Source organism: Pleurodeles waltl, chromosome 1_1 (assembly GCF_031143425.1).
Source record: "Pleurodeles waltl isolate 20211129_DDA chromosome 1_1, aPleWal1.hap1.20221129, whole genome shotgun sequence".
NCBI classification, from domain to species: domain Eukaryota; kingdom Metazoa; phylum Chordata; class Amphibia; order Caudata; family Salamandridae; genus Pleurodeles; species Pleurodeles waltl.
Genome location: NC_090436.1, coordinates 758891322 through 758963410, shown reverse-complemented (window position 1 = coordinate 758963410; position 72089 = coordinate 758891322).

Below are 72089 nucleotides of genomic sequence, written 5' to 3'. Positions count from 1 at the left end.
CAGGATGTGGGGGTGTTGCTGGGTTGCTTTGAAGACCAGTTTGGCAGCCCTCCCCCTTCCTGCCTCACCATCTGCTGAGGGGAGATCTCCTCCCACAGGCACATCTCTTTGTGTGAAGCCAGGCCACTTCACACCTCATCAAGGCAGCCTGGTCAGGCTTCCAGAGGCTGGCCAATCAGAGCACAGCAGCAAAAACACTGCAGGGCTGAAGTTGCCAACTTTTCAGGTAAAGCTTTAAAACTCTTTACCTGAACAAGTTATATTAAATCTAACAACTGGATGTTGTGGGATTTATTATAGCAATTAATTTGATACCAAACTCTTGGTATGTGTTACTTAAGGGGACTTTAACAATTAATATAAAGTCTCCCCCTTCTAGCCTATGGAAGCCATTCACTACAATGAGGGAAACACGAATTTGGCTGTTTTACCCCACCAGGTCTTATAAAACTATTTTTATAAGGTCCCTGCTTATAGTTACATGGCACCCAGCCCTAGGGGCACATAGGGCACACCTTAGGGGTGACCTACATGTAAAAATAAGGTAGTTTAAGACTTTGGAACTACTTTTAATTCCAAAGTCAAAGTTGCATGTCACTTTAATTTAAAAGCAGCCAGCAAGGCAGGCCTGCCTTTAAAATTACACTGGGTACCTCATCAGTGCACTTATGGGGGCACTACCTATGCTGGGGTCCCTAAACCTCCATGCCCTACCATATACTAGGGACTTATAGGTAGGTTAACTTTGCCAATTATAATTAGCCTAATTTGCATATCCACTTCACACAGAGCACTGGCCCTGGGACTGGTAGCAGTACCCAGGGCCCAGCCAAGAGTCAGTAACCACCAGTACCTGTCCAAAAAGTGTTGGGGGTACCAGGGCAATAAGGAGGACTTTCCTACAGCTGCATACCCCTGTAGTTAGTCTGGTGCCGGGACAGGGAAGTCAGGATGCCTGGGGACTTCAAAGACGATTTCTAGAAGCTTTCCCCCTCCAAAGGAAGAACACCAGGTATTAATATTGGACTTTAGACCCAACCGCTTCAGTTCAGTTCTGGACCTGTGGATACTCTGCCAGTAAAAAGGACTGCTGAGCTGCTACAAGGACTGCCACTCTGCTGGACCACTACTCTGAAGGACTGCTGCCCTGCTGTGCTGACCTCCTGCCTGTTGCCCTCCTGCCTGGGTGCGAAGGACTGGACTTGTATCTGCTGAACCCAGGTCCCCAAAGTTACTCCAAAGGATAGTTGGTCGGCCTTCTTAGTAGTGCCGCAGGGATAGAATGTTGCATTTAACTTTTAACCCTACACAGGGACTCTGCCATCTGTGAGTTTACCCTGCCAAGTGGTGCCATCCCAGTCCTGGATGCTTGAAAGTGACCTCAGGCTCTCTGCCAGTCTCTGTAGACCAGGTGGAACAGATGAATCTCCTCTGTTGTACAGCGCAACTCGGCAGAACTGAAGCATTGCTGCCACCACATGGACATCTACTGTCTCAAAGACCTGCATCTCATCACAGCCCATCAATACTTCAGACCTGCCGTTGCTTGGCACTTCCCCGACACAGTCTCTCGCATCCCTCATCAACAACAGCTTCAACAATGATGCTGGACTCCACACTGTAGCCTCGCAGCTCCTAGGATCTGATGAATCACCCTACCTGCACAATGCATCCTGAAGCCTGACTTTGCATCACAAGCCATCATTAATGGGATCCTTGATGATGATGCAGGCCCTCACATCACAGGCTCGCCACATCTTGGAACCAATGCCTCGCTCTGCTGCACAGCACATCTTTCACATGGAGCCTCACGATGCACCTCACACAAGATTTAAGGTACTTTGGGCCTCATCTATAAGGCCCGTGGTACAGGACGGCAAAGCTTGCGCCTTGCTGTGCTGCCCAACACCACTGGGGAAGTTTCCACATTCACAGGTGTATAAAATGTCCTGCCTCCCTAACCTGGCCTCATATTTTGTCACAATAGATTGGAGTTATACAGTTTGAGAGTGTGCTCAGACAGAGTATTTGTGAAGTACAAGTGTGGTAAGTGGCAGATCCTCTCCCTCAACAAGTCAGAGATGGCCCTTCCTCTCAGCACCTATTCCCCTTTGCTTCACTATCTGGGAGCAATACACAAAGACCAACTGCCAGCTACACCTAGTCATGTGACTGAGGACAGGCTGTAGGCACCAAATGGTTTGGACAAGAAAATGCAAACAGTCTAAAAGTGGCATTTTCAGAATTGAGAATTAAGATCCCACTTTACCATTAAAGGGGGCTCTTACATGTTTTTAGGCACCAGACGCAACCTGTTTAGTTGCTTCTAATTGAAAGTTACTCTAATGTTATCATCTTTGAGAGGTAGGCCTTGTAGTAGAATAAAACGTAAAAGTACATGTCCTACTTTTTAAATGAATTGCACCCTGTCTACTGGGCTGTATAGGGCCTACCCACGGGGTGACATATGTATTCAAAAAGGAGGTTTAGGCCTGGCAAAAGACAACTATGATCATCCATAAACATATACCTACAGACATTTAAAAAACCTGTTCCTCCACTATGCAGCACATATACAAAGACACAACATCTGCCCACTCCTTTTCCCTCTGAGATGGATCACCCCTCAGCCCCTGAGACTCACTTCTTTCACACTCTAATATGATGGGCCGACCATGCTCCATCCACCTCCCTCTTGCCGGCCTCTTTTCTATCCGCACCACTGCTCTTATCCCCTTTTTTTCTTATTTCTAGTTCTTTTGCCCTCTTCTTTCTCGGTCACAGCTTACCTCATATTTGTTCCTGGGAACCTAACCAGGGTGATTTGCTTTCATAACAGCTCTTGTGGAAACAAAGCTCAAACATCTTGTGTAGCTTGATAGAGTTGTGTATTAATTGATGCCTTCTAACCAACACAATGCATAATGTCACTCTGAGTATGTATTAGATCATGCTGTACTGTAAAGCTGAACTTTATTGTTGAAAATCCGTATTGAAACATTTGGAAATAGAAAAAAGATGAAGGGTCTTAATTACAATTGTTTGTACACCAAGGTTGATCTGTCCACCTGTTCCCAATTGACAGTCGGCACTTATTAAATATAATTAGGAAATCCAGTGTTATTGTATGGGAGAGGTAGGCCTCACAGAAGTGAAAAAAGTAAACATTTATCACTACCAAGATATGTATAATTTTAAAGTACAATCACAGTGCACCGTGCCCTATAGGCTGTTTAGGGCATAACCCAGGGTTGACATAAAAGGAGGGTTTAGGACTGGTTTATTTTGCCAATTTGAAACAGCAGCTTAAACCTGCACACACAGGCTGCAATGGCAGGCCTGAGACGTTTTACAAGGCTACTTACATGTGTGGCACAATTAATGCTGCAGGCTTATTACTGAATTTAATTTAAACACCCTTGTTACAGAGGTTACCCTCTATTCTAGTGCCTTGCAAGCAAATAAAATGTGCCAATTGGGTAAAAGCCAATTCTACTATGTTTAGAAGAATGACCACAAGCATTTTAGCATGGGTTATAAGTAGTAGAGTTCACACAGTCCTAAGGCCAGGAAAAACAAGATCAGAAAAAAAGGAGGGGTGAAGGCAAAAAAAATGGTCTAAGACTATCCTAGAGCTGACATATCTAACAGACAGACTTTCAAGGAGGATAAAATATCACAAATAAATTATCAACAGGTAAGCAAGTCTAGATTGTCCATATATAGCTCCAAATATATGTACCTGTGTGATACATATATCTTTAAGGTACATAGGTGGAGAGATAGGCACAATAAATCTATACAGTTTTGTATGCACTTATCTTATGATATTTGGGGCCAGATGTAGGTAGGTTAAAAATTGCGAGTCGGAAATAGCGATTCAATGCAAATCGCTATTTCCAACTCGCAAAATGAAATCCAATAAAAATTTGCGATACCAATTTGCGACCTCGCTTTTAGCCAGGTTGCAAATTGCGAGAAGGGTGTTGCAAATTGCGACTGAATAGCAAATTGCCTGCAGGTGCTGCACAACAGTTTGGAAACCCACTTCCTGGCTCTTGGTGATGACATCAGAACCAGGAAGTCATCAAATACACCTGGGAGGAGGGAGGACCACACCCTTTCCAAACTGCTGTGCCACACCCAGGAGAGAGGACCTGTTGCTACAATGGAGGAGACAGGCAGTGCTGGAAGGAGAAGGAAGGTCACATTTTCTGATAAAGAACTGGAGGTGCTGTCAGAGGAATGCTGCCTGCACCACGACAAACTATTTGGGAAGGCAGCCATGAGTGGACCAGACACTAAAAAAAAATGATATGGCAGCAAATCCAGGACAGGATAAATGCCATAGTGGTGGCCCACCGCACCCTTGAGGAAATCAGGAAACAGTGGTATGACCTGCGCTGTAGGACAAAAGAGAGGGTTGCAGAGCAGCTGAGAGAGATGAGGGGCACCGGAGGAGGCCCATCCACTGTCCCACCACCCACAGCCATGGAAGCAATAGTCCAGCAGACCCTGGACCCATAGGCTGTCATTGGAATGGGAGAAGTGCACAGTTCTGCACCAGGGACATCCAAAAGTAAGTACCACGAGCTATGCATTTACACCCACAAATGCAGTACACACACTCTCCCAGTACACAGCAGCAGGCACCACCAGACTAGCTCCATTCCAGTCTAGCAACCTCTAGAATAGTGCATTATGGGAAATGCAGTACAGTAGTCAGTATATAGGCAAATGTTTATTATGAGGCACAAAACAGATGTCAGAGACTGACAGTGTATTCCCTATGTCCCACAGGTCTCCCACAAGACACCCCCAGCAGCGACACCAGGCAGGGAGGAGAGCATGGGCCAGAGACACTGCAGGAGGCTGCTGCTGAATTCCTGGGCCCAGCAGGACACCACAGAGTCCTATGAGGAACATGCACAGCAAATGGGGGCAGCTGACACAACCCCAGGGCCCAGCCCCACAGCAAGTCATTCAGAGCCAGCAGCAGGACAAAGGCGCAGACGCAGGCGCAGAGTTCTGGCGGTGCCCCAGGAGGCGGTAGGGGAAGCAGGCTTTGCAGGAATGGAGGCATCCCTCCTCAATGGTCAGCGCCTGCAAAATAGACAACTGAGGTCAATATCAAGAACCCTAACCAGGATGCAGAGCAACATGACCACTGGGCTGGCTGAAGTGAACAGTCAGTTCACAAGGATGAACGATCATTTGGGGGATCTCACCCAGGCCATCTGCCAACTGGTGACAGAACTGGTGGCAGACCGACAGTATGCAAGCACAGGGAGCACCACACAGAGGCATGATTTGACCGCATGGCTGCATCCATTGGGCGTCTTGCAACCAACACAACTGGCCGGTCTATACGGACAGTAAGCCTACAAGTTGAACTTGGGCTCTTTGCTGGCGATGTGGCGTGTGGACTTGGCCACATCAGGCACGCTGTGGACCTGATGGAAACTAGGCAGGTGTCAAGGGACACAGGGGAGACTCCTCAGGACAGTGAGGAGGGGGTCTACAATAAGTAGCGTGTCTGCCAGTGAGTCCCATGTGCTACGGAGTGGAAGTGCGTGGCAGGGGTCAGGGGACCCACCAGGGATGAGCTATGCTGGGCGCTCAAGGAGGAGGGGGTGAACCACCATACAGCACGGTTCATGAGGCACATGATGTATAATGTGTCCTCATCACATTTGGACAAGTCCAGACTGCAACAGACAGCACTTTTCTTTCACCACATACTTAAGAAATAAAAAGGTTTTGTTTGTTTCACAACACAACTGGCCTATGTGTGTCTGACATTAGTGAGTGTGGTGATGGTTGCCACGTACCTGCTAAAGTATTGGGTTGCAATGTGGTTCTGTCTCTGTCTGCCTTGATTTGCAAAGCTTCTATCCCCAGGCTGTCAGTGTGGTGGCTCTTGCTCCTCATCCTCCGAATCTGTGTCTTCAGGGGTGAGATGTAGCCCACGGCTGGTGGCAATGTTGTGTAGGATTGCACAGGCAGCGACAATCTTGAATGCTGTTTCTGGGGCATACTAGAGTGCACCTCCACTTTTGTGGAGGCACCTGACTCTTGCCTTTAACAATCCAAAGGTCCTCTCGATGACAGTTCTGGTCCGCCGGTGGGCACTGTTATAACGCCTCTCGTTCTCATTGCAAGGTGTTAGGTACGGGGTAAGTATCCATGGTCTTAGTGCATATGCACTGTCACCTGTTTGACAAAAATAAGCAATGTTAGCAGGGCATGAATGGTTTCCACAGTGACTTGTATGTAAGGCTTCAGAGTGTATTCAGCAATACCTAATAGATATCCGTCTCCAAACTCCCCACGTTCTAGGCGTTGGTGTATCCTACTGTGCCTAAATATGTATGAGTCATGTGTACTCCCTGGAAATTTAGGTACAATGTCAGTAATGACATTATGTACATTACATACCACCTGGATGTTTAGTGAGTGGGTATGTTTCCTATTGCGGAACACATATTCCAGATTTGCAGGAGGGCAGATTTGTATGTGTGTCCCATCCACACACCCTATTACATTTGGGAAGTTGGCAATTCTATAGAAGTCCAACTTGGTGCTGTTAATTTCTGCCTCATTTCTGGGTAGGTATTTATATCTGGACATGTGTGTGAGTATGGCATCTAGGAATGATCTGAAGAATCATGAGAGTGAACTCTGGGATACCCCACTTGCCACAGCAATCACCCCCTGATAGCTATCTGAGGCCAAGAGGTGTATTGAGCATAGCACTTGCACATGTGTAGGGATGGCGCGGCCGCGCATTGTCTGTTGTTCAAGCTGCGGATAAAGTAGTTCAATTAATTTTAAAATTGCTGCACTGCTCAGTCTATATTTGTCATAAATCTCCTCCTCAGTTTGTTGGAATAGTGTCTGCCTGGTTCGGTATATCCTCTCCTGTCTCTGCCTCCTCCTCCTCTTCTGCTGGGCGTCGTGGACTCTCCTCCTCCATGCTATCACATACAGTTCACCCATCTTGAGTAGCCCAGATGCCTTCTGAGTCTCCTTTTATACTTTGGTTCTGGTTACCACCTGCTCTGAATCAGTGGTAATCTGGATGTGCAAAATGGGCTTTTTGCGACCAGCAAATTGCGACTGGCTTTTTCATATGGTTTGCGACTCGCAAATTGCGACTTCCTATTTGCGGGTCGCAAAATCAGGTCGCAAATTTTGCGAGTCGGTAATGGCTCGCATCGCTATTTGCACTTTGGAAATGGGATTTTTGCATCCCATTTCGGATTTTGCGAGGTTGCAAATAGTGATTCGGGCCATTTGTGACTCACAAATGTTTGCTACATCTGGCCCTTGATATCTTGATATTCTATGCTCGATATTAGTATTATTGGAGTTGGTATTCCATAGTATGGCCCCATGGCAATTGTTACAGCCCCATCTGGATGAATACAGATGAACAACACAAATTCCATACAATATCAATGTTTCAGCTAAATATTGCCAACTCTAAGGCTCTGGGAATTAAGATTCTCAGAAAAAATTAGGCTTGGCTCACTCATCCTTTGCTCCCGTGAAGCCAACAATTAAATACCTGGCAATACATACAGGAACGGCAAAGAAAGAGTTTCATGTTGCAAATTTCCTTCCCATGTTAAAAGAGATACAAACAAAACTATTGGCTTGGCACAATCATTCACTTTCCTGGCAATGTCAAGTTGCATTAATGAAGAAGATTTTCTTCTGTAACAACCCTTCTTTTCCAAACAATCCAAATTCAGTTTGAATCACGTATTGGCAAAAGTTTGTAAGGAAGGGAAAAAAGACACAAATCATATAAAAAACACCTCTTCAGATCCTCAACAAAGTGGTGACTAGCATGCACAACATACTTTATGGAACCTCTCATTTGAAATACTTTCAGGAATGGCCAAAAGCCAAAACTGAACACCACTCCTGCTCTATTGAATATATTTTAGTGAGGGGTGTCCTGTTGGAGGTCCCCTCGGTAAACCACAAAAATAGAGTAAGGAATCTGATGAGTTCCTTATTGACAAGTGTTACACTAACAATATATGACTCATAGGAGAAGCAAAAGGGACTCACACTATACACCTTACCTCACGCACATGTTTTTACTCTGGATCCAATTTCGACCAAGGGATGGATAAAACCTCTTTCAAGAAGTGGAGAAAAGCAAGGTTCATCAAAATATGCGATAATGTAGACAGATTAATCTGTGTGAAAAGGGCAACTCATTATTGACAGACTTACAGAAACTCCTCAGGAGAGAATTATATGGCATTTATTTAATTTAAAGAATTTACAAATGGATAATCGATAAGAAGGCAGATGCAAAAAAAGCAGACCAAATCAGTTGTGAAAAAATCAAGGATTGACCTGTCATGACATCAATGAGGATCAACATACCAATATGCTTACAGAGGCATTACACATGTACAGGAAAGAGAAACACTTAGGGAATTCCTGGCCAGAGGGCATCTGCCACCATAATGCTTAGACTTGATCTACAGAGACAAATCAAGCCCTTCCTGGAGGACTCGCAGCCAAGGAGGCAAAGTATTACAGATTCCATGGTTCTTCCCCCAACGAGGCAGTAATTGGAAACAACTCAAAACCCATAGAGGAATTCTTAGGCACACAAATATCCCAAACACTGACAAGCATTCTATGTTGGGAGATTCAAGGGGACCCCAGGTGCCTTCAGGGACGTTGGTTACAAATGTTTAATGTGTTGATGTAAGCAGCCAAGCAGGCAATGCCCAGAAAAGACTACATGTATGGTTGGATCCAAGAACACTGGGACTTTTCAGGCTCACATAATGTGCTGCATGCAAGAGAAAGGTGGGGGGCTCCGAGGGGGAGAGGCTCGTCATTCTTATAATTAATAAAAGTCTATTGAAACATTTAAAAAAATCATTTGACATTTCAAGATTTCAGTGCTAAACCATATAATCATTATTAGTTCGGAAATAGGAAGCGTGATACCGGTCTCCTTGAAGTTTTCTGATTGGTTTGTTGTGGGTTCAAAGGTAGAAGCTGTTCTATTAATCAATATCATCTACAATAAGCACTGTAGCAAGTTTCTGTGAGAAACAAAGTAGTCGAAGAAGACCAGACACAAGTGGTGGAAAGCTAATTTGGAGACAGACATTATTTGAGAAGTAAAAGAAAGCTGGATATCAAACAATGCACCTCGATTTCGAAATTTTGTCACTAATTGTAGGGGTGATCCCAGGGATGGAGTCCACAGGACAGATGGGATGGATTGAACATCATGAGGATCACATTTCAACATGAGCACTGTTTCTGCATCCAATAGTGGACAGTGGGTCACCTTCACAAACTTTCCATAATCTCCCTGCATTCTCTTTAAGTGTAAGACATACTTGTGTAATCATATTCATATATGTGATATCCTACCTTCTAGGGATCCAGAATCTTAGAGAAAGGGGTCATGTAACCCTTGGGGATAATGCAGATGCTTCAAGAATTTGACATACCATGTCAGTAAATATTGCAAAATGACCAAGGCTGTTTTAATCAGTGTGTTTAGTAGGAGGCAGGCAGCGAGAATAGCACTGCTCTGCTGATGCCTGCTGAATGTTTCATGTTATCAAGTGGTAGTCGATTACCTCACTGCAAATGCCATGAGAGCTTCAGTCGCACGAGCACAAAAGGTAAACCTTGGGAACTGGTATTAAAAAATTGCTTACTAATACTTAGCAGCACTACAGCGATCTAGCCTGATTAAAATAAGTTTCCAATACATTAACAACACAAGGAGATATGTCTATTTCTACATACATTATCTGTGTCTACTGAGTGCCATCCGCCTGCAGATATATATTTGTTCTTCAGTCTTCTTGTCAGACTCAATAATGTAAGGTTGAAAACATTATCACTCCATTTTGACACTGTAAGAGGTGGAGATTATACCTGAAACACTTGCGGGTTCTCATTTAATTATTCCTCCATCTTGAGAGTGAAACAAAGAAGCCCATTGCAGTTCCTGCTTGCTTGTCCAAAAAGTTATCAGTTCATTAGTTAACTTCAAAAGTGGGATCGATGCATCAAATGGTGTTGTCAGAAATCTTTAGGGTGAAGATAATTCAAATTTAACCATTCTGGGACCAAGGAGCACTTTGGTTTTTGCTGTGTTTTTTTCAAAGAAGAAATTAATTAGGTTGTGGTCAAACCGCAATAGCTGAAAGAATCAATAAAGTGGAGATCTTGTTTAGTAGAGAGTGTTGGGACAAAACAGTGACGTTGTGAATGTGCTGGGATATTGATCAGTTGAGCTGAAGCTTCAATTGTATAATTGTTCTATGATATTTTGGCTATATAAATTCAATGCCTCGTGTGATAACATATTCATGCTGCCAACTATACGAGCATGATTCAAGAGCAAAGGTACATGGTGTGTGAGACGGAAGACATCTGATGAAAATGTTTTTCTTAGGAGGGTGGTTGATGACTGCACATAAAAAAGATGTAGTTAGATTACCAACCTTTTTGGACAGCAAGTACTTGATGGATACAAAGGAAGGACCAACTATCCTCCTATTGGGGATGTTACAATCAGGAGATAGAAGAATGATTTTATACAGCTTGGAGGAATCATTGATCCATATTTCAGTAACATCCAACACATTGGACAGTGGTTTTGTTAGAAATGGGGTCATTGGTTGGCAGTCAGGTTACCCCCTGCCCAAGCAAGGATCCTCACTCTAGTCAGGGTAAAAGGAGACATACACCTGGTTAACCCCTATGCGCCTCCTTGGTAGCTTGCATGAGCAGGAAGGCATAACTCAGAAGCAATGTAAAAAGTATTTGCCCCAACACAAATAGTAATACAGTGAAGACACTACAAAATGGACACCACACTTGTTAAATCAATAGGAAATATGTATCTAAATCAAACAAGACCAAAATTACAAAAATCCAACATTCAGACGCAGCCCATTCAGGTGTAAGTGACCACTCCTCCCTCCACTGGCTCAAGGGGAGAATGTCACTCCTTCTACCCAGGGCTATGGAACGCCAAGTCAGGTAAGATTCTAGGATTTTCCCTTAGATGCAGGCGAACAAAAGAGAACTTCACATAGGCCAAAAGGCACACAAACTCCTTCCCAGTGTCAGTTCTGAGCCTGTAGAGCCTGTGACCTATTTCTAGCCTCCAGGCGCCTGTTTTAGTGATATTTTCAGCACTTTGAGTTTTTCTGGTTCAAGGGGACATCACTCTTTCTACCCAGGGCTATGGAACTCCAAGTAACTTCAGCTCCTGTGAAGGACTGCTGTAGTATCAGGGATGTTCTTAGGTTTGGAGCTTCCATGTTAAGAGTATTTTGCTCCAAATACTCCTCTGACCGCCAGAGATGGAGGGAAGTATTGACACAAAAGCACTCATTTACAAGCCCTTTGCGCTGCTGTAGCATAATGATTTTTATGTTATGGCAGCGTAGAACAGTCCCACATCCCGTGCAATATTTACAAACTGGTAGGACAGCAAACAAACTTTAAATGGTATTTTTGGGCTGGACTGTAACCAGCAAAGTTTCCACAGCTAAATATTTACTTGGTGGATATAAAACGAGCAGTGACATGCAAGATAGCCTTAATCAATCAAAACATTGTTTAAGGAACAAAAGATAAGATTGCGCTGACATAGTCCAGCTGTTATTTTTTGCTGATTCAAAGCCAGAGATATTGAATTTTTGATGAAATAGTGTAAGAAGTAGATTGCAGATTGGTCCTTTTTATTTAGGTGCAGAGCTGGAGAGATTGTTTTCAATTGTGATTTCCAAGAATGCCACAGATGATGAGAAGTCTAGGTGCCAAAGTTTATTCAAAATAGTGCTCCCACATCTTGATGCCTCCAAATTATTTGCATAAATTGAGATTTTCTTTGGAGTTGAACATCAAGATGTTGTTTTCCTCCCCTTCAGGGGCAAAATGTACCAATTCTCAGAATTGCTCTGTTTGCAACAGTTAAAAAAAATGCCTTCTGATCTGTATGAAACTTAGATTGTGAATCAGTAACGTTACCAAATCATAATTTGGGTTTGTGGCCAAATGCAAAGCTGATATTTGGAAGGGGTGTGTTTAGAGGGTCCTTTCCCAATTCAGATTCAGAATGGGATGTATTAATGTTTTAGGACTAGAATCCAGTTGAAAAACATTTATAGTTTACTGAGTACACAAATGTAGTTGTACCACATCCATAAACAGGAAGGGGTCTCCAAGGAGTCCCCAAAGGGGTCCTTCCCCATAACGAATGTCGACAAAAACGTCACAAGGACCACTGCCTACTCCTACAAAATATTACTTACTTTTCTTTTTTAATGCATCCTGTTTTCGTTTAAGAATAATGGGTTGCATGAAAAAAAAGCTTTATCTAAAAGCAATCACAGGCATGGTTGTCTGCTGACCTAATCAGACACCATCTCTGTGATGACTGAGGTTTATTGTGGGTCACAATTTGGGGCCTACCTAATTAAAATTCATGAGGTAGGTCAAATTGCGACTCACTGTGAATCAGTATTTTGCAAACCAACTTATTAGCACATAAGTCAGTTTGAAAAGTAGCACAATGGTAGTAGAAGTTTTGCACCAGTGCTTCATATCCTTGGATTTTCTCTGAGACTTACCTTGAGGATTATGATGTTAATGATGCACATGGTCTATCGGACCAGATGGGTGTCGCTTCTATCGATGTACACTGACAACAGAGTTCCATTATTATTCAAAGGGGTGTTCTTGCTAAAGAATGAATATATTCTGTTGATAATACGGAGCGTTGGTGTGTTAGAATGATTATCTGTTGCAAGCTTTTTATCATATCCTGTCTCAATTTGCCTTTATGTTTGTAACAATCAAATATTACAGCTATATGTATGTATCATGAAAAGGAGTGCACGTAAGCCAGGCCTGTCTTTTCTCATTAATCAACAGCCAGAGAAAACTGTATTATGTGGTTACTAAAAGGGTGTCTTGTAGTCACCCATATATCATTCTGCTGTTGTCGAAGACATTTCGGGTGCACAAACTGACTAAAAGGTTTCCTATTTACCATTTACTTTATATGTTCTCCTCTCACAATATGCAATTCACATATTTCTATACGACACTGATCACTTGTGGATGTGGTATTAAAATACCAGAGTCTCAAAATATATAAATTTGTGATAGCGAATGAGGCTGCCAACAGTCCATGTTTGTGTATAGCATAACTTGCTGAGCAGTCCTGGGGAGAGTACCTAGCTCTACCTCTTCTAGCGTAGACCAAATTGAGTTCCAGTAATTGTGTGATGAGAGTCATTCTCAGAAGGCATGAAATTTAACACAGGAGTTGAATCAAAATACTCAAATGCTAACCTGAAGGAGAAGATTCCCCAAAACATCCAGGAAACAGAGGATGACACATCCAAACCATGGAGGATGACAAGCATGGAAGATGAGCAGGAAATCATGCTAGTATTACACCCTTCAAACTCCCAATACTTTAATTGCAGTCAATGGCAGACTCCTCAGTATGATTTTTATAAGCTTGCACTTGGGAGCCCGTACAGCGTCCAGCATGATTTCCCTGCAGGTGGGGTCAACACGGAGGACAGGAAAACAACTATACTCTGTCCTCCGCGCCATCCAGCCTCACCCTGGGGGCCATGTTGACTGAGTCGCTGGCCTGAAATCAGGGCTTAGGGCAGCAGTTATGACAGTATACCCCTCCCAAAAATCTCCCTACCGGCTTGGATTTATCTATGTAGCCGAAATTAAACCTCCTTGCCAACTGAGGATCATACATGTGACCGACAAGATCTGATCTCGGCCCATGCCCCTTTCATTTCAACAGATAATGAACTAATTCTTGCACCCTTTGTGAGTTAAAAACTGCCCCTACCTCATATTCTGAATGGTCCCCAGTATCAATAGGTAGTGGAGCAATTTGTAATCTAGTAATCTATTTCATTCTACAACTGGCTTCAACAAGGAGACATGAAAAAAGGAAATATCTTCAAAGAGGCTGGTAATTCCAACCTCAGAGCTACTGGATTACCCAACTTAAGTACTTCAATCGGTCCCAGAGGTTTTGGCTGAAATGTGTTCCTTCTATTTAGACACAAATATTTAGTGGATAGCCACACTGAACCCCTTTCTGGCATTCTATGTTTATCAACACATGTTTTATATCTATCCTTAGCATGCTGCAAACTTTCTTGTAGATTCTGATGTATTCTACTTAAGAGCTAGTGAAATTCATGAGCTGCAGGGACAAGTGGAGATATATGTATTTCAATGTTCATCATTTTAGGGTGAAAACCATAAATACAAAACCAGAGAAAAACCCAAATATCCGTTTAGGGTGTGGTTATATGTAAACTCAGTGATTCGTAATATTTAATTTCAGTGTGTACTGTAATAAAATGTTTTACACTAAATGTATTTGTTTTAAATATTGATTTACCCTCTCCTCCTGTTCATCAGTTTGAGGATGGTGACTAGAACAAAAACATATTTTAATATGTATAAGTTCACAAACTGTCTTCTAGAAATGGGAACTAAATTGAGAACCTTGGTAAAAAATGAGTACAAATGGGGCTCTGCCTCAACAATAAAAGGCTGAGAGATATCAGGGTGTCTAAGGATAGAGGGCCTAATGAAGCATTCCTTCAGGGTTTGAAAAGCCTTTTCATCTTCTTGAGTCCAATAAAAATGCACGCCTTGTTTCAAGAGTCTAGTAACTGGAGAGACCCAAAGCACAGAACTTACTGATAAAAATCAAGTTAGCAAATCCCAAGAACCTGTGTACATCTATGATTGATTGAGGTGATTTACAACTTTGAATGGCATCTACCATCTTAAAATACATTTGTAGTTCTTTTGTTCCGGTAATGATTTCTAGAAATCCAAACTCCTCCTCATGGAAAAATACACTTTTATAATTTTGTGAACAACTGATGGTACCTTAGGTTTGTCAAAATACTTCTCAAATAATTAGCATCATCTTCTAAAGTATCACAGAAAATCAGCATACCTTATGGCACAAACATCAATGTAATCTTGTAATTCAGTAATTAAGAATTAAAAGGCTGCACCCAATTTACAGAGGCCAAAAAAGCAGTATCCACTCATGCCCCTTTGTAAAGGGTCTATGTGATGGAAATACATTGACTTTCTTTTTATTAAACACATCAAAATAATTCTATATTCCTTATGGACTATTAAACTAGATTCCCATATGGTACCTAATTATTGTTCTGAGGGCACCAGAAAAGGACTTCCAAAGTGTTTCTGACAATAAGAAGAAAGAAATGTGAGAGAGCCAGTCACCCAGTCTATAATGGAATTATGTTGTAATAAACATCCTACCCCCGAAGTAGACTGCAACCGAGGGGCTGTTATGATATCAAAACTAATCACCTCATAATGCCATCAAACTTGTTGAGTTTCAATGGAACTGTACAAGTATTCACTGGACCAACAATATTTCCCTTCCATCTATAGAATGAATACTCTCACTGTAGATCTGGATATAATGGGAATACCCAATTTACTAGCAAAAATAGCATTCAGAAAGTGACCTGTAGCACCAGACTCAATTAAAATGTCCATTAAAACCTTGGAATTGTATTTCCACTCAAGAGACACAGGAATGTGAAAATGCTTAATGGGATACTTCCCATTAAAGTTACCCAAATAAAAAAAGACCATTGTATACACAGAGCCCGGCACTTTAGTCTCCTTAGTTACTGGATCTAGCTGTTTCCTGATAACTGGAGAGTAGAGGTTGGAGTTTTAAGTCCTTTTTAAGTTTATTAGGGCACTCTTAGGAAGTGATCCACTTTTCTACAATGCACACACAGTCTCTTGTCCCTTCACCTTTACGCCTCCTCAGAGGAAAAAGGGCCACATAGAGTTCCTATATGCTCTGGTTCAGGTTTATATACTACTTTGTATTCAGTCCATCCCTCTCTGGACGCAATAATTCTTGGCTTTCTTCTTCCGTTATCAGACTTTCTTTCCCCTAATCTATGTTCCAAACATACTACAAAATAAATCAACACATCACGACCCTCCAGTAAATCCACCACGTGAGCGAATAAATCTTTTAACTTATTTCTCAGACGTCTGTAAAACAGGGATGCCTTTATAATATAGGCCAGCCTGAATCAGATACCAACCTATTAAAGGTGGTTAGGTAAGTTATTATGTCTGTGTTACCTTGTTTCATGTTTAATAGCTCAATATCCATTCACTGAATAAAGGTGTGCCTATCAAATCATTTTTCAGTTCAATTTTAAACTCATTATAGTTATATAGTATAGGATTGTTTCTCTCTACTAGATGAATGCACTTCGTGGCAGCAGTTCCCCCAGATAACAAAGCACAAATGCCACCTTTGATTGAATATTAGGAAAACAATTGGGTTTGCACATAAATATCAGCTGACACTGATTACAGAATGTAGAAATTTTAGATTGCGCCCCAAAAAACATTCAGGTGGAGCCAACAGGACACTCTGTGGTGCAACTACTTGTATTGCTCGACCTACTGATGCATCCTCATCAGTAGACCCCTTCCCTGAATCTGACACATGTGTCTCTGCATAAACAAAAGTGGGAGGCCTTAACAGGGGGTTCCTGGATCCAGGGTATAAGTTTAGGTTGTGCATCCAGATCACCCATACCCCCTTGCAGTTCGTCTAGTCACTGAATCAGTTTCTGAGTTTCATTTTGAGATTGCTGAACTGCCTGCCTAAAATCTTTGGTTTCATTTTGTTATATGATTAATACTGCAATGACATCAGTCACTATCACTGCTAGAATTCGACAAACTGTACACTGAGTGCAAAACAACCATAAAGGAGTATCCAGGATTCCTTCTTTCCTATTAAAAAAAACAGGCACACTTAAGGATAGTAATTTCTATACAGGCAAAAAGAATCATTAATGTATATATAGTTCCACATAATTATAATGCACATATAGCTTCAAAAACCACCCTTCCTCCTTCGTGCCTACCCATTCCAAATAACCAATACCATTGGAAACTCTCCCATAGTGGAATTACTTCATTCCCAAAGGTTCAATAACAGAATAAACAAGAAACTTATTTACACTAAAAGCAATACCCAAAAGTGAATCCAAAGGTCAGAAAATAACAGAATAATGAAATTCAATTCCTCAAAAAGCCTTTTGCAATAAGTGTGTAATCAAAAAGAAGTATTTTGTTATGGAAAGTCTCTTTCTTTTTGTTTTTTCTTGTTCTATTATTGTTAGAAATTGGGGCTCTAGTTGGCAGAGGTATACACCCTGTCAATCTGAGGATTACAGTCTTAGTCAGGGTAAGTCATAATACAACTTAAATTAACCTGTGCTCACCCTTTGGTAGCTTAACTTGGAAGCCAACGTGTAAAGTATTTGTGCAAAAACTCAGTTTAGGAAAATAGATAATATTTATCTAAATAAAATAAGACTATAACGACAAAAATCCAACATGCACAAGTCAAGATATCACTTTTAAAATGTTTAAATGAGTCTCAATCCTTAAGAATCAGTTGTTGTATCCTTTTAACACACAGTATCTGGGATGTATCAAAAATAACAACGCAGAGGGGCCGCAGAGGAGGAGATGCGTTGAAAAGTAAAGCAATGAGTCGATTTTTCAAAAGCAGCAAAGGTGATGCATCATTGATTTCCACGCTGCAAGGTGATGCGTTAGTTTTCATGAGCCCATCCTTTGTTCCTCACTGCGATGCAGGGATATTTGGATGCCCAGCGATGATGCGTGTAAAGCCTAGAATGCTTGGAGCACAGGCAACAGGCACTACAACAATCCAGCAGGTGATGGACTGAATTTTCAGCCATGGATCAAGCTTTGTGTCGATCCGGCAGGCTGTGCACCAAATTTTCAAGGCATTACATCGATCTTCCAACATGCTGGATTTTTTCTTAATTGGTGAAGTCTTTGATAGCCAGAGACCTCAAAACAGGAGGTAGAACAGGAGACAAGCTCAATCCAAGCCCTTGGGGAGCAATTTAGGAGGAAGGCAGAGTACTTCCAGCAGAGTCAGGGGTCATCAGGCATCAGGGCAAAAAGCAGGCCAGCAGTCCTTCCAGCAAAGCAGTCCAGATGAGTCCTTTGGGCAACCAGACAGTCCCTCTGACAGAGTTCAGTTGTAGGCCCAGAAGAGCCTGATTTAATGGTGTCACAAACCCGGTATATTTACCCAAAAGTGCCTTTGATTGGAGGAAACATAAAAGAGTAGGTTTGAAGCACGCAAGTTCCCCTTTCAACTCAGCCCTGTCTGTCAGGAGCCCTGTGGGTGGTTATCAGTCCCTTTTATGAGGACAGGCCACTAGCCTTTGAAGTATACAAGAGCGCCCCTCCACCCTTCCTGCCCAGGGAAACCCATCTGTTTGCAGATTAATGCAGATGCAGCTGAGTGCCCTGTGTTTTTGGCTGTCTAGGTCAAATACACAAGGATACCTGTCAACAAGCACAGACCAGATGTAGTTTGAAGACAGACTGTAATGCACAAATAGCAGTAAGTGCTGAGAAATGCATACTTTCTAAATATTTCTCATATATGACAAGTCTATTCCTCTCAGATCAGAAATTACCACTTAAAATCAGTTAAAGGATTCTTTAATGCTGGTTTGTGAGAGGAACAGGCTTCACAGTAGTGAAAAATAACTTTGGGTTTTTTTCACTACCAGGACATGTAAAACGTATAAGGAGATGTCCTGCCTTTTACTTACATTGCACCCGGCCCTATGGGTTACCTGGGGCCTACCTTAAGGGTTGGCAAGTAGTTTTAAATGCCAAGTTGAAGTGGCAGTGAAACTGCACACACAAGCCTAGCAATGGCAGACCTGACACATGGTTAAAGGGCTACTTATGTGGGTGGCACAATCAGTGCTGCAGTCCCACTGATAACATATAATTTACAGGCCCTGGGGCACTTTACTAGGGACTTACAGGTAAATTAAATATGCCAATTGGGTATGAGCCAATGCTACCATGTTAAGGGGAGAGAGCAAAAGCACTTTATCACTGGTCAGCAGTGGTGAGGTGCACAGAGTCCTAAAACCAACAAAAAAGGAGATCAGAACAGAGGGAGGCAGACAAAATGTTAAATGTTAGAGGGGAGGGAAGACAACCCTAAGGCTGTCAGGTTTAACAACTGTGCACACCAGGTTCTTTAAGATCCAAAGCTGAAGGTTTGCAAGTCAAAACAAATCCCACCATGAGTCCAAGGAAAGAACGGTAAGTATTTTTTTAATTTTATGAAGAAGCATGCGTTTTACGCAAATTTTAAGGGAATGGATTGCTATTGTTGAAATCTCTCTTTATTGCATATGTTTTGCAGGAAATAATGGCTAGAAAACACTGGCTGAAGTTAGATATGGTACAAAGCAGACAAACGTACCTTAAGAAAATGTGTGAAGTATTTAGAAGTATGAAAACAGTTATGAAGTTGAAAACACGACACAAAAATAAGCAGTACAATTTATAAAAAATGAGAATATTATTTTGAGTAAAATGCCATCAAAATGCCAATAATCCAGCAAGGGGAATTAGAGATATAATTTTGTAAACTTTCAAATGAAAATAGCACCATAAAGTGTAAATCACTAACTGCAGGCAACTGTTTGAGCTAGACCATGGCAAAGTCATCAGTTAAAGTTGAATGTGGTTGATCACCGGTCGGATACAGGGACTAGGTTTTTTTAATTAAAAAAGTTTCCTGATTTTCTTAGAAACAGTTTTAAATGTTGACAGGTTGTCAATGGGTCGCCGGAGTCGAAGGACACAGACTGAAGCAAAAGCAGGGTGCAATGGTTTGCTGCATGTTGGGGTCCGAAGCTGTTGTCGGCAAATGGCAAGAAGGTTCAGAGTGGATGCTCACTATTCGCACTCTGGAGGTCTTTGGGATATATTGGTTTGTCCTGGGCACCAGCACTGAGGAAGCTGTGAGATATAGTCAGAGTGTCCTTGGCGTCAATGGATTCTGACGCCAGGTGGAGAATGTTGCAGGAGCTACAGTGAAGTCTAGCCCACCAAAGATGCACTCTCAATGGCTCAGCTGGCAGATTGGTCCCAGTCACTCGGCGGTCCTCCAGGCAAACATTTGTAGAAAAGTCCTCTGTTTTTAGGTTTCTGCATGAATGGTGTACTCTGACAGCATCCAAGGGTTCCAGGATCTCAGGGACAATACTTGAGGGTCAGGACTCTTTCGAGCAGAAAAACCAGCACGGCCCAGGGTGGTCCAGTTGGAAATGGTTAGCTGGGCTCTTCCAGCAAAGTAGGAGTCTAGCAGCTTTTGTGTTCCTGTAGCTTCAAAGAAGGTCATTCAACTGACACTTGGTGTCCATATCTTACTCTGAGATACAAGTGGGAGCAGGTCAAGAACTCAGGGTTCTCTTCAAAGTTCTCAATAGCAGGTGCAGTCCTCCCATCCTTCTTATGATATCCACAGGCCCAGTAGTGTTCTGCCCAGTGGAGTCATACTTCTGCATGGTACTGGCCTTTGGAGAGGGATAACTCCTGGCCCCTCAGTAACCATTAGTGAAAAACTCCCAGGGCACCACTGCCCACTTTTGCAGCAGTTCCTATTTGCCGGGTAGCAAATAATCCCACACTGCACTTCTTTACCCAAAACCAACATGGCAGAACCTTTTTTCCCATGTGCAGAGCTCCCTGTGCCCTGCCAGAGGTGTGGTTATGAAAGTGGGCATCTCCTCCCTCAGGTGACTGAAAACCAGTTCTGAGGCAGCTCCACCTCCCACTGGGTTTGGAGTCAGTCTGACTAGAAAGACAAAAGGGAGGCAAGGCCAAGTTTAAACTACATCTGCTAGTGGCAACATTTTTTGAAGTTCGGGAACAGACTGGACACAGCCCCTAGGCCATCCTGCTCAACAAAGAAAGACATCCTCCGTACCCCTTAGGTCTACTCTCCAGGGCAACCCACATCTTACTTTGGAGGAGCCATCAGAACACAAGAGACAACCAGGCACTGGCAAGAGCGCATTTTAGTGCTGGGCAAAAACAGATCACTTTCTGAAAGTGTCTGTTTCTTAACAATAATATAAAATCAGATTTTACGGTTAAGTTTGATTTTAAATTACTATTAAAATGAATACCTGAACCATTATTTGGATTTGACAATTACATGGAACAGTGTAAACCAGTAAACCAATGTGAGCTTGTGGGAGAGTCTACCTTGCTACAGCGAAAAATAAAATAAAAATTGAAGGGTTTTCAGTGTCATGGCATGCAAAACATTAAACATGCATGCCCTACTTTTCAATACCATGCACTCTGGCCCATGAGCATCTAAGACATAACTCTGGTGTGACATATTACTGTAAAAAGGAAGGTTTAAGCCTGTCAAAAGGTTTATTTTGGCTGATCAAAATAGGAGTTTTAAAACTGCACTATCTGGCTGCAGTGGCTGACATGAAGACATAATTTAACTTGTCAATTCAGTGGTAGCACAATAAGTGCTGCAGTCCACTAGTGACCTTTAACTTACAAGCCTTGGGTACACAGAGTACCATATACTAGGGACTTATAGGTATGTTAAAATTACTCTTTAGGAATGTAATCAACTTTGACATAGTTACGGGTCACAACACATACACTGGGGTCTTGTTAGGTAGAAACCAGCAGCATTATTTAAAAAAATAATTGGGAGTGATCATGCAAAAAGAGGCACTTTCTTACAGCTTGGAATAATGCATTTCATATCAATTGTATTTCTGTCTTATAATGCATTTTCATATTGTTTTAACCTGCAAGAGACGCGTTTGAGCAGAAAAGTCTTATAGAAACTTTGAGCTTTGATAGCAGATCGTTTTCCACTTGAGGCAGTCTCTAAATGTACAGTTTTCATATGACTGGCAAAATGTATTTTGTACAATCTTGGTAAGGTACTGTACATGCTACACAAGGGAAAGATTTCACCCACATCTGTTCATCTACTGCTTCCCACTGATCACACTTTGCTAAATTCTATGCTATCCACATAACACTATTAGATCTCTTTGACCAAAAGGGACATGCTAGGAGACCTATTTGAACTTAGGGATGAATATAACAATGCTGGGTCATAAAGCAGCTATGCTCATATTTATACTGATGCAAAAAAGGCACAAACTTACAAAATACAGCTGTATTTTGTAAGTTTGCGCTGCTTTTGCGTAAAAAAATGATGCAAATGCGGCGCTACAAAAGTATAAATATGGGCCCTAGTGTTTTTGTTTTCCACCTAAAATGCGACCCGACTGGACCAGGTATTTTCTTTGCGACTGATATAGCAGTAGGGGGAGGTGCAAATTCACCATTCACAGGGTGTTGCAGGAACTCCTGACATTAATATTTTGGTGACATGGTTTCCTTTGCTACTCTTGATCGACAGAGAGAAGGAAGCTTGCAAGGGACAATGGACGTCCATCGCAGAATTTCTCTGAATGCAACATTTTTTCAGGCACTTCCTGATCTTTAATGAGAGTGGGGCTGCTGTAAAGTTGCCATTACACTGGGAGGACTTAGGACCTTACAGTGATCTCCAAGACCGCTGTCCACTTCCAGAATGCTTGCAACCAGCATTCATAATATGGAGTTTTTTCATAATGTACGGCTTCCACTTTGCAAAATGGCTGCCATCTGCTATGACATGAAGAGGTTTACCAATGGTCTGCCATTGCAGTATGGAAAAAAATAATAGATAGCATTGTCACTTGAAAGGAGGAGAGGGCAATCCTTTCATGGTCTTGCTTCTTTCCAAGTTGGAGTTAGCAGCAGTTCCAATCATCAAGGTGCCCTAAGTACACTGTAGCATGTTTGCTTACCATTGCAAAAGCTGTGAATTGAAGGCTTTGTGACTGCAAAAAAATTAGTTCACAAAGCCTCAAGTTAGGAAATTGTTTAACACCTAACAACCATGTATACCATATATGTTCCAAGCCATGAAGTCCACACAGCGCCATTTCTATCTTAAAGCTTTTTTTTTTTTTTTTCAATGCCTTGATTAATTGCAGCAGTGAATTACTGCTGCAGTGCTGGTTCGACTGCATATTTCTTCAGTTAACTAAAAACAATAAATACTGAATAAATCAAAAGAAAATGTTAAAAAATGTGATTTGATATTGTACATACAAACAACAAAAGATAAATATTTGTTCCTCTGTGTATTGCCATAATGAACTTGATCCAGCTTGGACTATATCTCCAATTGCTGACTCCGATGAATCCTTCATTGTTCCGAGGGGTGCAGAAACTCATATTAAATTATTCAAGTTAATTATAATGCAACCAAATGGCAACACATTTAATCCCGGAAAATACCTTGACGTTTCAAAAGGCTTTATTACAGATTTAAAGCCAAAATTACATGAATAAATCCCAAAACCATTGTGTAGACATACAAAATCACTAAAGGAGAGTTCACACTTAGCACAATATTGAATCAGATTAACATATGCATTACCAATATTTCAATAGCAACAATTTTAGAAAATCAAGAAAAGTATTTGGTGTTTAAAATCCAGAATCAAATTTTCCTGGCTAAGCATTGAATCGACATTCAAAACTATAATATTATTTTGAAGGATTTCAGAGAAAAGGTCAGCATAACAGAACTTCAGTAGAAGATTCCGTCAAGAGAGGTGTGTAAAGCATAAAGCTGTTGAATCTTTAGGAATTTGAGGTCTATAACTCAAACAGGTCCACTCTGCTGAAAGGAATAAAGGGATCTGAACCTTTCACTAACCAAACCTGTCAAAAATGACATCATCGTTGAACTCTTCCTCTGAAAAACAAAATCATAAATCAAACGGATAATTGGTAACAGTATCCCCTTTAAGTTTCTTCTATGTGGCTTTGATGCACCTTCCCACACAGGTATTTCAAAACGATAACTGCTAATTCAGGATGCTCCTTCCATCCTCCTAACACTTTCTGTCAGACTCTCTTATCTCTCATGCACCAAAGGCTCCTCATTAGTTTCAGTACCTGCAGCCTCAGAAAGACATGCAAAATGAAATGGTTTCTGTGCATCTTCTTTATGTTGGATTTAAAATGATTATAAAGAATAATAGTGCTTAAAATACTATAACATTAACATTTTTCAATCAATGATTACATGTGGCATACATGAACCATCATACTCATCTGTGCACTTTCTGGTATGCTTTTCAGTGCAACATGGTTAAATGGAAAACACTTTCAGGTTATACAGGAAGATAACCACCCCTTCATTTCATGTTTTAAGAAACATAATGGCACAGCCAGGTTATGCTCGTTCAACCTCCAATCAAGCAAATGAAAATCAAAACAACATTAAGGTAAGCGTACAAACTGAAGAGAGAGATACTTGAAACAATATCAACTTAATCATTATTTCTATTCACATACTGTAAATAGAAAGAAACTCAAAGTAAATAACTGAAGATAAATTAAGTACAGTCATTCAGTGTAGGGCAATTTTGTGTGGGATATTGGTAATATTGTAGGGGGCAGTGCAATGTTTGACCATGGCCACTAATTGATCAGTGCAATTGAACATTCTCACAGATTGACAAATGTAAAATAAAATTGCCTGGACAATTTGCATAACTTGGGCTTGAAAGGCATTAAATGCCAGGCTGTTAATATAAACCTGCCGATCACCATCATGAAAACATTGAAAACAGCAGTGCATGAATCCAATAGAAGAGACTTTAGGTTAGCAAGTTTGTCCGCAATATAAAAAAAGTCGTATTGTACATGCACCCAATTAAACGGAAATAACCAATATTATCAGTAGAAGTAAGGGAAGGACATTAAACAAGACCTTGCATTTTTAATTATTAATAGGATGGCTGGCACAGAAAAATCATTCTTTAGCTTTGCTTAATTTCTCTGTATTTCGGCAATAAACGAAATATATTGTCTCCCAATTTGAAAATCATTCAGATGGCAATCACCACATAAATCAATCAATCCCTTTGAGCTCATTGTCTGCAGCAAAGAAAGGCAATTCGCGACACAGATCAAGGAATGAAAGAAGGCGCTTTTGTTCACATGGTATATCAAATCAAATACAAGCTTACGACCAACAGTTCTAACAGCTTCCACCTCTTTCACTGCATTTACAGCACCAACAGAATAAGAAGGTGCAATCCCAAAGTTTATTACACTACCTTGCCCAAAATTCCTCTGGATTTTCCAACATGTGCATACCTTGAAACAGCCCTTTCCCGTGCTCACTGTCTGTTTGGATATTGGAAATGAGGGGAATATTTACAGGCCTGTGTGCTGTCGGAACATCACTTGTTTTTTGTTTCGGTTGTGCAGACTTCAGAACCATATCTATGAGGCCATGCAATGCTACTTTGTGTGGTCTTTCATGGCCTCATAGGTATGGAGTAAGGCAAGGCTACGCAAGGTGCTGCTTTGCCTTACTCTGCACAAGAAAAGCGTTCCATGGGCATTACAATGGGTTTTTCCATGCAACATCCATGGATTTTGACAATGCCCCAAATGTAATAATCAATGTAAACATTAGACAGCACCAAAACATTACGCCTTTCCAGGGGTGGCATAACAAGGAGAAATATTTTTGCATTCTGCAGCACACAGAGAATGCGTCTCCAGTTTGATTTGTGGAGGAAGGTTCTGCATGCAATGCAGACACCCTTGCTCCATGGTGCAAGGGTTCGTGCATTGGTGTTAGGCACCACATTGTGCACCAGGCGCTGGGTGAAAGGATAGGAATGCACTGTATTTCATAAATACTGTGCATTCCTGCCATTTCACATTGATGTAGGGCAGTGCAGCAAAAAGATTTCTGGTGCTGACCTATGGTAGTCTGTTGTAAATATGGCCCTGAGTCTTTACCAGGGCTCAGGAGAGAGTATTATAGACTTCCTCTCTTTGTCTCCTGAATAATGAAGAGTCTTTGCACAATATCATGTGGCTTAATGCCAGAGAGAGTATCTAGGATATTCCCACTTGCTGGGACCAGACGAAGAACACAATGCCTCTGATCAAGCATCGTAATGTAACCAGCATTGCGTGACATTATGCAGGTAAGTACAGGTGCAGAGAAGGTACTGTACCTCTGTGTTTTTGTGTGTGGGTATGTGTATACTTGTGTGATAAGATGTGCCTTTTTGTATAGTCACTTACATATGTTTGCTAAATTATTGCTATTTTCTAGACTCTACACACAGGGTCACTGCTGTCCAGTGTCCTCTGTCTGTGCTCTGATGCCTACAACATGTAGAATTTGGCTAATCCCTGATTGACATATTTAGGCCTCCTACAATGCCATAGTTTACAGTGTAAAAACTGCACATATGGCATGAAAAGTTAAACATCACCTGTGCACTACAGCTTGTGCCATTCACTAGTTTGCAGGGGTAGCTACAAGTAGCACAGCCGATGCAATGCACCCAGGTCCTGATGTGAGAGAGGCCGAACCACAACAGCATCTTGAGCTCTGAGAGGGCTCTGAGAGGGCATCTAAATACTGATGCTAAAGTTCTGAAGCTGAACAAGCAGTAAATAGGACTGTAAATTTTGTTTTAATGTTGTAACATTTGCTGTGCATTCAAAGGACAGGAGCGAAAATCTTGCTGGGGTGAAATGAAGGGCTGTAGCATGTCATTTTCTTCTTCCATACAACACAATTCAGATAGCTATATATGAACTGTACACATATTTTTAAATAAATTAATTGGAAAGCACAAATGAAACACATTTTTTCTAATTCTCAAGGGTGATTGAAAGAAAGATTTTAAGAGACTTAAAAAATAATTAAGACACTTTACCTGGTGAAGTGAAAATGACAAATATTTGCTGACACACATTATTGTTTATGCACTGTCATTTTGTCAGTAAAATTGTATGTCTGTGCAAATTTAGTGGTTATTTCAAAGGGAAATGTGCTAGCTCTAAATGGCAATGCCTTCTATACCATTCTTCAGTAATGTGTTTGTGACAGTGACTCATAAGGGCAAACCATCTGCCTATTACAACCTCGCCACTTTTCTCTTAATGGGTGTGGTTAATTTACTACACTTGTTCTTTGTGCTTGCTTTTTTCAGAATCGCTATGAGCTCAGTGATGTAACCCTGGTGGCAGCACCACTAGTCTGAAAATTGTTCCAGCATCACTGACTACTAACGCCACAGGAGCTCTGAAAGCACTGTAGCTTGCTGTTAGCTCTGTTTGATTCCCTTAGCTACATGAGTTAGACTCTAAGCAACAGAATCAACTAAAGCAGCTTACGGGCACTGCAAAACATTCATTGCACATGCACTGAATAGCTGAGCAGTGTGTATGCTCACATTTTTAAATGCAGAGTGCGCCATTCAACCGTGGCTGCCTGACACCAGCAGAGGTCAAAGAAGAAGTTTATGCCCATACTGCTGGGTGGCTTCTGAAGACAAGACAGTCTTACTAATCATTGCAATGGTGAAGGGTAGATTATGGCAGTTAGTAAAATAACAAAAACTTACTTAGGATAGAGGGTTGACACTGGAAAAATAAATGATTTGAACATTGTTTCATTTTATGCTAAGATGGACATGTAACTTTAAACACCTTCTTGGAGTCACTATTGCATAATTCTTCTTTACTACAACCATAAGATAGAATAAATATCCTCCTGAGACCCCTGGAAACTCTCCAGAACTACAGGAAAAAAGATGTTGTTCCCCAGAGCAGGATGGTACTCCAGTAACTATTATACACATTACTGTGGTAGAGTTAATTTATTTTTTTGTGCCACAAAATTAACATGGAGAGCTGAGTTAGGGGTCTGTCTTGGCCCTAAGAGTCTTACTTATCTACAGGAGCCACTCCATGAGCTGAGCCATGAGAATCTATGGAATGGATATCAGGCACCAAATATTATGCAAAAATGTAATAAAGTGTCTTCAGAATTCAATAAAGTATATTTATTTGACAAGCTTCAGAAGAATTTATTAAAAGTCATTGTTTTTAAACATTCATATCAGCACCCGAACTCAAATGACAAGAACAGTAGTGAACTTAGTGACAAGTCATTTGTCATGTGCTCCCTATGGCCCTCATTATGAGTCTGGCAGTCTCCGGGCAAGACCGCCATGCAAAATGCCACCACCAAACCAGTAGTGGTGGTGGTAAAGTGACTGCTGTATTACGAGATACAAAACACAAACCACCCAGATACAGACACAAAAACAACGCCGCCAGGCCAACCCACGGAGACAGAGTGACTGAACAACTGCCAGCCCTGCCACACTGAAACCATTCTGACTGTCATATTATGAATCAACCTCTAGCACAGCGGAACATGCACGGGGGCAGAACAAAAAGGCACCATGGAAAGTACCCAACACCACATTGGCCAGTTCAAATAACCCACACCTGATAACCATACACACACTACGGACACCTGACCACGTCACTGTATGACTCCCCCAACCACCCACCCACCTACAATCCCTTGCATCAGATCTGAGCAGCCACAGCCAAAGACAAGAAGAAGCATAACCCAAACACAGCTAACAAATATCACACAGCACACATTGCACAAATCAACACTGCAGCCCACCAGCACACACAGGCAAACACCCCCACATCACCACACACCCTGTACTACACCCAGCAGGCACTACACATACCCACCCCACAAGATGTCATGCCAGAAGCACCCATGCTTCACAGACAATGAGTTGCAGGTCATGGTGGACGAGATCATCAGAGTAGAGCCACAGCTCATGGGAGTCCAGATTCAACAGACATCAATAGCCAAAAAGAGTTATGGCAGAGGGTCATCGACAGGGTCAACGCAGCCGGCGTATACCCATGTACAAGGGAGAACATCAGAAAAAGGTGGAACAACCTCAGGAGGAAGGTCCGGTCGATGGCTTCTAAGCAGAGGATAGCCAGTAATAAGACCGGCGGTGGGCACCCACCTCCTCCCCTCCAGCTGACAACCTGGGAGGAGAAGGTCCTGGACATCATGTATCCCAAGGGCCAGATCTGAATCAGCAGAAGGCTCGACACTGGTAAGCCAGCAATAACCCCCTGGCATCAACCACCCATGCCAAGCATGCCTTTCCACCACTCACCAAACCACTGTAACCCACCCCACTGACCCAATGACAAACACCCCAGGCCCCTCCTCTGCATGCCACACCACCCCACTCCCAGCATCCTTACTCACACACCCTGAATGCATGGATGTCAAGCACAATGTGGAAGGACTAGAGCTCCCACAATCCAATCCAAACCAATGTCTGCAGTGCAGCAGCTGTCACTGTGATTACAGGGTAACAAGTCGAGCCTCTGCATGCATCACAACAGGGACACAACAACAGTCACACAACTAACATCTACCATATCCATCCGTAGGTACCCCTGCCACTGACACCCTGCAGAGGATGACAGGCTCAGACAGCCCCCTCCAGGGTGAAAGCCCCACTGGATGTCTGGATGAGGATTACTTTCTTGGGCCATCTGGGGCCACAGGGCAGTCCACCAACAGCACACCCACCCTGGACACACCGGAAGGCACTACCCATGTGGCAAAAACACCACAGCCCAACCCTGAGTCCCAAACTTGTGCCACAGGAACCCAACAATCAGAGGTTTGCCCCATAGTCCATTAGCCAGGGTCAAGGGCACCCACCCCAGACATTGATGGCCCTGTTGATACTGGGAGTGGGCACACTGTGCCAGGGGCACAGAGGGCCAGGGTTAGTGCGAGGGGAACCATGACCCAAGGGTTGGCAGAGCCACACAAACTGACTGTCCAGGAGGGCCTCAACCAAGTCCTGGGTGTATATCAGCAAACCCAGGACACAGTGGCCCAGATCCTCGCTACCGTGCAGGAGACCCGGCGGCAGCAGGGTTAATACCATCAAGAACCTGACACTGGCATGCGTGAGTCCACCACCCACCAACAGTCCCCTCGCACTGGGCACATCCCATCGCAGCCCTCCACATCAGTGGAAGCCAGTTGTATGGAGGCCCCACCACAGGTCTCACAGGACACCACCACCCATACCTCTGTATCTGAGGAACCCCCACGCAAGCGAGCACTTCCAAGGGGACCTCCAGCCAGACATGATGCCCAGACTAAGACCACCGCCAGGAAGTGACCCTCTCCTAAACATTCTCCCTTGTGTGTGACACCCTGTTGACTGTCCACTACCATATCACCATCTATCCATGGCCAGCAGACAGGACCTGGGCTACCTACAGCTTGCCTTACTATTCTGATGATCTCTGATGCCATGACCCCACTCATCATCCCTTGCATCGGCACATCACAAATAATCAACAACTGAGCACAGTCCATGTCTACGTGTTTATTTCCCATGAGTATGTATGGAACAGCCAATGCATGTACAAATGGCAACCCACGCCCAGCACATTCATGGGAGGGTGACAGCGTGGTGTGTAAAATTCTGGGAGGTCAATCATGGAACAGGCAGTGGCAGGACATATGTGTCAATGGAGGCAACAGCCGAGGCAGGGTGCACAGAACACCACTACATAGTCCTGAAAGGAGACCAAGACAGGGACAACAATCACTGTTGGAGTCACAGATGCTAACACCACACAAATGCACTGTAGGATCAGGTATTCATGGCAGACATGCCAGGCAGGCCCAAAACCATATGGCCAGTACCAACACACATCCACAACACATATCAACCCAATGGTGCCACCCTCACATCACCCAGCATCAGACCTGGCCCCACACCCACTGCCATCAACAACAATGTTGCACTGCCACCCAATGTCGACTCCCAGGATGGATGCTGGACACATGCAACAACCCTGTGTACCAAACGCATAGCACTTGAACTGGCAAATCATGGAACATTCCACATACACATAGATGGCACCAGTGCACCAGCGCAACACCTGCCTGACTTTAGGCGTGACCTGTACACTGTGACTACCTCAGCCATGGCCACCTGTGACACCCCCCCAAACCCACCCTGTCAGAGCTGCAACCAAAACCGACACTGGTCATAAACAATAGGTGGTAGCAGGGACATAGAAGACACTTGTAGAGGACACATACCTCACAGTTTGTGCATACCTGCATCTCAGCTGAAGTAATGCTGAATCAGCTGTGCCCTGGAGTCAGCTGCATCCTCATCATCCTCCTCTTCATCACTCCCTATGTCCCCTTCATCAGCCACTAGCACAGCTACCCCCTCCTCTGCTTCCAGCAATGGAATGTGACACCTCAGGGCCAGATTGTGCAGCATGCAGCAGGCCACAATTATCTGGCACACCTTCTGTGGCTTGTAGAGCAGGGCACCCCCAGAGACATGCAAACACCGGAACCTGGCCTTCAGCAGACCAAAGCTTCTCTCAATGACCGGTCTGGTACGACCGTGGGCCTCATTGTAACGGTCCTCTGCAGCTGAGGATGGATGCCTCATGGGTGTAAGGAACCAGAGCAGGTTGGGATAGCCAGAGTCACCTGTGTGCATAGAGTGAAGAGGCATGTCAAGACCAGGAGGGCAATGGGGCAGGGACATAAGGGTGCAGTGAGCTGAGGGGCAAGCATATGTAGGGGTACATACCCATTAGCCAGGCCGGTCCCTCTGGGGTGGTGCCATCATATGTGGGGCGCTGCAGGTCTGCAGGATGTAGGAATCATGCACAGAGTCTGGTTTCTTGGCTATCATCTGGGAGATGTACTGGTCCGTGAGACAAACCACCTGCACATTAACCAAATTAAAGTTTTTCCGGTTTCTGTACACCTGTTCATTCCTCCTGGGTGGCACCAGGGCAATGTGTGTGCCATCAATGGCACCAATGACATATAGGACATGTGCCACAGCGTAGAATGCAGCATTGACAGTGGGCAGATCTGCATGTCGGAGAAACCGGATGTAGATGGCCTTATGTTTTCCCTCAGGATATTGCTGAACGTGGGCTGCGACATCCCACTTGTGAGGCCCACTGTGACATGGAAGGAGCAAGAGGCAAGGTAATGGAGGACTGAAAATACCTGCACTGTGGGAGGGAGGGCACTGGGATTGCATCTGGCAGGCAACAGATCTGGCTCCAACTGGGGCACTAGTTCCATTATGGTCACACAGTTCAGGCGATAGGTTTGGATAATGTGACGCTCCTCCAGGGTAGCAAGTTTGACTAGGGGCCTGTACACTGGTGCGTTCCTAATCCTCAACTGTGCATAGTACCTGGGAAAAGGAGAGAGGTGGCACCATGTCGTGTAGCATAGACGTATGATGCACTAAATTTCACACGTCACACACTGTAGTTGTAAAATGGTTGCCGCCTGTCTGCATGCATGGGACAGGTGGAAGTGAGATCATCCCACCGGCGTAAAACGTCATGGCAGTAGGAGGTCATGACCGCCGTGCCAATCACCATTGGCTCACACATTGGCCAATGGGAAGCAGGAGCCAATGGTGATCTCAGCCGGCGGCGATGGTGATGTCCGCAGTGGCCGTGACCACCATTTCATGTGCTCCTGCTCACTTGACTTCTGAACCTTGCTCGTTCACTGAAGAGCTCCTCTGCATGTGCTGCTGTGTACTGACTCTGGTAGCCAAAATGCCAAGTTCCGCAGGAGACAGGGCCCCAGGGCCCCAGCCTTCACTCAGGAAAAGTTGGTGCGGCTTGTGGACAGGGTCCTGCCCCTGTATGGACAGATGTATGGGGCACCACAGCAGCAGGTGAGCCTCTTGTCATTGTCCGGTATGTGAGTTGCATGAATGGATCATGGACATGGCTGAGGGCTAGGATGGCTAACAACATGTGGGTGTTGATGTGTAATGTGTGCTGCCCACTAATATCCCTGGTATGCCATTCTACTTGACTTTGTTCTTCTGTCTGTGTCACCCATTCAGGTCAGCGCCCATCAGAAGAAGGGGAGTTGTCATGCCATCACCAAGCAAGGGCGGACCCTGGGGGTCCATGCCCAGTGGAACACCCACTGCTTTCCTAAGATGCTGGGCCCGGCAGACTGCGGAGGCCCAGCGGGGGATGTCCTCCCAATGGGGGAGAGGTGCCCATCGGACCCTGCCCCCCCTAATGGCCCACATATTTTCGGTTGCCTACCCTGAGGTGGATGGGGACTTGAGGGCAGCACAGCAGCCACATGGGGGTGAATACCCACTCTCACTTTTGACAAGTTGACATGGTGGCTCTGGGTGGGTAGCTGTAGTGTGGATGCTTGATATACTGATCTCCAATATGGGTTGTGTCCATCTTGGCATGATTGACATCACAGGTGTGAGTAATGCCATGCAGTCAGTGGTAGAGGGGCAGACTCCCCAGTGAAGTACTATGTGGCCACGTACTTGTTAGATCTGCCTGCCAGCACATGGCAGCTGGATCTTCAGAGCTGGGTGTCAGGGCATTGTGATTGGTCCTGGCCAGCAACTGGGCCAGGGGTGTATCCATGACCTCAATCAGCTGGCAGGCACTGCTTTTATGATGGGGTGGGTGCACCAAGTGGTGGCAATGCTTCCTGACATTAGCCAAGGGGGCCATCAAACTAGTCGTGCAAGATTCTCTTGGGTGTCCAGTCCTTTGCATGCATGGCAGAACGGCCGTGGGTAGTGGGCAGGTACTGGACAGGTGTGGTGGGTATGACACTCCTTATGTCGAGATATGCCTCAGTTAGACCATCAGTGGTTGGCATGTTCATTATTGCTCTGTCCCCCATGGTGTCACCAAGTAGGAGTATGTACAGGGGTGGCAAAATATATCATGGCAGGGCATCAAATGCACCCTGTGTGACTGTTGTGCTGGCATTGACTGATTGCACCCTGCCTCTGTCTCCCTCCCTGTCCTCCTCTACCTTGTGGCCGAGGAGAAGGGGCACCAGTGAGTGAGGTAGCTGCAGTCCACAAGACCCAGGAGGCTGACACCAGCGGAGCAGAGGGCACCAGTGGGACAGAGGGTGAGGGGAGTGCTGCAGGGGAGACCGGATCGACCATTACATCTTCTGATTCCTCCTCTGATGGCAGCTCCATGGTGGTGACAGACCGATCTGGGACCACCCCAGCACCATCCTTGTCCCCATCCAGTTGCCCATGCCTGCTTACCCAAGAGAATGGGCATCTCCTTTGCCGCAGACACCTCTGCCCCTTCCCAAGTAAGCCCTGCTGCCCTCAGTCAGGAGGCTATTGACCTCCTGAGGTCAATCTCAGTGGGGAAGAAAACAATTGTGAATACCATCCAGGGACTGGCATCCCAGATGCAACAGACTAATGTGTTCCTGGAAGGCATTCACAGTGCCTTGTCTGGCCTACAGAGATTGTTTCAGGCTCTGGCCTCCTCGTTGACGGAAGCTAGTGTCCCTTCTTTTTCTGTCCCCCTCCTGCTACCTGTTCCCAATCCCACATCCCTCTCCCATCCAAGGCACATCTACTGACCCACATGCATCCACATCAACAGACACATTACACAAGGACAAACATAGGCACCACAGACACCACCACCGCCATGCACACATTTAACACACCCATGCAGACATGTCGACAGCCACACCCTACACCAACTCCCCAACCACCTCCCAACTCACAGTCGACATTACACTCACACCTTCAGTCAGCATCACATCAGTCACTGGTCCTGCCACATGTGCCCTCACTGCCACTGTCACCACATCTTCTGACCCCCATTCATGCACCCCATACACCACTGGCGCAGACACCACAACTATCAGCACACCCACATGCAGCACATCCACTCTACCTGCAGACACCACCCCAACATACACTCACACTTCCCCCTGCCACCTCCCTGCATCTTCTCCGCACCTCCTCCCAGTACATCTAAACGCACACACTCACCCACCCAACAGTCCCCCAGCACACACATTTCACACACCTACGCACCTGCACCTATGGCTCACCCACGTCCACACCTCACACCCATACCCACTCCCAAACATCTTCCAGTGACCTCCTATGTGCTCCCAAAAAATGTTTCCTGCTCAAGTTTTCCCTGTTTTCCACCACTAACCCAGTCCCACCCAAGCGCCCTGCTTCCCTTCCTCTGGCATAGCCTTCCACATCCCAGTCTGCAACTCCCCCTGCCCATGCCCCTCCACCACCTGCCTCTTCCTCCTTGTAACGTCCCCTGCTCCTGCTGCTAAACCCAAGCCCACTCCCTCCTCTTCCCTGACCAAGCCCACTCCGTCCATCTCCGAGGCCAAGACCATGCCCACCCCCTTGCCAAGCCCCCACCATCCAAGGCAAGCCCAAACCGCAGCCCGTTGCTAAGCCACCACCATCCAGGGGCATTGACCCCCTATCTAAGGGCACACCTAAGGGGCCCCTCTCCAGGCCCAGATGGAAGGACCTCCCCTCGATGCCCAAAGACCACCCGTCCTCTCACCCCCTCACTCATGAGGTGCCTGCATTCTCCATTGATGCCCCTGCCCAGCGGAGGTCTGCACTTTGCAGCCAGGAGTCAAGTTTGGGTGTCATCTTGTGCCTTGTGTGCTCGAGGCACTTTGATTTTTGGACTGGCCCTTTGGCCTGTATGTACATACGTTTTATTAAATTTTTTATATATGGTTATCATGCGGCACTACACCCTTGGTTTCTTTGTTACCTACCTAGTCATGGCTTTCATTCTCCAGGCATGTGTCGTGGCTGTGGGTATTGGTATGGGTTGGTATGGGTGTTTGTTGCATGTGTGTGTGGTCATGGCTTCCCGTGTTATGTGTGTGTTGTGTGTGTGTGTGTACTAACATTGTTCCCTCCAGTGTGTGCTAGGCTGGTGTACTTACGGTTGGTGTCATGGTTGCTGTCGCTGGTCTGGGAGTTGCAGGGCCAGGTATAGGATTGGAATGAGTTCCATTTTGCATGCCATGGCACCTATGGACATGCCTGTGTTCCTGAAGGTGGGTGTTCCCTTTATCTTGTTTGTTTCCACCAGGGTTTTGGTGGCAGTGGTTCCGACCAGGAAATCCTGGTGGTGTGCAACCTCATAATATGGTCGTGGGATGCTGCCTGACCACCAGGCTGGAGATGGCTGCTGCATGATGCTCTATCACTTCTGCTGTGGCGGCCCGGATGATAACTTGCCCGTGTTCTGCAGGTACCCTTCTGGGACTTGTAATGTGGTGGTCTTCACCACCGAGCCCGCAGTGGTGCGGCCACCAACTCCACTGCGGCGGTACGCTGACCGCCAGACTCGTAATGAGGTCCTGTGTGTGGCCAACATTTTAATTTACATGGAACATCATTATAGTTCATTAGATCAAAACAAGAGAGATTTTTGTACAGGACACAGCCTCACTTATGTCAAGGGTTTCTGATATGCAGTCCAGCCCTTCAGGACAGCATAGATACAATTGGGCAGTAGATCAGCCCTCTTCAGGCATTGACGTGTTGCCAAAGTTTGGCTTTGCCTAGTAAGCAAACACATGTCTTTAGGATGTCAGATATTCTGATTAACAGTATTTTGCCTGTTTACTCTGTGTTACTCTGGACCTCTGGAGATATTTTCTTTACTTCATCTCCCAGGAGCTCACCCACAAATGCAGAATAGTGCTAATTGAGTACTGAGAGTACCCGCAGCTCTAAGTTTCAGAACCATGCCACCATCTTGAAAAGGTATTCTGCCTACTCTACCATGTTTTTTATTACATATTTTATTGGCATTTCAATTTTATTAACACCGACAATACACTGTTCAGGAAAGTTAACATTGTGTAGTTCCATATCCAAACTAATCCAAGGTTCTTCCTTGGTTACTAGCAGAAAGTATTTAATTTTTTGCAATAGCTCACTTGCCCCAGCCAATAAATAATCAAATGACATTTGGCTTTCAACTCCCCCGGTGATGGTCTGACCCTGGTCCTCAAATGGTAGTCCCAAAGGTTTGTACATCCTTTTCTAAGAACAGGACGGATCAGTGTGTAGCTTGCATCTCAACCCCTAGTGGTGGGCCCAGTCACTCCAGACCTGTGATTCTGCAGAAACCCCCTGGCTGCATAAATTGGCCTCTCTAGGATTGTCGCATAGGCTCTCATTATTCCAATGAGACTACTGGATTTTGAGCAGTAGAATCACCTGTGGTGTGGAGACTGGGTCTGAACCCACTACTGGTGACACCTGTCGCCCTAATCCGGGTTTTGCTCCGGCTTACTAGCAGTGCCTCATCACTACCCAAAAACAGGGATGATTGAGCATGACATAATTGACTCCTCAAGGAAATCGCGGTGACTAAGGTCTCATCCGCTTTCTCTCAATTACATTAGACTCACATACATAATAACAAACAGAGGCAGTATATGTTTCAATAAGGTTTTAATGAAGCAACTGCATCTTAGATAGCAAAGCATGTACTGCAATAACCAGAACGATACACCATGACAAGATTAGACTTGTGACAAGGAGAGTGAAGCATAGAAATAATGCTTCCATATTGTCACTAGAGTCAATGGACTAATTCCTACCTAGGCCATAATAGAGCACAGCATGTTAAGATCTAGTTCTGCCCTTCAGGTTCCCCTCGGAAGACATTATCCCCTATACCTGAGCAAAGGCCTTTAAGTCTGCATAGGCAGCTGTAGTGAAGCGGTCAGCAATCTGCACACAGTTGTGGTCCTCTGGCTGGAATCTCCCTCTAACCTGTAAGGGACAAGGAAATGTTTTCATACTAAAACAGCTGATGTTCTGGAAAAATGTCCCTAAGTAAGGATGTGGTTATTCTATGAACACCAGAGACAAAACATTTACCACGTTCACCCGCTACATATGTCACTACAGCCTTGAACGAAGCACAGAGTGAGCAAGAATATCTTGTTTGAGAACGTAGCGCTAGCCTAAGCGAAAACAACTAGATAGAGAGAAATTAAAACAAGACCGCAAAAGTGGCTATTGTTCAAAATTATAAATGAAGCTGAACAAAATATATCTAGGTTAAAGTGCACAGAGGCAGGCCTAATGTGCTAAAATAACATGCATGGAGCTATAACTAAAATGGGTACACAACACCCTCCCCTTGTCGGTTGAAGGTGGTTCAAAGCCTAAATATATAAAAGTTACTAAAACTCAACCTAAGATATATGTGTAAAAGGTGGCAATAATGACAATTTAAAAGGACACATGAGCATTTATGAAAGGACAATTTAAAATTTTAACATGTGGCACAAAAAGTGGACGAATTTCAAGAGTCATTTTGAAAGTTGCCAATTGGATCAGGGACAATGGAGGACAGGAAATCTTCCACTTCGGCAGGTGTTAAAGTTAAAACGGCATCGCCGAGAAGGACCAAGGAGCAGTCACGTTCAGTAGCCTGAGCCGCAGACAAGGCAGCAGCATTCCGTCGTGTGCCCGCATCCTCCAGGAAGGGCAACTCATAAACAACTTCCCATAGCAAACACACCCTCAAAGCGCATGTCCGGTAATTAACCCTCAGCGAGAACACCAACAGATCAGCGTCCAAAGAAAGCAAGCGTTGCGTAGAAAGACAAACTTTCAGTGCATGTTCGAAAGAGCACCAAAGGCACCGAAACAGGGGCTGTACACAGTGCAAAATTGGTCTGAATGACAGGGACCAGTCACACTCCAATTGCTCGAGGAGTGTTGCTCCAAAGTACTGCATAATGCTTTCACGACACAGCTGCGCTGATGGGAGCACCAGCATTCCTCCTTGTTGTGGGGGGAAAGCTGTTGCACATAAAAAATAGCAATAGCAAAATTCCAAATATTATAGCCAAAGTTATCGGAAATCCCCCCACATGTTTTTTAAATAATAAAGCTTTGAGTCTGCTCAACTTGTCAAAATTCACATTAGAAGTAGCAATATGGGGCCAGATGTCAGCTACCTCTTTTAGTTTAGTGGGAGGAAAAAGCACAATCCTGCAGCATGTAACAATCTTTGAGACCGAAACAACATAAACTATTCCGGCACGCATCCCACAACAGTCTTCACCATTGAGGAGAACATAGCTGCCATTTGAAAGCACCTGGAACACAGGTCTGGAACTCCCTTCAATTAACAAGCCAAGTTTGCTGCAGAGGCATTACATGCACTGTGCAAGGACAGCTGTTTACAAACCATTGAATAGTTGACAGAAGTCTTGCATTCACGACCTCTTTCATGCCACTGAGACATTTGTACGAGAAGGGTAGCTCCCACACCTCATGGATGTAACTATCTCACAGCCTTTCATATCTGCCTACCAGAATGTGTTTCAAACAGGACGTCAATTGTAGTGTAGAAATAGGCAGATTAATGACCCTGTGTATTAACCATTCAGCAGATGGTATTTCGGCCACAGTAAAAGCAAACTTTTCTAACTTTTCAAAGTTTAGCATGACATATGTTGCTTCTTTCTTAGCCATTAGTTGTTGTTGTCGAGTTAAGTTAAATGTAGAAAATATGTCCCTTGCGCTAACATGTTGTCAGGGAACAAGACCTGCCTTCAGTGTTTGAAGTGTCCAACCCAACTACATAATGGACCTTAGTTGACTTTGTCCATGATCTACTGAAGATATATCAGTTTGTATTATGTCTATTGCAGAAGAGACAATGTTATTTAGGGTGTATATCCGGTTGGACAGGGTATTAATCCCAGTATCTACAACAGCTAATGCCTTCTGTAAGTTGTCCTGGTCTATTTGCCTTAACCGGGCAGCAGCTTCTTGTTGGGAAACATTCCAAATTTAATTATATGCTTCATATAAGAAGCGCCTTCTTGTGTTTTTTTCTGGGGCCTAACAGGAAGTATTGTAAGTCGGTGTTATTTGGCAGGAGACTGAGGTGTTCTTTAACCGCATCTAGTGAGGAACTCTTCAACCATTGCTGGCATAGTTTCCCAACACTGTATGTTGTTACTAAACCCGCATGATCAGATGATATATAGCGAGGGACGGCCTACTAGATCTAAAACCCCCTGTGGAGTTTATAAAATGCTTATGATACCTATTAGTATCTATTGGTCACAATAACCACCCGTCAGGACGTGACAGTGAAGCATTAAACGTACCATTCTGGACCTATTCATCGAGCTGATCTTCAGTTGCATTGAAATAATTTTGCCATTTGTGAAATTTTGCAGGGGCAGGAATACTGGGCGTGTTTAATTCTGTAATCTTAGCTAAGCCTAAGCAAATTGTTTGTTGTACAGTTTCATTTAAAAACATCATTTGAACAGGTATCAGGGAGGCTATAAATAAAGCTTCCTTCCCCCGTATTTGCAAATGTTTAGTTTCCCACACACTTTTTAAGTCAATCGACTTCTGCCAATATTCATAGCCTTCTATAGTCAATGGGGAAACAAAGGAATACAAATAAATAAATTTCGTATTCGTAAATAAAATCAGTTCATTTTCAATTGATGGCAATTAAAATTAATATGACTCAGCATTCTTAACATTGTGCCCAGAAAAATAGGCAAACTAATCAGATTATGTTTTAGAACTCCCTTGTGGTGGAGTCGGACAATGTTCCCATTGTGTGTAAATGAAAACAGTCTTTGGGGTACTTGCTCCGTGGATGAAATGGTGCCCATAATAATTACAGCAAAACATATCACCATTGTAAGAAATGGGGTCTTTGGTTGGCAGTCAGGTTACTCTCTGTCCAAGCAAGTACCCTCACTCTAGTCAGGGTAAAAGAGAATCACCCTCAGCTAACCCCTGCTTACCCCCTTGGTAGCTTGGCACGAGCAGTAGGCTTAACTTCAGAGTGCTAGGTGTAAAGTATTTGTACCAACACACACAGTAACTCAATGAAAACACAACACAGGTTTAGAAAAATAGAAATTATTTATCTATGCAAAACAAGACCAAAATGACAAACATCCACAACACACAAGTCAAGTTATCAATTAAAAAGCAAAAAGCAACTTCAGGTAATTTTAAACACACACTAACGCTGTTAGCGTGAAAATGTACCTTGGGGGCAACAAAAATAACCCAGCTCAGGCAAGTGTGTGTCAAAAATGGCTTGCGATGCATCAATTTCACTCACGAGCGAGACCTTGCGGCATTTCTCCTTTCATCAGGTTGGCGTGCGTCGTTTCTTCTCTCCGCAGGAGAGCAATCCATCGATCTGTTCAGTACTCTCGGGTCCAGTCAGGCCTTGTGTCATTTTTACAGGCCCAGCAGTGTTTGTGTCAGAACTCCAGCTGCACGATGATCCGAAAACCACACAGTGTGGGTTGCGATCTCACCAGCCTCCGTCAGCGATGCCATATGTCGTTTCTCCAGCCCACAGGCGTTGATCTTTGGGTTGCGTTGCAGGCAAGCATCGATATTAGCCACGAAGCCAGCGGCACGTAGATTTTTGCAGATTGGAGTCACGGTGATCTATTCCCCGCACAGCGGTCCGTATGTGGATTTCTCACTCTTGGGCAGCCAGCTTCTCTTCTCATGGTCCAAGAAACTGGATGGGCACCACTTGGCAGAGTGGGGGTCTCTCCAGAGGCTCCAGTCGCTGGCAGAGAGAAGTCTTTGCTGTCCCTGATACTTTAAACAACAGGAGGCAAGCTCTAAATCAAGCCCTTAGAGATCTTCACAAGAAGGAAGGAAACACAAAGTCCAGTATTTGTGCTCTAGCACAGGCAGAAGCAGCAACTGCAGGATAGCTCCACAAAGCACAGTCACAGGCAGGGCAGCTCTTCTTCCTCAGCTCTTCAGATCTTCTCCAGGCAGAGGTTATTCTTGGTTTCCAGAAATGTTCTAAAGTCTGTGATTTTGTGAAATCCTGCCTTGCCCAGGCCAGGCCCCAAACACACACCAATGGGTTGGAGACTGCATTGTGTGAGGGCAGGCAGAGCCCTTTTAGGTGTAAGTGACCACTCCCCCTCTCCCTCCTAGCACGGATGGCTCATCAGGATTTTCAAGCTACACCCCAGCTCCCTTTCAGTCACTGTCTAGTGAGACGTGCAACCAGCCCAAATGTCAAACTGACCCAGACAGGGAATCCACAAACAGGCAGAGTCACAGAAATGGTTTAAGGAAGAAAATGCCTACCTTCTAAAAGAGGCATTTTCAAACACACAATCTTAAAATCAACTTTACTAAAAGATGTATTTTTAAATTGTCAGCTCAGAGACCCCAAACTCCACATGTCCATCTACTCCCAAAGGGAATCTACACTTTAATCAGATTAAAAGGTAGCCCTCATGTTAACCTATGAGAGGGACAGGTCTTGCAACAGTGAAAAATCAATTTAGCAATATTTCACGCTCAGGACATATAAAACACATTACTATGGCCCTCATTACAACCCTGGCGGTCGGTGTTAAAGCAGTGGTAACACCTCCAACAGGCCGGCGGTAACGAAAATGGGATCACAACCACGGCGGAAACCGCCAACATAGATAGCTACTTTAACACTCCAACCACCAGGGCGACAGCAACAAACACCACGGCGGTCACCGCCAACAGACAGGCAGAAGACAATGTTCCACCCACTGTATTATGGCAGGCCAATCCGCCAGCTTTTCCCGGGCTGTACCAATGACATCAAAAGTACGACAGAAACAGTACAATGAAGGGGAACCACTCATCTTTTGACATTCAACAAAGAACCTGGACGCCATGGAGCCCGATAGTCAGGTCCTCCCCATGTTGTTGTATCTACTAATCCACCAGGAATCTGAAAGAAGGCGGCGGTGACGGTGAGTACTGCAGCTAGCACACAGGAGAGGGGTGGAGGTAAAAGAGAGTGACACACACACACGACACGCAACACCTTCACCCCCCACCCACAACACCATACACAATAACACATCCAACAACATTACAGATACACCCGGTAACCCCATGGAAGAACGCAAGGACAAAGGGAATTGAGTTCAATCAGTGATATTTTGGAACATGCAGATATAGCAAACGAGTATAAAGAATCAGTATATACAAATATTTACATTATGTACAGAAGGCTGTACACTGTCCCTTGTAAATGTCCGTGGACCAGTGGGCCAAACTCACACTTGACTCCTGCCTCAAAACAGAGAGAACACTGCAGGGGCATCAGGTCGAAAACACACAGGCACCTCAGCCAGAAGATGGTACTAAGCCACTACTCCTGGTCCTGGAGAGTGCAAAGCCACAGTCTCCCAAGTGGGTGGTTTGTCCACTGCTTGGTCCTGGAGAGTGCAAAGCCACAGTCTCTCAAGTGGATGGCTTCTCCACTGGTTCTGGAGGGGGCATGGTGCCCAGTGTGCTTCATCCTGCCAAGGATTGGGTGAGTGGATGCATCTCTTCACTGGTTCTGGATGGGGCATGGTGCCCAGTGTGCTTCATCCTGCCAAGGATTGGGTGAGTGGATGCATTTCTCCACTGGTTCTGGAGGGGGCATTGTGCCCAGTGATGCAGCACCTGGGGTGTTACAGTTCACATTCCCTCACCTGGGTGTCTAAGGCACAAGATTTTCAGGGAACAGGTATCATGATACAAGATGGAGGCCGAGCCACACTCCACCCTGCGGCGACTTAGGCTGCAAACTGCTGGTAGTGCCAGTGCTGGTGGTGGTGCCTCATGTGGTGTGTGCAGGGTCCAGGACGTCTCCTCTAGCATCGGACGGCTGCCCACTGGTGATGCTGCTGAAGTCTGATGTAGTGACACTGGCTGGGCACTTGGTGGTGCAAATGGCGGTGCAGGTGGCGGTGGTTGCGGCGGTGTCTGCGGCGGAGATGCTGTCGGTGCTGTCCATGGTGCAGGTGTCTATAGTAGTGGAGGGAGACACCAGGCCGCCTCCAGCATCCTCGGATGGCTGCCCACTGGTGATGATGCTGGTGACTGCAGTTGTGGCAGCAGCAGTGCAGGGGGAGGTGTGGATGGCGGGGCTGGTGGCGGTGCAGGTGGCGGTAAAGGTGGCAGTTGTTACGGCGGTGCCTACCGTGGTACAGGTTGCTGGCCTGCCTGGAGAAATGGTGGTCACTAGTCCCTCACGAGGAGGATCTGTCCCCTGAGGTGACTTGCCCCTTCTTTTGTGTCCCTTCACCACCTTGGTAGTCGCTGCTGGGACCCTGGCACTGCCATCTTTGGTTTTGGATGAGACCTTGCTTGGTGGGTGGTGCGTCTTTTCCCTGCTGCATGCCGGCCCCTTCTTTACCTCGCCAGGTGGAGGAATCTGGTGGTCCTTAGCTTTGGTAGGTGGCACACTGGCAGCCCTGACAGGTGCCCCCTTCGATCCTCTCTGACTTGCAGGGACCACGGTGGACGCCGATTTGGTGGCTGGGGTGCAGGGCTGGGATCTAGACATCCTGGCCCTAGGGAAAGGACGGGGGGAGGTGTAGGGAAGAGGTCAATGGTAGCCAGGAAAAGTTTCTTTGACACACTGGGAGGGGACGATGGATGGGGTGTGGGAGTGGGAGTGGAGGAAGAGGTAGTGGTTGTAGGAGGTGTACGTCTGCTGAGTTTGGGTGAAGGTGCATGGGCTGGAGGCTGTTGTGAGGTGGATGGCTGTTGAGTGGGTGTGTGCCTGCGTTTGTGTACTTTGGGAGGAGGGCTCACAGACACACTCGGAGAGGACATAGGGGATTTGTGCATGGTTGGGGGGTGGTGATTGCTCGTGAGGGGTGTGTAGTGATAGGGGTGCTGGTGATGGAGGTAGTGGCTGATGATGTAGTTCATGCAGGTGTGAGTGGAGACGACACTGGGAGGGAGGTGGACAAAGAGGAGGAGGGGGACACAGTGGAGGAAGTGGATGTTGGTATGTGTGCATGGGTATGGTGCGTGTGTGAGTGCCTGTGTGATGATGTGTGGTGCTTATGTTTTCCTGAGCCAATTCTGTGGTTTGATGTGTGTGCATGCTGGTCTGAAAGTGTGCTTGGGATAGGCTGAGGTAGAGGGGATTAGGTCTGGGTAGTGGAAGTTGAAGGGGGAGGCTGGACACAGGGACAATGGCTGCCATCAGTGCTGAGGCTAGAGCCTGAAATGTTCTCTGTTGCGCCGCCACACCAGAATGAATGCCCTTCAGGTATGCATTTGTTTGTTGCAGGGCCTGAGGTACCTGAAGCGAAGGAGATGCCCACCCTCCTGGGTGAGCGGGCACGGGAAACATGCTTAGGTGCTACTGGGAGGTGGTGCTGGTGGGGGGTTGGCGGCTGTACCTGTTGTTGTGGTGGGCACAAAGGTGTCCACCACCGCCAGGGAGCTTCCATCAGAGGAGGAGTCGCTGTCACTGGTATCCTCTCCTGTCCCCATCATGGAGCTACCCTCGCCCTCCGTCCAACTGGTGCTTTCACCGTCAGTAGATTCACCCTCATGGGCCATGTGGGATGCAGCTCCCTCTGTCGCCGGTGCCTCTGCTCCTTCACCAGATGATGCTAATGCAAACAAGGACAGTGCGACAAAACAAGAAGAGGGCTGGAGAGACAGAGGATACACATGGTCAATGCCAGCAACACCACTACCGTTGGCATACACAAAACACACACTGAGCTGCCAAATGCACTAGGCCATGCCCAACCACTGACTAAAGTAGTCACCAGCCCATGGGGTACAATGCCTAACGCCAGCACCTGCACAACTGACACCCACAGGACCCTGCCCAGTAGTGGTTGGCCACTTGTACCATAGGGGTGCCTCAGAGCCTGCAGACAAGGGACCTACCCTGGCATGATCGCCCTGGCATAGGGGCACCCACAGCCCACATCCCCCACCCAGCTAGTTCCTAAAGTGCGCAAAGTCAGCTTTCTGAAATGGTACTCACCCCCTTGTGGCTGCTGTGATGCCCTCAAGTACCCATCCAATTCCAGAAAGGCCACCGCCAGGATGCAGAACATCAGGGGGTCATGGTGTGACGGGAACCCCTTCCACGTTGGGAGGCCAGCCCCAGCTGGGCCTCCTCCGTCTTCTTGGTCCAGCGGCACAGGTCCTCCCATCTCTTCATTGGCTCCTGGAATCCATAGGGCTCAATGATAACTAATGCGCAGTTGGCGGTGGTCTTTGACCGCCTACCGCGACACTGCACAATGCCAGCACAGTTACCTCATTTCCCCTTGTCCCTCCTCATAGGTCAGGCAGACGCCATTTCAGGGGGCCACATGGTATGCCACCTAACTGCGTCACAGAACATATTGGCACATATACTGACTCTAGATTACACACACTGCTTCTGTGACATTAATGCAAACACAGTTGTGCTATCTATGTAGGAAATGACCTTCTGCTCACAGTTCTCTTCCATAGGCTACAACCGTTGAGGCAGATGATGAGATGGCGGCATCCTCCGGTGTACAGCCCCTAATGGACCTGTCGACAATGGAGGACAGACACATTATAATCACATACAGACTTGATCGTGCCACAATCCAAGAACTGTGTGCCCAATTTGAGCCAGACCTGATGTCAGCTATCCGCCACCCCACCGGAATCCCCCCTCTGGTGCAGGTCCTGTCAGTGCTCCTTTCAAACTACACTGGCCATGGCATCAGGAATATGCACAGCTACATAGTGTTCCCCCAGGTGGAGGATTTGGCCACAGTGAAAGCTGACTTCTATGCCCTGGGACATATCCCCAACATCATTGGAGCCATTGATGGTACACATGTGGCACTTGTCTCCCCCCTGCAGAAATTAACAGGTCTACAGGAATAGAACAAGCTATCATTTGATGAATGTGCAAATGGTGTGTTTGGCGGACCAGTACACCTCCCATGTGAATGCCAAATATCCTGGCTCTGTGCATGACACACATATCTTGAGGAATAGCACCATCCCTTATATGATGGCCCAACTCCAGAGAAACCGGGTATGGCTAATAGGTGAGGCCAAGGTCCCCACACAGTATATGTAGGTGTCTGGGTATGGGGTTGTCCCTAAGGGTTAGTGTGTGTCTCACGATTATCCCTCGATATTTACAGGTGACTCTGGTTACCCCAACCTCTCATGGCTCCTGACCCCAGTGAGGAATCCCAGGACAAGGGCAGAGGAACGTTACAATGAGGCACATGCGTGAACAAGGAGGATAATTGAGTGGACCTTCAGCCTCCTGAGGGCCAGGTTTCAGTGCCTCCATCTGACAGGTGGATCCCTGTACTACTCACCGAAGAACGTGTGTCAGATCATCGTAGCATGTTGTATGTTGCACAACCTGTCTTTGAGACGCCAGGTGCCTTTCCAGCTGGAGGAAGAGCCTGGGAAGGGTCTTGTGGCAGCGGTGGAGCCTGTGGACAGTGAGGAAGAGGAGGCAGATGAAGAAGATGTGGACAACAGGACAAACATTATCCAGCAGTACTTCCAGTGACACACAGGTGAGAGACAGTAACTCCTCTTCACATTTCAGAATACTTTAGGACATTGTACATGGAATCCTCTTACCCTCTGTGTATGGCCACTGACTGTTCCCTTTGGGTTTCCTTTTTCAGATCTGTGTACACCTTTCTGGCTTCTGCTATATGTACTGCTGTCCACCAATTGTCGTACATTGCTATAATTCAATGAACATGGACGTTGCAGTGCTTTGAGAATGTTGTAAGAATACATCTTTCCATTCATTACACTGACTCCAGTATGGTTTATATTTCAATGGTGTTTATTTTTTGTGCTAAATAGTATGGAGGTAGAGGCAAGGGGCTGGGGTGATGATGGAGGATGGTCCATGGTAGAGTCCAGTCTCTTGGTATCAGAGGTGCATTGTCCAATGGGGCATAGGAAGTGGAGTAACGGTAGTTCACGGTGGACTGGGTGATAGAGTGGGACAGAAGGGTGACAATCAGGGGAGTCTTATTTCCTGGCGGGGGTCATGGCAATGTTCTCTGTCTTCTGCCTGGATCACAGGGGCCTCCTGTCCACTAGCGCTGGCGGAGGTGGAAGGCTGTTCCTTGGTTTGGCTAGTGTCAGGGGCCCTTGGTGGTGCCACTGCATCCCTCATGGTCTTGCCCATGTCAGCCAGCACCCCTGCAATGGTGACCAGGATGGTGTAGATGCTTTTGAGGTCATCCCTGATCCCTAGGTACTGCCCCTCCTTCAGCCGCTGGGCCTCCTGCAACTTAGCCAGTACCGTGCTCATGGTCTCCTGGGAATGGTGATATTCTCCCATGATGTTTGAGAGTGGCTCGTGGAGGGTCAGTGACCTTGGCCTGTCCTTCCCCTGTCGCACAGCAGTCCTCCCAGCTTCCCTGTTGTCCTGTGCCTCTGTCCCCTGAACCGTGTGGCCACTGCCACTGAACCCAGGTCCCTGCTCGTCCTGTGTTTGTGGGGTTGCCTGGGGTCCCTGTAGTGTTGGACACACTGCTGATTGACGTGTCCTGGGAACAGTGGCATGGGCCCGCTGGGTGGGTGCTGTGGTGGTGTTTCCTGAGTGGGGGGGTTCTGTCGTGGGTTGGGACTGTGGCAGGGGAACCGACTGTCCAAAGGTCCCAGATGGGCCAGGTTGGTCATCGTGATCCAGGCGTGCAGAGCTGCTGTCATCACTGTGGGCCTCTTCTGTGGGGGGACTGGATGTTGCTGGCAGATCCTCTCCGGTGACGTTGGGTAGGGGTCCTGTTGGGATGCAAATGCATTTTTATTGTACCTGTGTGTGCCATCTTGTGTGATGGGTGTGTTTCCCTTATATAATAGTGGTTTCCCTGTAGCTTTTGCCTTGTGTGATTGCTGATTCTGTGGGCTGGGTGAGTCTCTCTACTGGGCATGCTGTGGTGATGGGTGTTCATGCATTAGTGTTGCATGCAGAGCTTGGTATTGGGGTGTGTGGATTGTGACGGTGGGGTAGATATGAGGTGATGGAGTGATGGGAGTGAGGGTGAGGGTGGGGATATGTGATGGCATGCAGGTAGGGGGGTTGAAAGTGGTAAAGTTTTGCCTTACCAGAGTCCAGTCCTCCTGCTACTCCTGCGAGTCCCTCAGGATGCAAGATAGCCAAGACTGGCTCCTCCCACGTTGTTAGTTGTGGGGTAGGAGGTGAGGGTCCACCGCCAGTCCTCTGTACAGCAATCTGGTGTCTTGAAACCACAGAATGCACCTTTCCCCGTAGGTTGTTCCACCTCTTCCTGATGTCATCCCTTGTTCTTGGATGCTGTCCCACAGCGTTGAACCTGTCCACGATTCTCCGCCATAGCTCCATCTTCCTTGCTATGGATGTCTGCTTCACCTGTGACCCAAATAGCTGTGGCCCTACCCGGATGATTTCCTCCACCATGATCCTTAGCTCCTCCTCGGAAAACCTGGGGTGTCTTTGAGGTGCCATGGATGTGCTGTGAGTGATATGTGTGAGGTGATGTGTGTGGTGATGTGTTTTGGGATGTATACTGTAATGTGCGTGGATGGTGTATGTGTGATGGTGTTCTGTGCCTCTGTTGGGTGTGTTCTGTTTGCTTGTCTCTCTGTGCTTGGTCTCTTTTTTCTCGTTGAAAGGGTTGTGGGTAATGTGGGTGTGTGTTTTATAGTGTTGTGAGTGTGTGGGTGTGGTGTGTGTATGTGTGTTAGTTGTGTGTATTTTGAATTGTCCAATGTGGTGTAGTTTTGTAAGTGTGTGTGTATTTTGAGCGCAGCGGTATGTACCGCCAATGGTTTACCGCGGTTGTAAGACCACCGCGTTGATTCATGGGACGTGATACTATGGGCGTATTCCTGTTGGCGTAATGGTGTGGGTTTTGGTACTGCCAGTTTATCACTGACCTTTGGTGTGGCGGACTTGTGTGGGTGTCTCTATTATGGTGGTATTCTCTGCGTGGGTCATAATACCCGTGGAGGATTACCACCACGGGCATGGTATCTTGGCAGCCGTCGGCACGCTGGTAGGCGGCATTTACCGACAGGGTTGTAATGAGGGCCTATATGTCCTACCGTAGTCATACACTGCACCCTGCCCTTGGGGCTACCTAGGGCCTACCTTAGGGGTGTCTTACATGTAAGAAAAGGGAAGGTTTAGGCCTGGCAAGTGGGTACACTTGCCAAGGCGAATTTACAGTTAAAACTGCACTGACAGACACTGCAGGGCAGGTCTGAGACATGATTACAGAGCTACTTATATGGGCAGCACAACCAGTGCTGCAGGCCCACTAGTAGCATTTGGTTTACAGGCCATTGGCACCTCTAGTGCACTTTACTAGGGAATTACTAGTAATCAAATATGCCAATCATGGAAAAGCCAATTACATACACATTTTGTAAACGAGCACTTGTACTTTAGCACTGGTTATCAGTGATAAAGTGCCCAGAGTAACAAAAACAGAGTCCATCACACATCAACAACCTGGGAAACCGAGGCAAAACGTTATGGGAGACCACGCCAAGGATGAAAAGTCTAAAAACCACAATTCTCTTAAGATTGGCAAACATCTTCTTTTTCAAATACAGTGTAATACCGCAATTCAGTCATCATACAATTAACTGTTTTCACATCCCAATAATCAGAAACAACTCTGGGTATTATTACTTAATTCATTGAAAGTTTAAACACATATGGTATTTGAATTACCTCTTTGGGGCCGTATATATCAAATGTTACTTCATCCCAAACAATCCCATCAGGAATTGGTATAGCGGAAATGTTCACAAAAGACAAGTCTCTGTGGACCTTATGAGAAGAAAAATGTGGTTCTAGGGCCTCATCCACCAGTTCAACTGTTGATCTTTCAGGAGGAAAATGACCATGTATTATTAAAAAGAATGTTATGACAAACCCAATCCAAAGTAGGAAAGCCAGTACGGTCAAAGAAAGCCACAGATAGTTCCATAGAAAAATAAAGTAATTTGTTTTAAGCCAATTTATCAGCTTACGTGTTTGTGACAGTTCAGGAATAGAAGAGGCGAATGAGTCCTTTAAAATACCTATGGTGGCAAGGTGGCCAAGAGGAAATGCAATACTCATTGAAAGAATGAATTATGCTAGTGATTAGTCTGCAGGAAATGGAATTTTTATACACGTAAGGAAAGCAAATGCTGTAGTGCAGCTATGCGTCTTTGGTGGATGGATGGAGGAATGGATATAGATTACTGGATCAAGGCAAAATGCAGAATTAAACACAATTATTATAAAAAACTAAAGAATGTAAAGAAATCTATCAAAAAACTAAAAATAAAATTAAAATAAAAAACAAGAAATTAAAACAATAAAAATAATAAACTAAAATAGAAACCTAAAATAAACAAATGATCAATAATTATCAATGTTCAAATGTAAACCTATGCAAAGACACACTGGTTGGATGCACATAATGGCTGACAGTCAAATGGTCAAACAACAACAAGGAGCAAGGAGGCATGGCAAGCAAAGAACACATGCAAGCCTATGGCAAAGGGACACTGGCTGTATGGACAAAATGGCCACAGCCACATGGTCAAACAACAAGGAGCAAGGAGGCATGGGGAACAAAGAAAGAACACATGCAAGCCTCTTGCAAAAGGAACACTTGCTGCATGCACAAAATAGCTGCCAGCCACATGGTCAAACAACAAGGAGCAAGGAGGCATGGAAATCAAAGAACACATACAAGCCTATGGAACAGGGACACTGGCTGGATGGAGAACATGATCGTCAGTCACATGGTCAAACAACAAGAACAAGGAATAAGGAGCCATGGTGAAAAGGAAAGAACAAATGCAAGTCTATGGCAAAGGAACACTGACTGAATGCACAAAATGGCTGCCAGCCATATAGCCAAACAACAACAAGGAACAAGGAGACATGGCAAACAAGGAACACAGGCAAACCTATGACAAAGGGACACTGCTAGATTGATAAAATGGCCACATGCCATGTGGTCAACCAACAACAACAAGGAGCAAGGAGGTATGGGGAACAAAGAAAGTACAAATGCAAGCCTATGGCAAAGAAACACTGGCTGCATGCACAAAATGGCTGCCACCCACATGGTCAAACAATAACAAGGAACAAGGATGCATGGCAAACAAGGAACACATGCAAGCCTATGGCAAAGCAACACCGGCTGGATGGACAAAATGGTCACAAGTCACATGGTCAAACAACAATAACAAGGAGAAAGGAGCCATGATGAACAAAGAAAAAATAAAATACACGTCTATGGCAAAGGAACACTGGCTGAATGCACAAAATGGCTGCCAGCCATATAGCCAAACAACAACAAGGAGCAAGGAGACATGGCAAACAAGGAACACAGGCAAACCTATGACAAAGGGAAACTGCTAGATGGATAAAATGGCCACATGCCATGTGGTCAACCAACAACAACAAGGAGCAAGGAGGCATGGGGAACAAAGAAAGAACAAATGCAGGCCTATGGCAAAGGATCACTGACTTGATGGACAAAATGGCCACCAGCCACGTGGTCAAACAACAAGAAGAAGAAGCAAGGATCCAATGTGAACAAAGAAAACCCATGCAAGCCTGTGGCAAAGGAACACTGGCTACATGCACAAAATGGCTTCCAGCCACATGGTCAAAAAAACAACAAGGAGCAAGGAGAACAAAGAAGAACACAAACAAGTCTATGATAAAATGACAAAGACACACTGGGTGAATGCAGAAATTGGCTGCCAGCCACATGGTCAAACAACAACTGCGAACAAGTCGGCATGGAGAACAAAAAACGAATGCAAGCCAATGGACATAGGCTACACGTATCTAACACACACACACACACACACACTAGCCTTAAGGATGTATAATGGTAACACTGAAGAAAACACAAACATTAATTCAGCAATGCAAAACACAAAAATTAACTGAGCTATAAAAATTTCACAAGAAAACTACACACATCCTCGTATGCTATCATATATTATTTACCACACAACATATACACTTTTTGCACAAAAAATGAATCAAAGAAATAGCCAACATTTCAAATTTAATCTAATGGCATCTCTTTGCTAAATGGGGTTAGAACAACTATTAGTAGTGGCCAGGCCTACTATCTGGATGGCCCTTTGGAAATCTAGGCCACATAGTGAAATAATAATGCAAATGTTACAAATGTAGAAAAGGACAACAATTTTCCATTAGATGAAAAATCAATTAAATGCAAAATAAATAATAATTAGGCCCATACATATATGCAAGGTCACCCACCACTGTAAAAGTGTTGAAATCAATGAACAATGAAATACTAGTGCACGCCCAAGCAAACATACAACACCCTTATTCAACAGTTTTTTAACTTACTTGTGTGATTTCACAAAAAAAAAAAAAAGTTATTAAATCCAAGGGTATATCCAGGAGACAAAGAGAGTGATCCTTCCACTGCGAAATCCAAATGTAAAGTGACCAGAAGATTGAGAAAGCACTGAGAGGAGCCTGCTGGACAGGAACAGGAAGTTGGAGTCTATGGGGCACTTCCTTCCTGTAAAAGAAAAAGGCTTCTCAATCTAAAAAACAACTTGAAGTGTCCATTGGAGAAGAAAATCCAATGAAAAAACACTTTTTGACTAGATTTAGTTGTATCTGGAGAAGAATCAATCAATCAATCAATCAATCATAGAATTTGTAAAGCGCACTACTCACCCTTGAGAGTCTCAAGGTGCTGGGGGCGTTGCTGTTACTGCTCAAACAGCCATGTCTTGAGGCATCCCCTGATGATTAGCAGTCCTGTGTCTGTCGCAAGTGGATAGGAAGAGTGTTCCACATCTTGGTGGTGAGGTGGGAGAATGATCTGCTACCGGCGGTCATTCTGTGGATGCGTGGAACAGTGGCGAGGGCAAGGTCAGCAGAGTGAAGCTGTTGAGTTGGAGTGTAGAAGGAGAGCTGTCTGTTGAGGTATTCTGGTCCGGTGTTGTGCAGTGCTTTGTGAACGTGGATGAGGAGCTTGAACGTGATTCTCTTGTTGATGGGGAGCCAGTGCAGGTTTCTCAGGTGGCCTGTGATGTGGTTGTGGCAGGGGATGTCCAGGATGAGGCATGCAGAGGCGTTCTGTATTCGTTGTGGTCTTTTCTGGAGCTTGGCCATGGTTCCTGCGTAGAGGGTGTTGCTGCAGTCCAGTCTGCTGCTTACGAGGGCTTGGGTGACTGTCCTTCGGGTTCTGGTGGGGATCCATTTGTAGATCTTCCGAAGCATGTGGAGGGTGTTGAAACAGGAGAAAGTGACGGCGTTGACTTGCTGAGTCATTGATACCGATGAGTCCAGGATGAACCCCAGGTTGCGTGCGTGGTCGGTGGGTGTCGGTGCGGTTCCTAGTGTGGCAGGCCACCAGGAGTCATCCAAGGTGGAGGGAGTAGAAAATCTACTTCAGGTGCAGGACTGTTTTGGCTGCCGTCGCAGCCGTAAGCAGTGAGAGTAAATGTGAAATCTTGCATGCACGGCTGGAAACAGCACGATCAAATGCAAAGTCTGCGCTTTAGTAGTATTGTGGAGCTCACAAGAGAGCACCAAAACCCAACCTCACACTTCCAAATGAACTCCACTTTGCACCAGATTGCTGAATTTGGGAAATCACAACTACTCTGAGTAGCACGAAGTACCCAAATTCCACAAACTCCGTGGGTGGAACAGATTTCTACGCCTGGGCCTACCTTTGTTATGAACCATCCACTCGAGAAGAGCATGGTCTGTATAAAGGATAAATTCATGTACCTCCAAGTGATATTGTATAGCTTCTACAGCCCACTTAAATGCTAAGGCTTCTTTTTCCATGGTTGCTTAGTTCTCTCTGGAAAATAGATTACCACTCATATATAGAATGAGTTTCCTTTCTCCTCTCTTGTCTAATTGTGCCCAAACTGCACCCAACCCAACCATCCAAGCATCAATTTGGATGATAAAGGGCTTTGAAAAATCAGGACTACAAGGTGGTCTAGCTTTTTGGGAGAATCTGGGTATGAATCTACGGTAGTTACCCGCCAGTCCTAAGAAAGCCCAGAGGTCTCTTTTTGTCTTGGCAAATGTTATCTTGAGAATGGCTGCAAACGTTTCTTGTTGAGGTTGTATGATGCCTTCCCCTAACAAGTACCCTAGGGATTTTACCATTCTGGTGGTTAAGTGGGTTTTGCTGGATTAACATAAAGACACACAGACCCTAAGGGCCCCAGAACGCCCCCTAACATTTGTGGGAGAGTTTCCCAGAAGGGACAGTAAATTGCAAAGTCGTCAATATAGGCCACTGCATAGGGGTTATGTGGTTTTAATACCACATTCATCATGCACTGGAAGGTGGTAGGAGCCCCGTGTAGCCCAAAGAGAAGGGCAGTGATCTGATACAAACCCCCTGGATTAGGGAAGGTGTTTCTTTTATTGTCTTGGGGTTTGAGAGGGACCTGCCAGTACCCTTTACACAGGTCAGATATTCAAATGTGTTGGGCATCACCCAGTTTCTCTATCATTCCATTAGCTCTTGGGATTGGATATATGTCAAACCTAAAAATTGTATTAATTCCAAAACTCAATACAAAAAAAAAGTGACCCATGGTTTTAGAACCAAGACAATAGGGGAATTCCTTTCAATTGTAGATGGTTCAGTTACAGCCAACTGTAGCATGGATTGTACCTTTTCCTCTATGACCTTTTTGCTGGCCTCGAGCACCCTGTTGATTCTTAATCGTAACTTGTCACCTGGGTTGGTATTACTAGTGTGTGATATTAAGTGTGTTCTCCCTGGTGTGGTGGAGGATCCTTCTCAATATGGTGCTAACTTTTCTACCAATTATTAGTTCTGGATGGGGTCCATTTCAGTGTCAATGCAGGTTAAAGGCTGGATGGTTTGTTCTTGCGAGATCCCAAAACTTACAGAGACAGGTCCTCCCCATTTTTTGAACACATTGACATGATAGACTTGTGTTTCTTTTCTGTCTTTGTTTATCTCTGCTTGGTGGGTAGCAGGGGATATCTTTACCAGGACGATAAAGGAGCCTTGCCCTCAACACAACATTTTTTTTTCTTTACAGGGTAGCAAAAAGTACCTGATCTCCTGCGATGAACTCTCTGATTTTTGCTCACTTATCATATTGAACCCTTTGGGCCTGTTGGGCCTGTTCTAGATTTATTCTGGTTATTTCTATTATCTAATTTACATAAGTTTTTACTCCTATTACGCATTTTAATAGGGGTTTGGAGCCATCTTTCTCCTGTTTCCATGACTCTTTGGCCATATCTAACATTGAGCGAGGTTTCTGACCAAGAGCTCAAACAGAGAGAAGCCAGAACTGTTTTGCCCCAGACATTTTATGGAGAACAAAGCCAAGTGTAGCATTTGCTCCCAGTTTCGTGCTTCGCAATCCATTTATTTTTTTAGGGTGGTTTTTAAAGTAGCGTTGTATTGCTCCACCAAGCAGTCGGTTTGGGGATGATTTGCCACAGTACTAATTTGATTTACCCCTAGTTGTGCACAAATCTGTTTAATCAATTTTGAGGTAAATTGGGCCCCTTAATCTGTGATTACTTTACAGGGAAAGCCTACCTAGGAAAATAGCTCAATAATTGCTTTAGCAATACAGGTGGTGTTTAAGTGTCTGAGGGGGCGGCTTCTATGTAATGAGTGGCGTAATCTACTATAACAAAAATATATTGATACCCGATCCTTGAAGGTAGTAATGGGCCAATAATGTCCATCTCAACCTAGGAAAACTGTTCATTGATTATAGGAAGAGGACATAAGGGAGCTCTTGAGTAGAGAACAGTTATGTAGTTGACAGACTGAGTATTACTTACATTTGTTTTTATATGGCTGTAAATATCTGGCAAGTAAAATCCTTCTAATATTGATTTCTCTGCCTTTCCTGGACCATAGTCCCCCCCAACAGGGGGCTATGTGCTAAAAACAAGACCTTGTTTCTAAAGGGAGTGGGTATGAACAACTGCTTGGACTGTGACCCCCCCTTTTTGACACAACAACCCATTTTGTGTAGAAAATTGAGGGCCCACTGTTTGTGGATTCTCTTCCTCTTTAGCATTATTTCTGTAACTGGAGTCCTTCTCACTGCACTGCTCAAAAATTCATATCAGATTACCAAATAAATTCTTCTTCATACACGGGCAGCCCTCTTGAGAGCTTTTGCTTCTGAGCTCTTCTCTCTTTTTGACTTTTTTGTTTGTTTGGGGAGAGGCTGATCAGTATCTTCTACTTGGGAAAAGGGAGTATTCTTCAACCACATTTTCCTTCCCTCCAGATTTCCTGCACCAAGGACTCTAGGTTGGGCCAATTGGTAGCCACAATGAGTGGTTCAGGGTACTGTGGTATTATCCCTACTTGTAAAGGATAGCACTGGATCTTGCTCTTGTTGTGCATTGATGGTGGTGAGAGGATACTTCTTCTTAACTCCATGCACACACTGGATATTTACCATACACTTTGGTGCAGTGATCCCTTGGATGACTTGAGTCATGATGACATTCTGATGGCATCCAGTGCCTAGGAGAGCTGCAACAAAATCTCCATTCACTTTCATTGTACAACAAAAGGGCAGTTTAGTTCTTATAGTGGTATACTATGATGATCACACCGGGCCAGCATCCATGGGTTCTTCTTTTTGTGGCATGCTCTGACAATATGTCCCCATTCACCACAATAGAAACACTGAAGCTCCAGTTGTGGGGGTCTCAAACCGGGTCCATTCACTATAGGTGTGTTTTCTGGTTTTCGGGGACCAGGAGGTTTAGAGAACTTTACAGGTCCTGAAATCTTCCCCTGCCATCTGCTCTGCTCTTTTCCTTTGGTAAGTTATTGGGTGTGACTATGAGCACTTGCAATGTCTACGGCTGTTTCCATGGTGACATTACTGTGTTGTCTAACCCACTTCTTTATGGGAGAATGTAGGGATGTTAAAAACTATACCAGATAGATTTTCTCCATGATCTCTTCTTTTGTGCTGTCTCTGGTCGGAGCCACCAGTCGGTGAAGTCCCTAACCTTATAGTACAGTGCTTGGGGAGGCTCATGGAGTCCTTCCTTTATTTGCGGTAGACAAACATGTTATGTTTCACTAAACACCCCTATCAACTGCAGAATATGTTTCTTAAGATCCTCTTAGAGCATTATTCCTCTAGGGTTGGTGGCTTAGTAGGCAGTTTGTAGGTCTCTGGTGAGAATGAGACCTAAATACTGGGCCCACCTGTTTGCAGGCCAGAGTACCCCTTGAGCCAACCATGCCAAATTATTGAAATGAAATCATGGTCCTCCCCCTCCATATGCTTTTGTAACACAACAGAGGGAAGGGTAATATGCCCTTACTGTTGGCCTAATACATAAGCCAGTCTCCCAATTGCTTCATTTTGTGACTGAGCCATATCATCCATTTTCTCAGCCTGCCTTGTCAGGGCTGTCGAGAAGATCTTTCTGTCCTCTTCAGCAGCCAACATATATTGTTCCATGACCTTTTCTAGCAGGTTCTGACCTTCCACCATTTTTTACATCAAAGCCTCCATTTCATCTTCTGGCAACACTTATGGGAGGGAAGGGCAGAAATAAGGCTTCAGAGACTAGGTAGTACAGCCAATGTTGCCTTCTTATTGAATGTTTATACAGTATAAAAAATAAAAGGCAGTCAAAACTTGTACACAGAATTACAATCCCTGGGTGGGGAGATAGGGGTGGGAAGAATTAACTTCTTTCATTCTATTCTTCTTTTATAGCGTTCTGAGATGTGGGATAACTGCCAAAGCAAAATATGGATAGCACAGTGAGAATAACAATATCCTTTCTCTTTAAAATTTCTACCCCACCAAATCACCTGAGATGTGTGTCTTATATTCTCTATGTTTCTCTTGTCTTTTATGGACGTCACTATAAAGACGGAGGAGGTGCCCATTTTCAGCTTCCCCAACCAGTTCCTCACTGCACTAGACACAGCTCTCCAGAGCTGTGGTGGGCTGCTGCACCATCTTTGGCGGTATCCTCTAGGTGGTGTTGAAACAGTCTTTCTGTAGTTTCCTCCCCTTTTTTGGTGTCCCTGTATCTTTCTCCTTCCTCCTCCTCTTTTCCAGGAATGTTAACATTGGCATTCCTTTCTCTCTCTTTCTCTGACCTCATGTTGCATCCCTTTCTCCTGTTGCTTCCTGCTCTGTCTAGCTTCCTATCTCTCATCCCCAGTCCAATCGGCTGGCCTCCTTCCCTGCCGGGACACAACAGTTGTTAGCTTTATTCACTTTTATTTCTAGGGATTGTTGCCTTCCCTGCCAGCCATGAAAAGAGGAAGGACATTGAGCTCCCGAAACCGGTAAGGAGATGAGTTGGGAGGAGTTTCTGACACCCACATCATCTGCTTACAGGGCATTCCCATCTAACACTCCAGGGGCTCACTCAAATCCTTGCACCTGTGTATCCAGCAGTAGAGACAAGGGGCATCTCGGTAATGTTCTCTTCTCTATTGGAAAGTTCTGGGACACCAAGCAGTAAGATCAGTGTACAGGAGCTTGACATAGCTAATGTATCAGGGGCCAAAGTTCATCTTAGTGAGGAGGTTGAATAAGTAAGTCCACCAATGATGTCACATTCCTTATGAAAGTTAATCAGAGGCAGAACCTTTATCCCTGTAACCTAGCTGCCATCTCCAAACATTGTGGGCCCTGTGAATGTTGTGCCCTTTGAACTGGCCAGGCATAAATCTAGATTGGTTGAGGTGAATTAAAGAGCTTACCACCATCAACAGTTGGTTAGCCTATGCTTTCACCTTGAACTTCACCTCCAATTTGATTACGGCGATGGGGTGATATGAGGAACATAGAGTAGGAGGTTGACCCAGTTTTGGGTTAACAGATATGTCAGTAAGTCACAGATATGGAGGCAGTTGGCAAACCTTGAGCACCTCCTGAAATATGTCTGCTGTTGCTTGGCCCAATTGGGTCCAGTATGCTTTGGAAAGCTCCACTGGGGACCAGTTCAGACCAAGGATTTTACCAGATTGTAGTTGAATTAAGGCTTCCCCCAATTCCTCCTAAGTAACCCCACCCACAGCACTGCTCTCTTCTGCACTAAGGCAGCAGGTTGGCCGGTCTGCCATGAAGGAGGCCAGATCAGTATCTATGGGTCTCTCAGTTTATTTTTAAGTATTCTAAGATGAATGCCCCTTTATGATTGCAGCATGAGGCATACGACTATGTGGGGTAGCATTGTGCATGCGGACTGCATGCATATGTCTTTGTGTGCCTGTACTCTAAAAAGGTCAAACTTATTGGCTTTAGTTATGATTTTTTGGTTATCGTTTGACACTCAGAAATGCAGTGCAGGGGGTGGAGATATGGTATATTTAAAAGTGGTAATGAGTTTCAAAATGGCAGATGCAGACTCTGTCAAAGGAAATTGGGTGGTGTCAGTGGTAACTGATAGATTGAGATGCCACCCTAGTGAAGGGGTCTACTTACTTTGCTTACACTGGGCCCCCTGGCCACATAGCTACGCCATTGCTAGTATGACAAGGAAAGCATGGCTTCAGACAATCCAATGTACCCTGGCTGCTGCAGTTCGGACCTGTAGCCTGACCTGTCAAAATACCCCTTTTCAAAGGGGGGAAGTCTTCCTTTTAAATACTATTAAGTCACTGCTATATAGGCCTTTTGGCCTACAAAGTAGAGTACATGGTCTTTAAAAGTGAGACAGCTGAAAATGTAATGTTACTATGTCAATACAGTGTCAAGCCCCACAAAGTTATTTTCACTGTAAAAAGGTTCTGGTGTCATGGTGGCTCTCATTATAACAATAAGACTGCAGGTCTCGGGTGGCAGTACAACAGGATTGTGTGGAACTGAGCCCAATCTCACACCGTGTGACAACTGTCAGTCCAACTCTTCTGGCAAATAGCAGTACCTCACCAGTACCCAAGAGTAGAGGTGATTTGTGGTAGCTGTATGCATGACATTCTGATTTCTCAAGTTAATCGTGGTGGAAACGATCTTACTTCTTTTCTCTCAGTTACATTTGTTTCACAGATGCAAAGACAAACTGAAGAAGGAATTGGTGCAATTAATTTATTGAAACGACTACATCCTAGATAAAAAGGCAAAAAAAAGTGAAACATAAGAAAAGTCCCACCATAGTGTCACAAAGCTAAGTGTCAGAGTTCCTACCTAAACCAATAAGGCTCTATATTAGAGCACAGCAGTGTTAGCCCTAATCCGCCCTTTAGGACGCTTTGGGAAGACATCATCCCACCTACATAGATATGGTAATAGCAAAGATGGATGTTGCTCTACTGAGAGTCTTTTTCCATGTAGGCAGAACAAATGTCTAGTCTCAGCAGAAAGTTGCAATGAAGTGAACAGCATGCAATGGCAACTTCTGGCTGTAATTTCTATCTAAAGTATAGGGGGCAGAGTGGTGTTTTTATAATAAAACATCTGATGTTGTGAGAATACTGCCCTAACAGAAGAATACATATGTTTCCATGAAACAACAGGGAATGTGATGTTCTGCTTTGTACCAGCAATGTTATCGTGTGCAGCCTTGAGCAATCACAGAGTGAAAATGTTGTACTAAGAATTGAAAACAACTTTCTAAGCAAAGCGAGCAACAAATAAAAGATTAAAAACATCACCACAGAATGAGGCTTTTGCTAAAATAATAAAATGAATTATTTTCTAGGCTAAAGGGCAGAAACTGCAGGCCTATGTCTCAAATAAGGTGCCCATAAAAATTATGCTAAACTAACCCCATGACACTCTCCCCTTGTCGGTTCAAAGTGTAGAGGTCTGCATAAATGTACCACGATAAAAATAAAATAAAATATGTTCATAAATGTCCAAGTTGACAATCAACACACACTGAAGCAGACCAAATAAAAAACGTTCAATTTAGAATATAGCAATCTTGTAAAAAGGCCAAATGTCAACATAATATCAAAAGTCAGAGTCATTTTGAAAATCACCAATGATATCCATAATAATTAAATCATGGAAAGATCCTTCTTCTGCAGGTGTTCATGTTACCAGATCTGTGCAAAGGAGGCGGCAGCATTCTGTATAGTACTAGATGCTAAGGTACCAAGAGCCACTTGATCCACAAAGGGCAGCTTATAGGAGGCTTCCCATAGCAAACACACCATCACCACGCATGTCTTTTAATGAGCCCTCAGGGAGAACATCAACAGATCAGCATCCACTGAAAGTAAGTGCCATGCAGAAAGACACAATTGCAGTGCACATTCGAAAAAGGTACCACAGGCAATACAACACATGCTACACACAGTCCAGGATTGGTCGAAATGATAAAGACCAGTTGCGCTCCAGTTCTTCAAGGAGTGGTGCTCCGAAATACTACATTATGCGTTCACAGCACAGTTGTGCTGGTGGAAGCGCCTTAAGTCCTCCTTGCTGTGATGGGACAGCCATGCAAAATAAAATGCCACCAATTAGACAAAAGGAATTAGGAATCCCCCAAAAATGCCCGGAAATATTGAATGTATGGCTCAGGGTATCATACCAAATATGGAAGAAAAGGTGCTGATGAACCCAGAACCAACAGCCCTAAATAAATGTACAATCCCGACAGCGTTGGACACATTGAAAGTTTCCAAATTTTATTGTAAATTGCATATAAAAAGCACTTTTTACGTTGTCTTCTGGGGCCTAGCAAAAATTCTTGTAAGTCTGTGTTGTTTGACAGGAGACTTAATTGTTCTATTACAGCTTCTAATGCGAACTTTCTAACCATTGCTGGTATAATTTTACATCACTGCTTGTTGTCACAATACCTGAATGTTCTGATGACACATAATGAGGGCCTGGTCTGCTCACTCTAAAACCCCCCCATGGATTTGACAAAATGTGCATCACAATCGTTTGTGTCCACTAGCCACAATAACCACCCGCCAGGACTTGAAAGTGTTGTGTTAAATGTTCCTTTCTGGACCCCACATTTGAGCTGTTCCTGTTGCATTTTTGCCATCTGTAAAGTTTTGTTGAAATGGGGATACTGGGCACATTCAATTCTTTAATTATTGCCAAGCCTAGACAACTCATCTGCTGCACTGTGTCATTTACAAATATCATTTGTAAAGGTATGAGGCATGCTCTAAATCAAGCATCTCTTCCCTGTATTTGTCAATTTTTAGTTCCCCAAACACTCTTTAAGTTAATCAACTTCATGCAAAAATTATAGTCTTCTATGGCGAACTGGGAAACTTTGTGTCCATTAACAGTAGATTGTGCATTTCTATTGGAGGCAATTTAAAAATATAAGAGTCATCGTTTTGAACATCATGCCCAGGAAAATATGCAAACCTTTTCATATATGTTTTAGAACTCCACCCTGGTGGGGTAGGGCAATGTTCCCATTGTGTATAATTAAATACGTTGTCAGGGTGCTAACTTGATGAATAAAATGATGTCCATAATAATTAAAACAGAACATATCTCCATATTTTCTTTTGTTGGTAAATATCTTCACTTTCAAATACAGTAAAATATTCCAGATCAGAAAGCAAAGTATCAACTGTTTCTACATCTCAGTCATCAGAAACAACCCCAGGTCTCATCACATCATTCACTGAAAGTTTGAAAACATATGGAATTTGAAGAACCTTTGTCGGGGCGAATATATCAAAAGATACTTTGGGCCTCATTATGACCTTGGAGGTGTCACGGTCGCACTGCCACCGAAGTGGCGGTCTGATCACGACATTATCACCGTGGCAGAGCCACCACGGTCCAACCGCTGACACCGCCAGGCTACCGCCAGCCTGCAGCCTGGCAGTTGTAATCTGCGAGGGCAGCGCTGCAAGCAGGGCTGCCCTGGGGATTACGAGTCCCCATCCACCAGCCTGTCCATGGCGGTTTACACCGCCATGATCTGGAGGACAGAATGGGGGTCTCAGGGGACCCCTGGGGGCCCCTGCATTGCCCCTGCATTGCCCATGCACTTGGCATGGGTAGTGCGGAGACCCCCATGCACAACCCCATCGTGCATTCCACTGCCCGAATCACAGGCAGTGAAATGTGCGACGGGTGCTGCTGCCACTTTGCAGCCAGCTTCATTAGGAGCCGGCTACAGTGTTAAGGTCCTGAGGTGAACTCCTAATAGGACCGGCAGGGTTCAGGCTGCACAGGCGGTCTGATGGCAGGAAGAATTTGGCGGACAGTGGAGATCTCTAACAATCCAATAAGGAGTTGGTATAGCAGAAATGTTCACTAGCGACAAGTCTCGACGGACCTTATGTGAGGAAAGATATGGTTTTATGATCTTATCCACCAGTTCAACTGCAGAGCATTCAGTGAAGATAACGACAAATGTGTGAGTAAGAAAAAGATGATGACAAGCCCAATCCAGAGGAGAAAGGCAAGTAAGTATAGGCAATAGATAGTTAATTCTGAGTCAATTTATCAGCGTATTTGTTCTTGACAATGATGTCGCAGAAGAAGTGGATGAGTCATGATGTCGGCAAGGTATCCAGAAGCAGTTCGTGCAAAGACTGGAGCCATGTTTAGAAGTGGAGAACTGGCAAAAGTCTCCCTTGGTGGTTCATAGTAAACAATTCTATCAGTTTGAGCCAAATTTGAGTAGAGTTGCTCTGTATTTTGGACGTTTCTTGTCTCAGGTGACAATAGTGGTACTAGTGAAAGATAATTTTCCACCCTCACCAAGCAAAGGAAGTGTCAGCGTTTCTGCCTAAAACCTGAAGAGAAACTTCCTCGTCCATAGTGAGAGGGATTCGCAAACTTCCCAGGACTCTTCAAGGTATGCTGTGTAGGATTGGCCACATGGTATAATTTGACATTATCAATGGAGACAAAGAGGTTTTCCTGTAACTTAGGCAGCAATGGTAGAATAACAGTTCTGGTACCGTGTATTCCCAGGACTGGAACCAGTGCACAATATGAAGGACCAAACACTTTTTTCTCAGCAATCTCTTCTTGTACTAGATCCCCAACTTTCAGAATCCAGCCGGTAGATGTCATTGGTGTATCCCTTATTCCCAAGGAGGCGGCACAGACAGACATGTTTTCATCACAGAACTATTGTAATCTCTGCAAAACAGTGACACTTTCACTTATGTCAAAAAGCGTGTCCGCCAACTCCCCGCCAGAGCCCTAAAGATGTGGAACATACATATGTGTACCAAATAGCACCTCATCTGGGGTACACCTCCCAGAGTCTATCAGGACAGATTATTAGGTGCTCTTTGGACTCCATACAGGTGATTAAGCCAACTATGACCAGTGCCTAATACTCTTGCTATTAAAGATTGCTTTAATTCTCTGTTCTTCTTTTCCAGTGCACTGTTACCCTCTGGATGGTAGGGGGACAAGAAATGGAGTTAGACCCATAATGGAGCCATGGTGCCTGTGAATGCCCTTGAAGCAAAGACAGGGCCCTGGTCCAAGTGGAATGCCGCAGCTGCATATGTCCCAATAAAGACGTGCAGATTTTTAATAACAGCTCGAGCGTCAGCTAATCATTGTGGCCAGACCTATAGACATCTGGAGAATGAGTCAACAGCTAACAAAATGTATTTGTATGCACCAAGTGTCAGAGGACCCCAGTGGTCCAGGTATACACAATTTAGTGGTTTGTTTGAAATAAGAAGGGGTATCTGCGGAGGGCGTTTGACAGTGGATCCTTTATTTGCTGGCAGATGTCACAACAAAGGACATATTGGTTTGTCTGTTTGTTAAGACCTGGCCACCAATAGTGTTTTTGTAGTAAAGAAATAGTAGCCACCACACCTGCATGGGCAGAAGCAACTCTGTCATGTGCTGCATTTATCAACTCAGATCTTTGGTCTTGGTTGGGGATCACCCGATCATCCACCTCTGGTATTATTACTAAGGCAGTATTCAAGCTAGTTATGCAGTAGGAATATTTGACAGGATATGCTGTTGGTAATGACTTGCCATCAACCAAAGCTTCAAAGTAGTGTTTCATCATCCAGCCTCGTTCATGATTGAGTAATTGCTGCAACAGAAGCCGTAGCTACTGCTGACTTAGACACTTCTTCAGCTAAGGTATTTCCTGTAACGTGTATTCCTGCATGTTGATGTGTCAGTTTATGAACTACATGGGCACTGGGTAATGTTTCTTTCAGATCTGCTACTTCTCCCACAGTAACCTGTGCTTGATTGTGTTACCTCTTGAATCTCTGAACTAATTCTGATGCTGGTAATGCAGATATTCATTGAAGGACTGGACACAATAGTGCGGATCACAGAGTATTAACTTTAGTTGTTCTGGATCAGTATGTCCCTGTGTCATTACCAGAGCCTTAAGCTGTGCTAGCTGTGCCATACAGTTCCCTAAAGTCTCTGTGTAAGTATTTTGTTGATGGAATTTACCATCTTTCATGTAGCCACTCACAGGCGCACAAGCAGCAGAGTATTGGTGTTTTGAGCCTACAACTGGTTGGGCTGAACCATCAGTGAACATAATTGTTTGATATTGATCAATGGGCCAACTGTTTGCCTGTATTGGATGTTCCATTAAGTATTGAAGGAATTCTTGAGTTTGTAATTTTGGGTCAAAAATGTAATCTAAATCAGTGGTGGCCAGAGACATTGTCCATTGGAACCAGTGTAGATGTAATGCTTTCCATTTGGAATGCTGGCTTTTGTGACAGCCTCAGGGGCTGGGATCAGAGACAAAACAATGATGTGTTTCCCCTGAGCAAGAAGTTTCTTTTTAAAAACAGCCACCTGAATCGCAGTCATAATCTTTTCTGTGGGAGCAAAGCATTGTTCTGCTGCGGAATACAAATGTGATTTGTATGCTCTAGGGACAGAATCACCCTAATTAAATGTTACAAAGGTGACGTCAGTGGCACCAGGAATTGCTCTGATGACCAAATGTTTTTTGTTGTCCCTTGTGTGTGAAAAAGGCAATTTTTGTTTTCTTTAAATTGAATTTATAACCAAATTCGGCTAATCCCACAATCCATTTTAGATGTTGAACAAGTTCATTATCCGTAAGGTAGATGTCATCTACATAGGACAATGCTTCAGGGTCAATGTCATGTAAAATGGATGTTACATGTGCTGAGAACAGCCCAGGACTGTTCTTCTACCCTTGCGGGAGCCTACAACTGTGAGCCAAAAGTGCTAAATGGTGTTAAGTCCCACTTTCAGGGGCTATATTTTGGTGGAAGAAGCCATTGGAAATATCCAACGTTGTTTTGTATTGTTTGTTTACTATATTATTAACGAGTGCTCTGTAATCGAAGACTCATATATATGAATGGTTATGTTTAGCAATGTGAAATAGTGGATTATTCTTTGGTGAGACGCAGGTGTTTTAGACTCATGCTTAATAGGATATTGAGATTGAGGCTGTGGTCAGGACCAAATTGGTATTATGTGGTAGGGAGAATTTTTATCCCACCCTACATGATTGCAATACAAGTGTCATGGTGGCTCTCATTATAACAAGAAGACTTCAGGTCTCGGGTGGCAGTACAACAGGATTGTGTGGAACTGAGCCCAATCTCACACCGTGTGACAACTGTCAGCCCAACCCTTCTGGCAAATAGCAGTACCTCACCAGTACCCAAGAGTAGAGGTGATTTGTGGTAGCTGTATGCATGACATTCTGATTTCTCAAGTTAATCGTGGTGGAAACGATCTTACTTCTTTTCTCTCAGTTACATTTGTTTCACAGATGCAAAGACAAACTGAAGAAGGAATTGGTGCAATTAATTTATTGAAACGACTACATCCTAGATAAAAAGGCAAAAAAAAGTGAAACATAAGAAAAGTCCCACCATAGTGTCACAAAGCTAAGTGTCAGAGCTCCTACCTAAACCAATAAGGCTCTATATTAGAGCACAGCAGTGTTAGCCCTAATCCGCCCTTTAGGACGCTTTGGGAAGACATTCTCCCACCTACATAGATATGGTAATAGCAAAGATGGATGTTGCTCTACTGAGAGTCCTTTTCCATGTAGGCAGAACAAATGTCTAGTCTCAGCAGAAAGTTGCAATGAAGTGAACAGCATGCAATGGCAACTTCTGGCTGTAATTTCTATCTAAAGTATAGGGGGCAGAGTGGTGTTTTTATAATAAAACATCTGATGTTGTGAGAATACTGCCCTAACAGAAGAATACATATGTTTCCATGAAACAACAGGGAATGTGATGTTCTGCTTTGTACCAACAATGTTATCGTGTGCAGCCTTGAGCAATCACAGAGTGAAAATGTTGTACTAAGAATTGAAAACAACTTTCTAAGCAAAGCGAGCAACAAATAAAAGATTAAAAACATCACCACAGAATGAGGCTTTTGCTAAAATAATAAAATGAATTATTTTCTAGGCTAAAGGGCAGAAACTGCAGGCCTATGTCTAAAATAAGGTGCCCATAGAAATGATGCTAAACTAACCCCATGACACTCTCCCCTTGTCGGTTCAAAGTGTAGAGGTCTGCATAAATGTACCACGATAAAAATAAAATAAAATATGTTCATAAATGTCCAAGTTGACAATCAACACACACTGAAGCAGACCAAATAAAAAACGTTCAATTTAGAATATAGCAATCTTGTAAAAAGGCCAAATGTCAACATAATATCAAAAGTCAGAGTCATTTTGAAAATCACCAATGATATCCATAATAATTAAATCATGGAAAGATCCCTCTTCTGCAGGTGTTCATGTTACCAAATCTGTGCAAAGTAGGCGGCAGCATTCTGTATAGTACCAGATGCTAAGGTACCAAGAGCCACTTGATCCACAAAGGGCAGCTTATAGGAGGCTTCCCATAGCAAACACACCATCAACACGCATGTCTTTTAATGAGCCCTCAGGGATAACATCAACAGATCAGCATCCACTGAAAGTAAGTGCCATGCAGAAAGACACAATTGCAGTGCACATTCGAAAAAGGTACCACAGGCAATACAACACATGCTACACACAGTCCAGGATTGGTCGAAATGATAAAGACCAGTTGCGCTCCAGTTCTTCAAGGAGTGGTGCTCCGAAATACTACATTATGCGTTCACAGCACAGTTGTGCTGGTGGAAGCGCCTTAAGTCCTCCTTGCTGTGATGGGACAGCCATGCAAAATAAAATGCCACCAATTAGACAAAAGGAATTAGGAATCCCCCAAAAATGCCCGGAAATATTGAGTGTATGGCTCAGGGTATCATACCAAATATAGAAGAAAAGGTGCTAATGAACCCAGAACCAACAGCCCTAAATAAATGTATAATCCCGACAGCGTTGGACACATTGAAAGTTTCCAAATTTTATTGTAAATTGCATATAAGAAGCACTTTTTACGTTGTCTTCTGGGGCCTAGCAAAAATTCTTGTAAGTCTGTGTTGTTTAACAGGAGACTTAATTGTTCTATTACAGCTTCTAATGGGAACTTTCTAACCATTGCTGGTATAATTTTCCATCACTGCTTGTTGTCACAATACCTGAATGTTCTAATGACACATAATGAGGGCCTGGTCTGCTCACTCTAAAACCCCCATGGATTTGACAAAATGTGCATCACAACCGTTTGTGTCCACTAGCCACAATAACCACCCGCCAGGACTTGAAAGTGTTGTTTTAAATGTTCCTTTCTGGACCCCACATTTGAGCTGTTCCTCTTGCATTTTTGCCATCTGTAAAGTTTTGTTGAAATGGGGATACTGGGCACATTCAATTCTTTAATTATTGCCAAGCCTAGACAACTCATCTGCTGCACTGTGTCATTTACAAATATCATTTGTAAAGGTATGAGGCATGCTCTAAATCAAGCATCTATTCCCTGTATTTGTCAATTTTTAGTTCCCCAAACACTCTTTAAGTTAATCAACTTCATGCAAAAATGATAGTCTTCTATGGCGAACTGGGAAACTTTGTGTCCATTAACAGTAGATTGTGCATTTCCATTGGAGGCAATTTAAAAATATAGGAGTCATCGTTTTGAACATCATGCCCAGAAAAATATGCAAACCTTTTCATATATGTTTTAGAACTCCACCCTGGTGGGGTAGGGCAATGTTCCCATTGTGTATAATTAAATACGTTGTCAGGGTGCTAGCTTGATGAATAAAATGATGTCCATAATAATTAAAACAGAACATATCTCCATATTTTCTTTTGTTGGTAAATATCTTCACTTTCAAATACAGTAAAATATTCCAGATCAGAAAGCAAAGTATCAACTGTTTTTACATCTCAGTCATCAGAAACAACCCCAGGTCTCATCACATCATTCACTGAAAGTTTGAAAACATATGGAATTTGAAGAACCTTTGTCGGGCCGAATATATCAAAAGATACTTTGGGCCTCATTATGACCTTGGAGGTGTCACGGTCGCACTGCCACCGAAGTGGCGGTCTGATCACGACATTATCACCGTGGCGGAGCCACCACGGTCCAACCGCTGACACCGCCAGGCTACCGCCAGCCTGCAGCCTGGCAGTTGTAATCTGCGATGGCAGCGCTGCAAGCAGAGCTGCCCTGGGGATTACGAGTCCCCATCCACCAGCCTGTCCATTGCGGTTTACACCGCCATGAACTGGAGGACAGAATGGGGGTCTCAGGATGGCCCCTGGGGGCCCCTGCATTGCCCATGCACTTGGCATGGGTAGTGCGGAGACCCCCATGCACAACCCCATCGTGCATTCCACTGCCCGAATCATAGGCAGTGAAATGTGCGACGGGTGCTGCTGCCACTTTGCAGCCAGCTTCATTAGGAACCGGCTACAGAACTCCTAATAGGACCGGCAACGTTCAGGCTGCACAGGCGGTCTGATGGCAGGAAGAATTTGGCGGACAGTGGAGATCTCTAACAATCCAATAAGGAGTTGGTATAGCAGAAATGTTCACTAGCGACAAGTCTCGACGGACCTTATGTGAGGAAAGATATGGTTTTATGATCTTATGCACCAGTTCAACTGCAGAGCATTCAGTGAAGATAACGACAAATGTGTGAGTAAGAAAAAGATGATGACAAGCCCAATCCAGAGGAGAAAGGCAAGTAAGTATAGGCAATAGATAGTTAATTCTGAGTCAATTTATCAGCGTATTTGTTCTTGACAATGATGTTGCAGAAGAAGTGGATGAGTCATGATGTCGGCAAGGTATCCAGAAGCAGTTCGTGCAAAGACTGGAGCCATGTTTAGAAGTGGAGAACTGGCAAAAGTCTCCCTTGGTGGTTCATAGTAAACAATTCTATCAGTTTGAGCCAAATTTGAGTAGAGTTGCTCTGTATTTTGGACGTTTCTTGTCTCAGGTGACAATAGTGGTACTAGTGAAAGATCATTTTCCACCCTCACCAAGCAAAGGAAGTGTCAGCGTTTCTGCCTAAAACCTGAAGAGAAACTTCCTCGTCCATAGTGAGAGGGATTCGCAAACTTCCCAGGACTCTTCAAGGTATGCTGTGTAGGATTGGCCACATAGTATAATTTGACATTATCAATGGAGACAAAGAGGTTTTCCTGTAACTTAGGCAGCGATGGTAGAATAACAGTTCTGGTACCGTGTATTCCCAGGACTGGAACCAGTGCACAATATGAAGGACCAAACACTTTTTTCTCAGCAATCTCTTCTTGTACTAGATCCCCAACTTTCAGAATCCAGCCGGTAGATGTCATTGGTGTATCCCTTATTCCGAAGGAGGTGGCACAGGCAGACATGTTTTCATCACAGAACTATTGTAATCTCTGCAAAACAGTGACACCTTCACTTATGTCAAAAAGCGTGTCCGCCAACTCCCCGCCAGAGCCCTAAAGATGTGGAACATACATCTGTGTACCAAATAGCACCTCATCTGGGGTACACCTCCCAGAGTCTATCAGGACAGATTATTAGGTGCTCTTTGGACTCCATACAGGTGATTAAGCCAACTATGACCAGTGCCTAATACTCTTGCTATTAAAGATTGCTTTAATTCTCTGTTCTTCTTTTCCAGTGCACTGTTACCCTCTGGATGGTAGGGGGACAAGAAATGGAGTTGGACCCCTAATGGAGCCATGGTGCCTGTGAATGCCCTTGAAGCAAAGACAGGGCCCTGGTCCAAGTGGAATGCCGCAGCTGCATATGTCCCAATAAAGACGTGCAGATTTTTAATAACAGCTTGAGCGTCAGCTAATCATTGTGGCCAGACCTATAGACATCTGGAGCATGAGTCAACAGCGAACAAAATGTATTTGTATGCACCAAGTGTCAGAGGACCCCAGTGGTCCAGGTATACACAATTTAGTGGTTTGTTTGAAATAAGAAGGGGTATCTGCGGAGGGCATTTGACAGTGGATCCTTTATTTGCTGGCAGATGTCACAACAAAGGACATATTGGTTTGTCTGTTTGTAAAGACCTGGCCACCAATAGCGTTTTTGTAGTAAAGAAATAGTAGCCACCACACCT